This window comes from Eurosta solidaginis, unplaced genomic scaffold (genome assembly GCF_040869045.1).
Source record: "Eurosta solidaginis isolate ZX-2024a unplaced genomic scaffold, ASM4086904v1 ctg00000230.1, whole genome shotgun sequence".
Classification (NCBI taxonomy): domain Eukaryota; kingdom Metazoa; phylum Arthropoda; class Insecta; order Diptera; family Tephritidae; genus Eurosta; species Eurosta solidaginis.
The window spans coordinates 85,160-157,248 of record NW_027137013.1 but is presented as its reverse complement, the minus strand read 5'-3'; the positions used below and the strand labels follow the sequence as shown (position 1 = coordinate 157,248).

Genomic DNA, 72,089 nt, shown 5'->3' with positions numbered 1-72,089 from the left:
TAAAGTTATCTCTAAGAAAAATAAAACATTTACAATTCAATACAAAAATACTATTAAAAATATTTCAATTGATTTACTTAAACCAGCAAACATACTTATTAACACTAATTTAAATACAAATACATTAAACAACAAAAAACAAAAAAAGGTTACTTTTAATATTAATTAATAATTTGTTTGTTTCAAATTTTCTTGGAGGGGGAGTAAATATAGTGTTATCTACTTTGTACTCTTTACTTTAATTTTTAAAATAATTTTAATTGAGTTTTCGTGTTAACTTAAAATTTTGAATAACTTCAAAAAAAGAAAATTCTAATTAGTTGGAAAATATCTAAACTCAAAAATAAACAAAAATAATATTTTATACTTCAAATAAATAACATAATATTTTTAAAAAAATAAATATTTAAATATTTGGTTAACCACCAAATATAGTATCAAATGAAAGGTGTTAATGAGTATTTTAAGAGGGAGTGGGCCTTAGTTCTATAGGTGGACGCATTTTCGAGGTATCGCAATAAAGGTGGACCAGGGGTGACTCTAGACTTTGTTTGTACGATATGGGTATCAAATGAAAGGTGTTAATGAGTATTTTTAAAAGGGAGTGGGCCTTCGTTTTTTAGGTGTTCGCCTTTTCGAGATATCGCCATAAAGGTGGACCAGGGGTGATTTTAGAATTCGTTTGTGCAATATGGGTATCAAACGAAAGGAGTTAATGAGTATTTTAAGAGGGAGTGGGCCTTAGTTCTATAGGTGGACGCCTTTTCGAGATATCGCCATAAAGATGGACCAGGTGTGACTCTAGAATTTGATTGTGCAATATGGATATCAAACGAAAGGAGTTAATGAGTATTTTAAGAGGGAGTGGGCCTTTCTGGACCAGGGGTGACTCTAGACTTTGTTTGTACGATATGGGTATCAAATGAAAGGCGTTAATGAGTATTTTTAAAAGGGAGTGGGCCTTCGTTCTATAGGTGTTCGCCTTTTCGAAATATCGCCATAAAGGTGGACCAGGGGTGACTCTGGAATGAGTTTGTACGATAAGGGTATCAAATTAAAGGTATTAATGAGCGATTTAAAAGGGAGTGGTGGTAGTTGTATATGTGAAGGCGTTTTCCAGATATCGACCAAAATGTGGACCAGGGTGACCCAGAACATCATCTGTTGGATACCGCTAATTTATTTATATATGTAATACCTGCCAAGATTTTAAGGGTTTTTTATTTCGCCCTGCAGAACTTTTTCATTTTCTTCTACTTAATATGGTAGGTGTCACAACCATTTTATAAAGTTTTTTCTAAAGTTATATTTCGCGTCAATAAAACAATCCAATTACCTTGACATATTTCATCCCTTTTTTCGTATTTGGTATAGAATTATGGCATTTTTTTCATTTTTCGTAATTTTCGATATCGAAAAAGTGGGCGTGGTCATAGTCGGATTTCGTTCATTTTTCATACCAATATAAAGTGAGTTCAGATAAGTACGTGAACTGAGTTTAGTAAAGATATATCGATTTTTGCTCAAGTTATCGTGTTAACGGCCATGCGGAAGGACAGACGGACGACTGTGTATAAAAACTGGGCGTGACATCAACCGATTTCGCCCATTTTCGCAGAAAACAGTTAACGCCATAAAATCTATACCCCTACCAAATTTCAAAAGGATTGGTTAATTTTTGTTCGACTTATGGCGTTAAAAGTATCCTAGACAAATTAAATGAAAAAGGGCGGAGCCACGCCCATTTTTGAATTTTCTTTTATTTTTGTATTTTGTTGCACCATATCATTACTGTAGTTGAATCTTGACATAATTTACTTATATACTGTAAAGATATTAAATTTTTTGTTAAAATTTTACTTTAAAAAAAATTTTTTTTTTAAAAGTGGGCGTGGTACTTCTCCGATTTTGCTAATTTTTATTAAGCGTACATATAGTAATAATAGTAACGTTTCTGCCAAATTTCATCATGATATCTTCAACTACTGCCAAATTACAGCTTGCAAAAATTTTAAATTACCTTCTTTTAAAAGTGGGCGGTGCCACGCCCATTGTCCAAAATTTTACTAATTTTCTATTTTGCGTCATAAGTTCAACTCATCTACCAAGTTTCGTCGCTTTATCGGTCTTTTGTAATGAATTATCGCACTTTTTCGGTTTTTCGAAATTTTCGATATCGAAAAAGTGGGCGTGGTTATAGTCCGATATCGTTCATTTTAAATAGCGATCTGAGATGAGTGCTCAGGAACCTACGTACGTTCATCAAGATACCTCAAAATTTACTCAAGTTATCGTGTTAACGGACGGACGGACGGACGGACGGACGGACGGACGGACGAACGGACGGCAGGACGGACGGACATGGCTCAATCAAATTTTTTTTCGATCCTGATTATTTTGATATATGGAAGTCTATATCTATCTCGATTCCTTTATATATGTACAACCAACCGTTATCCAATCAAACTTAATATACTCTGTGAGCTCTGCTCAACTGAGTATAAAAACAAGTAAGGAAGGCTAAGTTCGGGTGTAACCGAACATTACATACTCAGTTGAGAGCTATGGAGACAAAATAAGGAAAATCACCATGTAGGAAAATGAACCTAGGGTAACCCTGGAATGTGGTTGTATGACATGTGTATCAAATGGAAAGTATTAAAGAGTATTTTAAGAGAGAGTAGGCCATAGTTCTATGGATGGACGCCATTTAGGGATATCGCCATAAAGGTGGACCAGGGCTGACTCTAGAATGTGTTTGTACGATATGGGTACCAAATGAAAGGTGATAATGAGTATTTTAAAAGGGAATGGGCTTTAGTTCTATATGTGAACGCCTTTTCGAGAAATCCCCATAAAGGTGGACCAGGGGTGACTCTAGAATATGTTTGTACGATATGGGTATCAAACGAAAGCTGTTAATGAGTATTTTGAAAAGGAGTGATCCTTAGTTCCCTAGGTGGACGCCGTTTCGAGATATCGCCATAAAGGTGGACCAGGGGTGTCTCTAGTTGTACGATATGGGAATCAAATGAAAGGTGTTACTGTGCGTTTTAAGAGGGAGTGGGCATTAGGTCTATAGGTGGACGCCTTTTCGAAATGTCGCCATTAGGGTGGGCCAGGGGTGACTCTGGAATGTGTTTGTATGATATGGGTATCAAATGAAAGGTGGTAATGAGTATTTTAAAAGGGAGTAATCCTTAGTTCTATAGGTGGACGCCTTTTCGAGATATCACCATAAAGGTGGACCAAGGGTGACTCTAGAATGTTTGTACGATATGGGTATCAAACGAAAGGTGTTACTGAGCATTTTAAGAGGGAATGGGCACTAGGTCTATAGGTGGACGCCTTTTCGGGATATCGCCATTAGGGTGGGCCAGGGGTGACTCTAGAATGTTTGTACGATATGGGTATCAAACGAAAGGTGTTACTGAGCATTTTAAGAGGGAGTGGACATTAGGTCTATAGGTGGACGCCTTTTCGAGATATCGCCATTAGGGTGGGCCAGGGGTGACTCTAGAATGTTTTTACGATATGGGTATCAAACGAAAGGTATTACTGAGCATTTTAAGAGGGAGTGTGCATTAGGTCTATAGGTGCACGCCTTTTCGAGATATCGCCATTAGGGTGGGCCAGGGTTGACTCTAGAATGTGTTTGTACGATATGGATATCAAATTAAAGGTATTAATGAGGGTTTTAAAAGCGAGTGGCCCTTAGATGTATATGTGAAGACGTTCTCGCGATATCGACCAAATGTGGGTCAGGTGATCCAGAAAATCATCTGTCGGGTACTGCTAATTTTTATACTCAGTTGAGCAGAGCTCACAGAGTATATTAAATTTGATTGTATAACGGTTGGTTGTAGATATATAAAGGAATCGAGATAGATATAGACTTCCATATATCAAAATAATCAGGATCGAAAAAAAATTTGATTGAGCCATGTCCGTCCGTCCGTCCGTCCGTCCGTCCGTTAACACGATAACTTGAGTAAATTTTGAGGTATCTTGATGAAATTTGGTATGTAGGTTCCTGAGCACTCATCTCAGATCGCTATTTAAAATGAACGATATCGGACTATAACCACGCCCACTTTTTCGATATCGAAAATTTCGAAAAACCGAAAAAGTGCGATAATTCATTACAAAAGTCCGATAAAGCGACGAAACTTGGTAGATGAGTTGAACTTATGACGCAAAATAGAAAATTAGTAAAATTTTGGACAATGGGCGTGGCACCGCCCACTTTTAAAAGAAGGTAATTTAAAACTTTTGCAAGCTGTAATTTGGCAGTCGTTGAAGATATCATGATAAAATTTGGCAGAAACGTTACTCTTATTACTATATGTACGCTTAATAAAAATTAGCAAAATCGGAGAAGGACCACGCCCACTTTTAAAAAAAAAAATTTTTTTAAGTAAAATTTTAACAAAAAATTTAATATCTTTACAGTATATAAGTAAATTATGTCAAGATTCAACTCCAGTAATGATATGGTGCAACAAAATACAAAAATAAAAGAAAATTTAAAAATGGGCGTAGCTCCGCCCTTTTTCATTTAATTTGTTTAGGATACTTTTAACGCCATAAGTCGAACAAAAATTTACCAATCCTTTTGAAATTTGGTAGGGGCATAGATTTTATGGCTTTAACTGTTTTCTGTGAAAATGGGCGAAATCGGTTGATGCCACGCCCAGTTTTTATACACAGTCATCCGTCTGTCCTTCCGCATGGCCGTTAACACGATAACTTGAGCAAAAATCTATATATCTTTACTAAACTCAGTTCACGTACTTATCTGAACCCACTTTATCTTGGTATGAAAAATGAATGAAATCCGACTATAATCACGCCCACTTTTTCGATATAGAAAATTGCGAAAAATGAAAAAAATGCCATAATTCTATACCATATACGAAAAAAGGGATGAAACATGGTAAGGTAAGGATTGTTTTATTGACGCGAAATATAACTTTAAAAAAAACTTTATAAAATGGTTGTGACACCTACCATATTCAGTAGAAGAAAATGAAAAGTTCTGCAGGGCGAAATAAAAAACCCTTAAAATCTTGGCAGGTATTACATATATAAATAAATTAGCGGTATCCAACAGATGATGTTCTGGGTCACCCTGGTCCACATTTTGGTCGATATCTGGAAAACGCCTTCACATATACAACTACCACCACTCCCTTTTAAAACTCTCATTAATAACTTTAATTTGATACCCATATCGTACAAACTCATTCTAGAGTCACCCCTGGTCCACCTTTATGGCGATATTTCGAAAAGGCGAATACCTATAGAACGAAGGCCCACTCCCTTTTAAAAATACTCATTAACACCTTTCATTTGATACCCATATCGTACAAACAAAGTCTAGAGTCACCCCTGGTCCAGAAAGGCCCACTCCCTCTTAAAATACTCATTAACTCCTTTCGTTTGATACCCATATTGCACAAACGAATTCTAGAGTCACCCCTGGCCCACCTTTATGGCGATATCTCGAAACGGCGTCCACCTATGGAACTAAGATTTACTCCCTTTTAAAATACTCATTAACACCTTTCATTTGATACCCATATCGTACAAACGCATTCTAGGGTCACACGTGGTCCATCTTTATGGCGATATCTCGAAAAGGCGTCCATCTATAGAACTAAGGCCCACTCCCTCTTAAAATACTCATTAACTCCTTTCGTTTGATACCCATATTGCACAAAAGAATTCTAGAGTCACCCCTGGTCCACCTTTATGGCGATATCTCGAAAAGGGGTCCACCTATAGAACTAAGCCCCACGCCCTTTTAAAATAATCATTAACACCTTTCATTTGATATCCATATCGTACAAACAAATTCTAGAGTCACCCCTGGTCCACTTTTATTGCGATACCTCGAAAATGCGTCCACCTATAGAACTAAGGCCCACTCCCTCTTAAAATACTCATTAACTCCTTTCGTTTGATACCCATATTGCACAAACCAATTCTAGAGTCACCCCTGGCCCACCTTTATGGCGATATCTCGAAACGGCGTCCACCTATAGAACTAAGGCCCACTCCCTTTTAAAATACTCATTAACACCTTTCGTTTGATGCCCATATTGTGCAGACAAATTCTAGGGTCACCCCTGGTCCACCTTTATGGCGATATCTCGAAAAGGCGAACACCTATAAAACGAAGGCCGACTCCCACTTAAAATACTCAGTAACTCCTTTCGTTTGATACCCATATTGCACAAACGAATTCTAGAGTCACCTCTGGTCCACCTTTATTGCGATACCTCGAAAATGCGTCCACCTATAGAACTAAGGCCCACTCCCTCTTAAAATACTCATTAGCTCCTTTCGTTTGATACCCATATTGCACAAACGAATTCTAGAGTCACCCCTGGCCCACCTTTATGGCGATATCTCGAAACGGCGTCCACCTATAGAACTAAGGCCCACTCCCTTTTAAAATACTCATTAACACCTTTCATTTGATACCCATATCGTACACAAAAATTCTAGAACCTTTATGGCGATATCTCGAAAGGGCATCCACCTATAGAACTAAGGCCCACACCCTTTTAAAATGCTCATTAACACCTTTCATTTGATACCCATATCGTACAAACGCATTCTAGAGTCACCCCTGGTCCATCTTTACGGCGATATCTCGAAAAGGCGTCCATCTATAGAACTTAGGTCCACGCCCTTTTAAAATACTCATTAATACCTTTCATTTGATACCCATATCGTACAAACGCATTTTAGAGTCAACCCTGATCCTCCTTTATGGCTATATCCCTAAACGGCGTCCACCTATAGAACTATGGCCCACTCCCTCATAAAATACTCTTTAATGCCTTTCATTTGATACACATGCCATACAAACACATTCCAGGGTTTCCCTCGGTTCATTTTCCTACATGGTTATTTTCCCTTATGTTGTCACCATAGCTCTCAACTGAGTATGTAATGTTCGGTTACACCCGAACTTAAACTTCCTTACTTGTTCTATATATATTCAATAATACTAACAGTATTCCTGCCAAGATTCCAAGGGCTGTTGATTTCGCCTTGCAGAACTTTTTCATTTTCTTCTACTTAATATGGTAGGTGTCACAACCATTTTATAAAGTTTTTTCTAAAGTTATATTTTGCGTCAATAAACCAATCCAGTTACCATGTTTCATCCCTTTTTTCGTATTTGGTGTAGAGTTATGGCATTTTTTTAATTTTTCGTAATTTTCGATATCGATAAAGTGGGCGTGGTTATGGTCGGATTTCGGCCATTTTTTATACCAAGATAAAGTGAGTTCAGATAAGTACGTGGGCTAAGTTTAGTAAAGATATATCGGTTTTTGCTCAAGTTATTGTGTTAACGGCCGAGCGGAAGGACAGACGGTGGACTGAGTATAAAAACTGGGCGTGGCTTCCACCTATTTCGCCCATTTTCACAGAGAACAGTGGGCAACATAGAATCTATGCTCCTACCAAATTTCAAAAGGATTGGTAAATTTTTGTTCGACTTATGGCATTAAAAGTATTCTAGACACACTAAATGAAAATGGGCGGAGCCACGCCCATTTTGAAATTTTCTTTTATTTTTGTATTTTGTTGCACAATATCATTACTGGAGTTGAATTTTGACTTAATTTACTTATATACAGTAAAGATATTAAATTTTTTGTTAAAATTTGAATTAAAAAAAATTTTTTTTAAAAAGTGGGCGTGTTCTTCACCCAATTTTGCTAAGTTTTATTTAGCACATATATAGTAATAGTGGTAACGTTCCTGCCAAATTTCATCATGATATCTTCAACCACTGCCAAATTACAGCTTGCAAAACTTTTAAATTACCTTCTTGTAAAAGTGGGCGGTGCCACGCCCATTGTCCAAAATCTTACTAATTTTCTATTATGCGTCATAACGTCAACCCATCTACCAAGTTTCATCGCTTTAACCGCCTTTGGCAATGAATTATCGCACTTTTTCGGTTTTTCGAAATTTTCGATATCGAAAAAGTGGGCGTGGTTATAGTCCGATATCGTTCATTTTAAATAGCGATCTGAGATGAGTGCTCAGGAACCTACGTACCAAATTTCATCAAGATACCTCAAAATTTACTCAAGTTATCGTGTTAACGGACGGACGGACGCACGGACGGACGGACGGACGGACGGACATGGCTCAATCAAATTTTTTTTGGATCCTGATTATTTTGATATATGGAAGTCTATATCTATCTCGATTCCTTTATATATGTACAACCAACCGTTATCCAATCAAACTTAATATACTCTGTGAGCTCTGCTCAACTGAGTATAAAAACAAGTAAGGAAGGCTAAGTTCGGGTGTAACCGAACATTACATACTCAGTTGAGAGCTATGGAGACAAAATAAGGAAAATCACCATGTAGGAAAATGAACCTAGGGTAACCCTGGAATGTGTATCAAATGAAAGGCATTAAAGAGTATTTTATGAGGGAGTGGGCCATAGTTCTATAGGTGGACGCCATTTACGGATATAGCCATAAAGGTGGATCAGGGTTGACTGTAGAATGCGTTTGTACGATATGGGTATCAAATGAAAGGTGTTAATGAGTATTTTAAAAGGGAGTAATCCTTAGTTCCATAGGTGGACGCCGTTTCGAAATATCGCCATAAAGGTGGACCAGGGGTGACCCTAGAATTTGTTTGTACAATATGGGTATCAAAAGAAAGGTGTTAATGAGTATTTTAAAAGGGAGTAATCCTTAGTTCCATAGGTGGACGCCGTTTCGAAATATCGCCATAAAGGTGGACCAGGGGTGACCCTATAATTTGTTTGTACAATATGGGTATCAAAAGAAAGGTGTTAATAAGTATTTTAAAAGGGAGTGATGCTGCTTAGTTCCACAGGTGGACGCCGTTTCGAGATATCGCCATAAAGGTGGACCAGGTATGACCCTAGAATTTGTTTGTACAATATGGGTATCAAAAGAAAGGTATTAATGAGTATTTTAAAAGGGAGTGATGCTTAGTTCCACAGGTGTACACCATTTCGCGATATCGCCATAAAGGTGGACCAGGTGTGACCCTAGAATTTGTTTGTACCATATGGGTATCAAATTAAAAGTATTAATGAGGGTTTTAAAAGGGAGTGGGCCTTAGTTCTATAGGTGGACGCCGTTTCGAAATATCGCCATAAAGGTGGACCAGGGGTGACTCTAGAATGTGTTGGTACGATATGGGTATCAAATGAAAGGCGTTAATCAGTATTTAAAACGGAGTAATCCTTAGTTCCATAGGTGGACGCCGTTTCGAGATATCGCCATAAAGGTGGACCAGGGGTGACCCTAGAATTTGTTTGTACAATATGGGTATCAAAAGAAAGGTGTTAATGAGTATTTTAAAAGGGAGTAATCCTTAGTTCCGTAGGTGGACGCCGTTTCGAGATATCACCACAAAGGTGGAACAGGGGTGACTCTAGAATGTGTTGGTACGATATGGGTATCAAATTAAAGGTACTAATGAGAGTTTTAAAAGGGAGTGGTGGTAGTTGTATATGTGAATGCGTTTTCCAGATATCGACCAAATGTGGGCCAGGGTGACCCAGAACATCATCTGTTGGATACCGCTAATTTATTTATATATGTAATAAATACCTGCCAAGATTTTAATGCTTTTTTATTTCGCCCTGCAGAACTTTTTCATTTCCTTCTACTTAATATGGTAGGTGTCACAACCATTTTATAAAGTTTTTTCTAAAGTTATATTTCGCGTCAATAAACCAATCCAATTACCTCACCATGTTTCATCCCTTTTTTCGTATTTGGTATAGAATTATGGCATTTTTTTCATTTTTCGTAATTTTCGATATTGAAAAAGTGGGCGTGGTCATTGTCGGATTTCGTTAATTTTTCATACCAAGATAAAGTGAGTTCAAATAAGTACGTGAAGTAAGGTCATTAAAGATATGTCGATTTTTGCTCAAGTTATCGTGTTAACGGCCATGCGGAAGGACAGACGAACGACTGTGTATAAAGACTGGGCGTGTCATCAACCGATTTCGCCCGTTTTCACAGAAAACAGTTAACATCATAGAATCTATGCCCCTACCAAATTTCAAAAGGATTGGTTAATTTGTGTTCGATTTATGGCGTTAAAAGCATCCTAGACAAATTAAATGAAAAAGGGCGGAGCCACGCCCATTTTGAAATTTTCTTTTATTTTTGTATTTTGTTGCACCATATCATTACTGGAGTTGAATGTTGACATAATTTACTTATATATTGTAAAGATATTAATTTTTTTGTTAAAATTATACTTTAAAAAAAAAAATTTTTTTAAAGTGGGCGTGGCCCTTCTCCGATTTTGCTAATTTTTATTATGCACACATATAGTAATAAAAGTAACGTCCCTGCCAAACTTCATCATGATATCTTCAAAGACTGACAAATTACAGCTTGCAAAAGTTTTAAATTGCCTTCTTTTAAAAGTGGGCGGTGCCTTCCCATTGTCCAAAATTTTACTACTTTTCTATTCTGCGTCATAAACTCAACTCATTTACCAAGTTTCGTCGCTTTATCTGTCTTTGGTAATGAATTATCGCACTTTTTCGGTTTTTCGGAATTTTCGATATGAGAAAAAGTGGGCGTGGTTATAATCCGATATCGTTCAGTTTAAATAGCGATCTGAGATGAGTGCTCAGGAACCTACATACCAAATTTCATCAAGATTCCTCAAAATTTACTCAAGTTATCGTGTTAACGGGCGGACGGACGGACATGGCTTAATCGAATTTTTTTACGATCCTGATTATTTTGATATATTGAAGTCTATATATATCTCGATTCCTTTATATATGTACAACCAACCGTTATCCAATCAAACTTAATATACTCTGTGAGCTCTGCTCAACTGAGTATAAAAAAACATAGGTATTTCAAAGTGGGATTTTTCCAAATTTACCCCTACGACCCAGAGGGGGGGGACATCAGAATTCGTTTTAGACGAACCATACGTCTTCGGCAAAGTTTCTTATTTTGATCCCTAGAATATGATTTTCACAGAGCAATGGGCGATTTTTTTGCCTCCCCACAAATCGACCCGGCCTACTGTACAACCAACCGTTATCCAATCAAAGTTAATATACTCAACTAAGTATAAAAAAGATAGTCTTGAGGTCCCCTAGCGGGTTAGGGGGCTTAGAATATACCCGCGGTGGCTATGCCTGTCGTAAGAGCCGACTAAGATACCAAATTAGTCAAAGGGGTTGTGTAGCGCAACCCTCTCATGGGGTTGCCAGCGTAATATAGAGCTTATCCAAACCAATTATCAACCTCACTTACACGTGGCGAAACCTGTTTCATTTACAGCCGAGGCTCTGGCGACCCCGAACTCCTGATGAATCTAGGAGGTGGGAGGGCGGTATGGCCTAGAAGGTTTCATGTGGCCACAAAAATCGTTCCCGAGATGGTCGGGCTAGTACCTTTATGGTGCTTGTTACCGGAACATAACGGATCTGTATCCGGCAAAGGACCAACAACATCGATAACACGCCCAATACCTTCGGGGAATGTCCTTATTGTTACAACAACAACAACAACAATATTCTGGTGTGTTTTATAATACCCGTTTGATCGTTTTCTATAGATTTTTATTAATCACATAATAATTCGATTAATTGTGCATTAATTTATTCGATTTGGGATCTTTGTATATTTATAAACCGAATTTCACTATTCGAGTAGTTGATTTGTTTAGATTATTCGAATAATCGTAATTAAATTTTTATTCGATTTTGAAAATCAAAAGTTTGATTATTATATAAAGTGTTCATAAAAAAATCCACATACGTCACAAATATATGCTGAATCTTTGTTATCTAGAATGTTATGCCTCAAAAATCATTTTCAGAATTTTCTGATTCCGTTGAGGGAATCATAAGTTAGCATACACAAATTTTGGGGAAAATCAGTGTTTGGGTAAGATATGTTTTATAATTTTCAGGGATTGTATTTTTGCGAAACGGGCCACAGATCTTTCTACGGCGAAAAATACACCCGAAATAAATGGAACATCGATTGTCAGTCTTTAAGCCCTATTTTGGATCACTGTGTCTCTATTCGGATTAAATTCAAATCCTCCTCATTTAATAGTAAAAACTCTTACTAAGTACGATTTTTACGGGGGGTACCAATTTTAATAGCTTTTAACATACTACTAATGTCTTTCATTTCAGAGACTTGTCAACAATCGGTTTGTGATTACTTACAGAATATATTACTATTATTTCGGGTCATAATTATGTTGAAGTGGCCGGTCAGCAAAGACCTCACATAGACTGAATGTGCCCAAAGTGTAACCAGAATGTGTTTGGCGATCAAACGGATGAGCCCCAACCAGGTGCCTTATGTTACAGAATAACTTAGTCCTCTTGGCAAATACTAGAATTTTTCTAGGACCTAGCTTAATTGCTGCCTCGAGATTTTGCTACTTTGCCGCAAGTAATAGCAGGAGCCTTGACCTGTCAAGTGCAGAACACGAACACAGAATATACTCAACCATTTTTCCCTGCAGTTCGCACTTCCTACACTTGCTGTTACTCACGATGCCTAACTTATAAGCATATTGCGTCCAGTTAGTATGCACATCATGAGCCTTAAATCTTCTCTCTTCAGAGATATGAGCCAGATTGTGAGCCTAATATCGTAGGCTTTCCACATGGTCATAGAAAGTTTACAGCCTCGCGCTTTTGTCCACGGCTTTTCTGCTTGATGCATCATATGAAATGTTTCTTTCCTTTCTCCCAAACGAGCTGGAACGCCTATTGTTGTTTCCGCAAGTGCTGCATTCGCCCTTGCCAACTTATAGGCCTTTTCGTTACCTTTTATCCCTTTATGACCGGGAAGCAGTGAAAATTTATAGTCCGACCTGAGCGAAGTTTTTCCAATGCTTTTTCGCATTCCAGAAATTAAAATTTGGAATAAAAAATCCCTCGTATTTTGATTCCAAGTTTTCGCCTGCGCGGTTTTTTTAAATTGTTTGGAAAGTATTGCGAAAAATATCTTAATGTCGTATTTTTATGGAGGTAATTAAAAAAAAATCTGTAAAAAAATTTTCAAGTTAAACGGTTTATTGAAAACATTATTTACATTAAGTAATACTAAAATCTAGAAAATATTTAGGCAGGTCCTAGGTACTAGTCATCACACTCCACATCAATCTAGGTCGTTGATCAGACAATTAAATAAAAGTGTTGGGCGTGTGAAATTTCTAGAAATGTGAGGCGTGACATAACCTGATTAAGGTTCAGTTGTCCTTACTTATGAAATTATAAAATTAAAAATTGCTTGAAATAAATGTTTTGATACATATAAAAGCGATACGGGCAATCCCCGGGTAACTCATATAAGTAGACAACATTTGGTTATTTCGTTGTAGTTCTATAAATAGAACAAAAACAACAATAAATACCAAGTTTCTCTGAAAACCGCCTTACAAACAGTCGTAACTTCAACACATAACTACATACGAATTATGTAATGTGTGGAAGATAATATATGCGAAGAAGGCAATTGGGAAAAACTTTACAACAACCAAGGCCTGACGTAGCTGAATGCGTTTGTAACCATTTCAACTATCATAGGAGTGCGGGTTCGACTCCCACTCCCGGGAGAAAAAGGCTTTGAAGAGATTTACAAGGTATAATCGAAACAGCTTTCGCCTTGTCCGTCCTGATGTCCCGTTGTTCAAATTTTTCCCAAATTATTAAATAAATTATAAAATTAGAAATTGCTAGCAATAAATGTTTTGATACATTTAAAAGTGATACGGGCAATCTTTTTCCATAGCTGGAGCTATTCTCAGTCCACATAAAAATTTGTGGTCACACAAAACACAAGTCTTATAATATTCACTGTGTCACTGTTTCACGAAGGATATATATTTTCTATTAGGCATTCAAACCCTTCGTATAGATGTTTCTTATAGTATTTAATAAAACGAGTTTAAAATGAAAAAATACATAATTTAGATGCATTCAAGTTTACATAAGTATATTTCGTTAAGCATTTATTATTCGAATAGTATGTACCGAGCAATTATTCGATTTAAGTTATTCAAATTCCAAAATGTCAAATATTGGAGCTTTCGAATAAATCAAATAATCGATTAATCGAATATCATAAGCTCCACAGAAGTGCTTAAAGTCATGCTTCTTTGCAAATACATTTTTTACTGCCTCACGATTTGCATAACATCCTGGATGAGACTGTTGAAACTAGTGCCGAATTTGAACGTTCGCATAATCCTTAGGTTTTTTTTATATATGTACATATATAAATACTAACTACATAAAAGTGTATGTTATACTGACATTAACTTCCTGTTAAATTGTATTTGTAACTGCATATGCTTATATTATAAATTCGAAGAATTTTTTTCAAATTATAAGCATCATGTGGAGAATTAAAATTGGAATTCAACCTTTCAGTTGGGTATCCATTGGTTTAGGGTACCAATTCTTTTTACTAAATATGACATGGCACAGAAAGCAGAAAGAAAGCTGCTGATGAACATCATCCTATTATCTAAGCTGTGCAGCAAACAACAGCCCCGAGAGTGCCTCCGCTTGTCGAATTGTACGAGGATCTGCTAGCAACTGGTTAGAAAAGAAGGCAGGGAAGAAACGCTTGGGCTGTCACAAGAACGCTGGGAAAATGAGCGACAAGGCATATATAGAGCGAAACTAAACACAGCTGTTGTAGCATTTAGCGATAGAAGCTTTGGTGAGGAAAGTTACTACCTCATCCAAGTGCTTTGACATGGGTACTTCTATAACTCCTGTTCAGAATAAAAAAAGGCCGTAAATCCTAAGTGCGATTGCAGTGATGCAGAAAATAACAAAGCTGTGATTCAAGGGGCTACATAAAGAAAAAAAAGAAGGAAGAGCCTCGCTGGAATCTTACGGAAACTACTACTTGGAACGTACTGGATCAATATCCGACAAAGGATCACCAACACCGATAAGACTCCGCGAACCTTCTAGAAGTCTGCGTATCGCTACAAGAAGAAGAACGATGCTGAAAATACATACCTTTCCTAAATGCTGACGATGGAACCGGCCAAATCACTGTCGATATTGTTACAGCAATATGTTTAGCAGTCCCGACAAGTAGCAGCAAATCAGAAATTTCGTAAAAACAACACTCAGAGTAAAAAAGCCAGACTTGGACCCAGCATCAAAAGAAAGCACTTAAAAAACGAGAAATATGGAATGCCATCCTGTAGTAATGCGAAGCCGGCCTAGGGGTAGGGTTGTTGTTTTTCCATGGATACTCAGTTCACTGCGACAGCGGCAGTTATGGTATATTTACCCACAAAAGGAAAAGGCGTAAGTAATAAATGCTTGTGAAGCTCGATGTGTAAATATGCAGGTTGAAGTTAATCCAGAGCATAGGTTACTTTAAAAGAATCGAATATTCATAGAGTGCCATCTGATCACAATGAAACCATCTGTGATACAAAACTGTATAAAATTATTATTGAGATTTGCGAAACAGGCAATAGAATGTAAGAAAGAGTAAAGGTTATTTTAAAATGTGCCGTTAACGGATAGAACGACTTTGGTACCATCCAGTAAAAAATTCGGGTCCTACTTCGATAACGATTTGATAACCTGTCGACAATAAATCGATTACACGTCGAAAATAAGTCCATACATTTTTCAGATAAACATTTTTTCGATAACAAGTCGATACTTTTTCGATTACAAGCCGAAAGCTCGTCAATAAAATCTTTTACCACTTCACCACGGACAATAATGCAAAGCAACCGCTAACAATGTTGTTGTTGTTATTGTTGCGATAAGTACACTCCCCTAAGGCCTTGGGGAGTGTTATCGATAATCCGGTACGTTCCGTTACCATCCCGACCATCTCGGGAACGATTTGTTATGACCACATGCTACCTTCTAGGCCATACCGCCATCCCACCCCCTATATCCAAAAGGAAGGTTATGGGTCGCCAGAGCCTCGACTGTTAATGAAGCAGGATTCAGGGCGGAAAAAGAACTAGTACCGTCTCTCAATGCGGTAGTTCGGAACTAGTGTAGTTCGCTGCAGGTTATATTCCGGATACCCCCATACGGAGCTAAAATACATGCAAATTAAAAAATGCGTATTACTTGAAAATAGATGTGACTAGAAAGTCATTAGCTTTCAAAAAATAAATCAAGGTTAAGCCCAAGAAAAATAGTCCAACGAATCTCCGTTGCCGTTTAGCACAAGGAGTCTCATTTCACTCTCGAATATTCAAAAGCTCCAATATTTGAAAAGCTTCTCAAGTCAAACATCCTTCAACTGAGATGTCGAAGCTCTGCTATCCTCCCATCTGTCTAAGACTTCCTTTTAGGAAAAAGGGACGATAAGTTTGGTCCGTTTCTATTGTGATTTAGGAGTCAGCTATATTTATCAAGATATGGCTGTGCCCGTATGAAGATCAGTCCCTATTTACCACCGTAATTGTTCTCCAACCGAATTGTTGAACTTTCCTGCGTCCTGGCCACCTTCAACCTAACTAAAACACTGTATGTACCGATGGATTGAGTAACCGTGTTCTAAGTGAGCTATGGACTTGTACCCCACTTCTTGCCTAGCACTATTTTGCAGGCGTACATACCTCTGTAAACCCGTATGATCCTGTAATTCGTGTTTGGCACCCTACTCAGATTAATCGACTTAATACAAGTATCATTAAGTCATCCGCGTAGCCCATAACTTTAACCGCATTTCCCTTGAGTTTACGAAGTATCTTATAAGCAAAGCCAGAAAAGTGGCAAAACTCCCTCCACGATTGTGCTGTAATCTCACTAGCTTCCAGTTAAGCGCTAATCATTCTGGACTATATAGTCGATTGTTTCTAGTTCACAATAAAATTTTCAATACTAAGGACATAGAGGGCGACTTCTATTGCCTATATCCGAACATTATTGAAGGATTTTACTTTGTTCAAGAAAACAACAAAGGACGACTCCAACCCCTGAGATAAACATGCTGGGCGGTTAAAGTACCCGAGGTATCCAAGTAATTCTTAAACCATTGTACTTGTTAGATAGATAGATAATTAATTGAGGATCGCACTACAACCATTGGTCTTTTGTGCCCTCAACTGCTTCACAGCACCTCATCCAAGCCGACTTCTCTGATGAACCCTAGCAGTTCACCTGGCTTGAGGCATTTGATATGAGAATGCTCTGGCCATGGTGAGCCCATACACTTATCCCTACGTCTTGAGATTGCGTCACATTCCAGGAGTACATGTTCCGCCGTCTCTTCTTCTACTACCTTGTACTTGTTAAGACCCATTTTAATTACCTTTTAATTGAAGTGGCAACAAGATTTCTTAGAATGTTGAATTTAAAGATTAACGCCAATTGGAAAGACCCACCCGTAAATATGACCGTGGACTTGTATGGTGAAAAACTGTCAATGGCCCACACAATTTATAAGCTCAAGTGAGGAAACCGAAGTATTTTCCTTTGGTTTAAAGTCACAGCCATTGAACTGAGAACTCTTTCTACGCTGAAACACAACTACAGTTGCCGAACTTTGTCTGAAAAAAGTTACCACCCACGAGAAAGAACCGATGACCTTCGAAATGGAAGTGAAAAAATTACCCGCAGCGCCAACGATTATAAAAAAAATTCGACTTTGCCTATCCTGATGATATAGCAGCACAACTAGAAAATTCTGAGGGTATTGAAATTTAAGGAGCTCAAAGTTTTCAAAACGCAGTCTGACTTTAATTTTAAACCTATATATATATACATGTATGTAAAATCGAAAACGTATCCTTTATATATACAAACAAAAATGTTACATAAGCTGTAGTAAGCTTTGCGAATCATAACGAATAATCGGCGATAAGAAATAACAACAACTATGGTAACCACAATCGTATTTTGTTACAACAACTAAAGCAACATAACAAAATTCCTTTACAAATTTTCACAAGGACGAGTTCTATGAAAATACACACATACAAACAGTTGCACGCAATAAACATACAAACATCTATTTATACAAAAAACAGACTTCTTGATTTGAAAACAAAGCAATGCAATTGCGAAAACTAAAGCAAGCTTTAATCCTTTAGTCTCGCATACTTCACGTGCGTATGTAAAAAGTACTCCAAAAGGGCACAGATTGCTCCAAACCTAATGGCTTATCAGTTGTAGAAGTAGTGGTGTTTAGTAAAGAAGTTGGAAGTCGGTCCTGGATTCTTGTACCGGGCAAAGCAATATTAAAATTCAGAAAAAAATTCCTTCAATTGAAAAAAGTGTTTCCTATGCGCCGTCGGCCCTCAGCACTGGTTTGGCAAACACTCCGAAATTATTTCTGCCAAGAAAAGATTTTCAGTGAAAATTTATCGGTTTTTTGCATCAAACCATTCGACTTATATGTACTATGTTATCTTTAAATGTACGTCGGAACGCCTAACATCCATTTTAATTGCGATATAAGATATAGCCTGTGGGCAATGCTTTCTTGATTGACTCTGGGTGTCCCTATCCAAGAATAGCAGCTAGGCTCACAACGGCACTAAAAAGTCCTTTAAGTTCAGTTGCTGAACTTCAGCAACTGCATTGTACTGTATTTAGAAGACTGTTCACTGGTCAGGTGCCGCGTACGGTACCCCGTAATGGCATAAAATAATCGAGATAGATATAGACTTCTATATATCAAAATGATCTGGGCGAAAAAGGAAATATATTTAGCCACGTCCGTCCGTCCGTGCGTCCGTCTGTCCGTAAAGGCGATAACTTGAGTAAATTTTCAGGTATCTTAATGAAATTTGGCGTGTAAGTTCCTGGGCACTAATCTCAGATCGCCATTTAAAATTAACGAATTCGGACTATAACCGTACCCACTTTTTCGGACGGATAAAGCGATGAAACTTGGTAGGTGGGTTGACCTTATGACGCAGAATAGAAAAGTAGTAAAATTTTGGATAATGGGTGTGGCACCGCCCACTTTTAAAAGAAGGTAATTTAAAAGTTTTGCAAGCTGTAATTTGGCAGCTGAGTATGTAATGTTCGGTTACACCCGAACTTAGCCTTCCTTACTTGTTTTATTTAATTTTACGGTACTTATAGCTTTATTGCCGACTACAGTCGGCGTCCGGTAATGCGAATCACTTTTCGATTTCTGAAATTTTAATTTTAGAAATCACTCAGAGAATTTGGAACTTCTTCCCTGACAATCAAGTGACTATTATAGCGATCTAGAAGTGAGTTAGACTGTGAAGAAGCACTAGAAAGAACTGGTGTTCGCATACACTTACGTATATACTAGGTCTCTGGCTATATTAACCAAGCACTCAACGAAAAGGCGACAACATGGCTAGGCCACTGTGATATACTCGGTTTAACGGGTAGCTGGGGGACTTTTCGTCGGAAGCGTCTGCCAATACGAATTATTCGCATTATTTAATAAAATGTGATCTATTCCTCAAACCAAAAAAATTCTTGTTCACTAGTCAAACTCAAATATGGTTCTGTAATAGGATTGTAGAGTGATTTGACTTTCTACTGTTATTAATCTCGACTCGATTGCAAGCCTTAATATACTAAAAACTTTGGTAAAATTTTAAACACCGCAATACCAGGACGGAAAAGGCGACAGCTGTTTCGAGTAAACCTTTTAAATCCCCTCAGATAATTTTCATCCTTAAGGTAGATTCGAAGGCGCACTCTTGCGATGATCGATCTGTTTACAAACAGACTCGACCGAAGTCAGGTCCTGTTGCTGCACAAATTTTCCCTTATTACCTTCTGCTGCCTATATTTCTACTTTTTGCTTTTGTCATGTTCCCATGAACAGGTGTTCTTTGTAGCATCGAAAAAAATTTTGATTTAGCCACGTTCGTCCGCCCGTCCTTTCTTTAACAGTGTAACTTGAGTAAAAATTTAAATATCTTTTCGAAACTTGGTATACGAGCTTATCTAGGCTCAGAATAGACTCATATTTAAAATATGTGAAATCGCATAATAGCCACACCCACATTTTCGATATCGAAAAATGGAAAAAGTGCAGTAATTAATTACTACAAAGCCGAAGAGTTGCGACGCCTACACATGCATATGATTATGAGAAACGCACAAACTACAAATATACATGTATATATCTATGTAGGAGATATGTACAGTAGTTCTAGAAGGCGAAACGTCTAGACTGTAGTAGAAATATGCGAATGAGGCATCAGAGAGCATAAAAGAGCGCCAGCTGAGTAGTCAAAAATCAGTTTGATTTAAGTACGCTATTGGTTGCGAAGTATAAGTGTTATTGTTAAGTACTTTCAAAGTAGCCAATAAAGATCATCTTGCGTCTGTCTTGGAGTAAGCGGCTCGCTATATAAACGTGCAAGTAATATTTTCACCCCCGCTGAGCAGGTTGTGCGCTGGGCTTGGGACCCGTACGTAAAACGATACTCCAATGAAATATAACAACAAGCCTCGGATAAATACACTCTCTATTGATGACGACCATGGCAAACGTTTGAAGGACAATGAATTGAAGGCATGCACCTGGAATGTCCGCTCCCTGAATGGGATTGGTGTAGATGCCCGGCTGGTTGATGTCCTCGACAAAGCAAAATCTGACATCACCGCCATCCAAGAAATGCATTGGACGAAGCAAGGAAGAAAGAAGATCAAAAATTGTGACATCTATTTGAGTGGCCATGCGAATAAGCGCAGTTTCGGCGTCGGATTCGTGGTGGGAGAGAGACTTTGTCGCCAAGTGCTGGCGTTCACGCCTGTGGACGAGCGTCTCGCCGCTATCCGAATAAAAGAAAATTTTTTTAAGAAAGGAGAAAGAAGAAGGTGAAACACACCTTTTATGAAAAATTAAAACGCACATACGAGCGCTGCCCCCGTCATGATATAAAAGTCGTGCTTGGCAACTTTAACACCAGGGTGGGCAAAGAAGGTGTTTTTGGCCCTACAGTCGGAAAGTTTAGCCTACACAATGAAATTTCTCCTACCGGACTGAGGCTGGTTGACCTTGCCGGTGCTCGAAACATGGTCATATCCAGCACGAGATTCATGCATAAAAAGATACATCAAGCTACATGGCTGTTTCCTGATCGAAATACTCGCAATCAGATCGATCACGTTGTGATAGACGGACGGCATGCCTCCAGTGTTTTAGATGTGCCCACGATCCTAGGACCTAACATCGACTCGGACCATTATCTCGTTGAAGCCAAAATACGCACCCGCTTCAACGCGGCTAAAACCAAGGAACAAAAAACACCAGGAAGGCTAGACGTCGAAAAGGTTCAATCACAACAGACTGCCAATGATTTCGCAACTCGACTCTCACACCTGCTCTCTGAGAGCAAAGCTCATCCTGAAGGAATACAGGAGCAGTGGGAGCATATCTTCAAAGCACTTCGTACTGCCGCCGAGGAAAAAATTGGTTACCGGCGGCCACGAAAAAACAACTGATACGATGAAGAATGCCGCGTTGCAACCTAAAGAAAAGACGCTGCTTACAGGGCTACGTTAAAAGCGAGCGCGACAAGAGGAGTGTGTGAAAGCTATCGTGAGTTGAAAAGGGATGCGAGACGCCTTTTCAGGAAGAAAAAAGCAGAAGCAGAGAGGAGTGAGTGCGAGGAGCTTGAGCTGCTAGCCACCAGGAATAACGCCCGAAAATTTTACCAAAAAATACGGCGACAGACGGAAGGTTTTAAGGCTTTCGCAAACTCCTGTAGGAATGAAAACGGCGACTTTGTAACTGATGTCCAGAGAGTGCTTAGATTATGGAGGGAAACTTCTCTACTCTCCTAAATGGAGGCAGCAATTCACCGCGCAGAGATGAAGAACCCGATCTCGCAATCGATGATGATGGAGTATATGTCCCCCCGCCCGATTATGACGAAGATAGAATAGCAATAACCAGATTGAAAAACAACAAGGCCGTGGGCGCTGATAGATTGCCTGCGGAGCAATTCAAGTACGGCGGCGAGGAGTTGGTAAGGCGCATGCAGCAGCTTCTTAGCAAAATATGGGCCCGACGGTTGGAATCTAATTGTTCTTTGCCCAGTCCACAAGAAGGGGGATACTGCAAAATGCACCAACTATCGTGGAAACAGCCTTCTTAGTATCGCATATAAAGTCCTTTCAAGTGTATTGTGCGACAGATTGAAGCCCACCGTGAACCGGCTTATTGGACCTTATCAGTGCGGCTTCATACCTGGTAAATCTACCATCGACCAGATTTTCACAATGCGCCAAATCTTGGAAAAAATCCGCGAAAAGAGAATCGACACACATCACCTCTTCATCGACTTTAAAGTCGCCTTCGACAGCACGAAAAGGAGCTGCCTATATGCCGCTGTCTGAATTTGGTTTCCCCGCAAAACTTATACGGCTGTGCAAAATGACGTTGAGCAACACCATCAGCTCAGTCAGAATTGGGAAGGACCTTTCCGAGCCGTTCGAAACCAAACGAGGTTTCACACAGGGTGACCCCCTATCGTGCGATTTCTTTAATTTGATGCTGGAGAAAATTATACTAGCTGCAGAACTTAACCGCACTGGAACAATATATTATAAAAGCTTGCAATTACTGGCATATGCTGATGACATTGATATCATCGGCCTAAACACCCGCGCTGTTAGTTCTGCTTACTCCAAACTGGAAAAAGAAGCGGTAAAGATGGGTTTGATGGTGAATGAGGACAAAACGATGTACCTGCTGTCATCGAGCAAAGAGCCAGCACATACGCGCCTTGGCAACCACGCTACTGTTGGCAGCCATAATTTCGAAATAGTAAAAGACTTCGCTTATTTGGGAACCAGCATCAACACTAGCAACAACATCAGCATTGAAATCCAGCGAAGAATCAATCTTGCCAATAAATGCTACTTTGAACTAGGTAGGCAATTGAAAAGTAAAGTCCTCTCTCGGCGAACGAAAATCTACAAGTCACTCATCGTACCCGTCCTGCTATATGGGGCAGAAGCATGGCCATGACAACAGCAGATGAAGCGGCTTTGGGAGTGTTCGAGAGAAAAGTTCTTCGAAATAGTTATGGACCTCTACGCGTTGGCGATGGCGAGTACCGAAGAAGATTTAATGATGAGCTGTACGAGCTTTGCGCAGACATCAACATAGTTCAGCGAATTAAAACGCAGCGGCTGCGCTGGCTAGGCCATGTTATGCGAATGAATGATGATGCTCCGGCCAAGAAAGTGTTTCTATCGGAAACCGCCTATGGAAGCAGAGGTAGGGGGCGGCCCCCACTCCGTTCGAAGGACTAGGTGGAAAACGATTTAAACTCCCTTATTGTGACCAATTGGCGTCGGTTGGCGGAGCGAAGGAGCGACTGGCGCGCTTTGTTGGACGGCCATAACCGTTTAGACGGTTAAGCGCCAATTAAGTAAGTAAGTAAGTTACAATGTTTATTTAATTCAAAACAAGTAAGGACGGGGCTGTCTTCGGCTGTGCCGAAGACTTCATACCTTTCATGAATGGGGCTGAACAATAAACTTATCCCGTCCGTAATCTCCAAACAATCGGATGTATAAGATAAGAAATATATAGTGAACAGATGTACATACCTAAACGATTTTTAAGATAAATATAAAATAAACAAGTAAGGAAGGCTAAGTTCGGGTGTAACCGAACATTACATACTCAGTTGAGAGCTATGGAGACAAAATAAGGAAAATCACCATGTAGGAAAATGAACCTAGGGTAACCTTGGAATGTGGTTGTATGACATGTGTATCAAATGGAAGGTATTAAAGAGTATTTTAAGAGAGAGTAGGTCATAGTTCTATGGATGGACGCCATTTAGGAATATCGCCATAAAGGTGGACCAGGGCTGACTCTAGAATTTGTTTGTACGATATGGGTATCAAATGAAAGGTGTTACTGAGCATTTTAAGAGGGAGTGGGCCTTAGGTCTATCGGTGGACGCCCTTTCGAGATATCGCCATTAAGGTGGACCAGGGGTGACTCTAGAATATGTTTGTACGATATGGGTATCAAAGGAAAGCTGTTAATGAGTATTTTGAAAAGGAGTGATCCTTAGTCCATAGGTGGCCGCCGTTTCGAGATATCGCCATAAAGGTGGACCAGGGGTGTCTCTAGAATGTGTTTGTACGATATGGGAATCAAATGAAAGGTGTTACTGAGCATTTTAAGAGGGAGTGGGCATTAGGTCTATAGGTGGACGCCTTTTCGAGATATTGCCATTAGGGTGGGCCAGGGGTGACTCTAGAATGTTTGTACGATATGGGTATAAAACGAAAAGTGTTACTGAGCATTTTAAGAGGGAGTGGGCAATAGGTCTATAGGTGGACGCCTTTTCGAAATGTCGCCATTAGGGTGGGCCAGGGGTGACTCTAGAATGTGTTTGTATGATATGGGTATCAAATGAAAGATGGTAATGGGTATCTTAAAAGGGAGTAATCCTTAGTTCTATAGGTGGACGCCTTTTCGATATATCGCCATAAAGGTGGACCAAGGGTGACTCTAGAATGTTTGTACGATATGGGTATCAAACGAAAGGTGTTACTGAGCATTTTAAGAGGGAGTGGGCATTAGGTCTATAAGTGGACGCCTTTTCGAGATATCGTCATTAGGGTGGGCCAGGGGTGACTCTAGAATGTGTTTGTACGATATGGGTATCAAACGAAAGGTGTTACTGAGCATTTTAAGAGGGAGTGGGCATTAGGTCTATAGGTGGACGTCTTTTCGAGATATCGCCATTAGTGTGGGCCAGGGGTGACTCTATAATGTTTGTGCGATATGGGTATCAAACGAAAGGTGTTACTGAGCATTTTAAGAGGGAGTGGGCATTAGGTCTATAGGTGGACGCCTTTTCGAGATATCGCCATTAGGGTGGGCCAGGGGTGACTCTAGAATGTGTTTGTACGATATGGGTATCAAATGAAAGGTGGTAATGAGTATTTTAAAAGGGAGTAATCCTTAGTTCTATATGTGGACGCCTTTTCGAGATATTGCCATAAAGGTGGACCAAGGGTGACTCTAGAATGTTTGTACGATATGGGTATCAAACGAAAGGTGTTACTGAACATTTTAAGAGGGAGTGGGCATTAGGTCTATAGGTGGACGCCTTTTCGAGATATCGCCATAAAGGTGGACCAAGAGTGACTCTAGAATGTTTGTACGATATGGGTATCAAACGAAAGGTGTGACTGAGCATTTTAAGAGGGAGTGGGCATTAGGTCTATAGGTGGACGCCTTTTCGAGATATCGCCATTAGGGTGGGCCAGGGGGACTCTAGAATGTTTGTACGATATGGGTATCAAACGAAATGTGTTACTGAGCATTTTAAGAGGGAGTGGGCATTAGGTCTATAGGTGGCCTTTTCGAGACATCGCCAATAGGGTGGGCCAGGGGTGACTCTAGAATGTTTGCACGATATGGGTATCAAACGAAAGGTGTTACTGAGCATTTTAAGAGGGAGTGGACATTAGGTCTATAGGTGGACGCCTTTTCGAGATATCGCCATTAGGGTGGGCCAGAGGTGACTCTAGAATGTTTGTACGATATGGGTATCAAACGAAAGGTGTTACTGAGCATTTTAAGAGGGAGTGGGCATTAGGTCTATAGGTGGACGCCTTTTCGAGATATCGCCATTAGGGTGGGCCAGGGGTGACTCTAGAATGTGTTTGTACGATATGGATATCAAATTAAAGGTATTAATGACGGTTTTAAAAGCGAGTGGCCCTTAGATGTATATGTGAAGGTGTTCTCGCGATATCGACCAAAATGTGGACCAGGTGATCCAGAAAATCATCTGTCGGGTACTGCTAATTTATCTATATATGCAATACCACTAACAGTATTCCTGCCAAGATTCCAAGGGCTGTTGATTTTGCCTTGTAGAACTTTTTCATTTTCTTCTACTTAATATGGTAGGTGTCACACCCATTTTTCAAAATTTTTTCCAAAGTTATATTTTGCGTCAATAAACCAATCCAGTTACTATGTTTCATCCCTTTTTTCGTATTTGGTATAGAATTATGGCATTTTTTTCATTTTTCGTAATTTTCGATATCGATAAAGTGGGCGTGGTTATGGTCGGATTTCGGCTATTTTTTATACCGAGATAAAGTGAGTTCAGATAAGTAGGTGGGCTAAGTTTAGTAAAGATATATCGGTTTTTGCTCAAGTTATTGTGTTAACAGCCGAGCGGAAGGACAGACGGTGGACTGTGTATAAAAACTGGGCGTGGCTTCCACCGATTTCGGCCATTTTCACAGAGAACAGTTACCGTCATAGAATCTATGTACCTACCAAATTTGAGAAGGATTGGTAAATTTTTGTTCGACTTATGGCATTAAAAGTATTCTAGACAAACTAAATGAAAATGGGCGGAGCCACGCCCATTTTGAAATTTTCTTTTATTTTTATATTTTGTTGCATCATATCATTACAGGAGTTGAATTTTGACTTAATTTACTTATATACAGTAAAGATATTAAATTTTTTGTTAAAATTTGAATTTAAAAATTTTTTTTTTTAAAAAGTGGGCGTGTTCTTCATCCAATTTTGCTAATTTTTATTTAGCACATATACAGTAATAGTAGCAGCGTTCCTGCCAAATTTCATCATGATATCTTCAACGACTGCCAAATTACAGCTTGCAAAACTTTTAAATTACCTTCTTGTAAAAGTGGGCGGTGCCACGCCCATTGTCCAAAATCTTACTAATTTTCTATTCTGCGTCATAACGTCAACCCATCTGCCAAGTTTCATCGCTTTAATTGCCTTTGGCAATGAATTATCGCATTTTTTCGGTTTTTCGAAATTTTCGATATCGAAAAAGTGGGCGTGGTTATAGTCCGATATCGTTCATTTTAAATAGCGATCTGAGATGAGTGCCCAGGAATCTACATACCAAATTTCATCAAGATAGCTCAAAATTTACTCAAGTTATCGTGTTAACGGACGGACGGACGGACGGACGGACGGACGGACGGACGGACGGACGGACGGACGGACGGACATGGCTCAATCAAATTTTTTTTCGATCCTGATTATTTTGATATATGGAAGTCTATATCTATCTCGATTCCTTTATATATGTACAACCAACCGTTATCCAATCAAACTTAATATACTCTGTGAGCTCTGCTCAACTGAGTATAATAAACAAGTAAGGAAGGCTAAGTTCGGGTGTAACCGAACATTACATACTCAGTTGAGAGCTATGGAGACAAAATAAGGAAAATCACCATGTAGGAAAATGAACCTAGGGTAACCTTGGAATGTGGTTGTATGACATGTGTATCAAATGGAAGGTATTAAAGAGTATTTTAAGAGAGAGTAGGTCATAGTTCTATGGATGGACGCCATTTAGGAATATCGCCATAAAGGTGGACCAGGGCTGACTCTAGAATTTGTTTGTACGATATGGGTATCAAATGAAAGGTGTTACTGAGCATTTTAAGAGGGAGTGGGCCTTAGGTCTATCGGTGGACGCCCTTTCGAGATATCGCCATTAAGGTGGACCAGGGGTGACTCTAGAATATGTTTGTACGATATGGGTATCAAAGGAAAGCTGTTAATGAGTATTTTGAAAAGGAGTGATCCTTAGTCCATAGGTGGCCGCCGTTTCGAGATATCGCCATAAAGGTGGACCAGGGGTGTCTCTAGAATGTGTTTGTACGATATGGGAATCAAATGAAAGGTGTTACTGAGCATTTTAAGAGGGAGTGGGCATTAGGTCTATAGGTGGACGCCTTTTCGAGATATTGCCATTAGGGTGGGCCAGGGGTGACTCTAGAATGTTTGTACGATATGGGTATAAAACGAAAAGTGTTACTGAGCATTTTAAGAGGGAGTGGGCAATAGGTCTATAGGTGGACGCCTTTTCGAAATGTCGCCATTAGGGTGGGCCAGGGGTGACTCTAGAATGTGTTTGTATGATATGGGTATCAAATGAAAGATGGTAATGGGTATCTTAAAAGGGAGTAATCCTTAGTTCTATAGGTGGACGCCTTTTCGATATATCGCCATAAAGGTGGACCAAGGGTGACTCTAGAATGTTTGTACGATATGGGTATCAAACGAAAGGTGTTACTGAGCATTTTAAGAGGGAGTGGGCATTAGGTCTATAAGTGGACGCCTTTTCGAGATATCGTCATTAGGGTGGGCCAGGGGTGACTCTAGAATGTGTTTGTACGATATGGGTATCAAACGAAAGGTGTTACTGAGCATTTTAAGAGGGAGTGGGCATTAGGTCTATAGGTGGACGTCTTTTCGAGATATCGCCATTAGTGTGGGCCAGGGGTGACTCTATAATGTTTGTGCGATATGGGTATCAAACGAAAGGTGTTACTGAGCATTTTAAGAGGGAGTGGGCATTAGGTCTATAGGTGGACGCCTTTTCGAGATATCGCCATTAGGGTGGGCCAGGGGTGACTCTAGAATGTGTTTGTACGATATGGGTATCAAATGAAAGGTGGTAATGAGTATTTTAAAAGGGAGTAATCCTTAGTTCTATATGTGGACGCCTTTTCGAGATATCGCCATAAAGGTGGACCAAGGGTGACTCTAGAATGTTTGTACGATATGGGTATCAAACGAAAGGTGTTACTGAACATTTTAAGAGGGAGTGGGCATTAGGTCTATAGGTGGACGCCTTTTCGAGATATCGCCATAAAGGTGGACCAAGAGTGACTCTAGAATGTTTGTACGATATGGGTATCAAACGAAAGGTGTGACTGAGCATTTTAAGAGGGAGTGGGCATTAGGTCTATAGGTGGACGCCTTTTCGAGATATCGCCATTAGGGTGGGCCAGGGGGACTCTAGAATGTTTGTACGATATGGGTATCAAACGAAATGTGTTACTGAGCATTTTAAGAGGGAGTGGGCATTAGGTCTATAGGTGGCCTTTTCGAGACATCGCCAATAGGGTGGGCCAGGGGTGACTCTAGAATGTTTGCACGATATGGGTATCAAACGAAAGGTGTTACTGAGCATTTTAAGAGGGAGTGGACATTAGGTCTATAGGTGGACGCCTTTTCGAGATATCGCCATTAGGGTGGGCCAGAGGTGACTCTAGAATGTTTGTACGATATGGGTATCAAACGAAAGGTGTTACTGAGCATTTTAAGAGGGAGTGGGCATTAGGTCTATAGGTGGACGCCTTTTCGAGATATCGCCATTAGGGTGGGCCAGGGGTGACTCTAGAATGTGTTTGTACGATATGGATATCAAATTAAAGGTATTAATGACGGTTTTAAAAGCGAGTGGCCCTTAGATGTATATGTGAAGGTGTTCTCGCGATATCGACCAAAATGTGGACCAGGTGATCCAGAAAATCATCTGTCGGGTACTGCTAATTTATCTATATATGCAATACCACTAACAGTATTCCTGCCAAGATTCCAAGGGCTGTTGATTTTGCCTTGTAGAACTTTTTCATTTTCTTCTACTTAATATGGTAGGTGTCACACCCATTTTTCAAAATTTTTTCCAAAGTTATATTTTGCGTCAATAAACCAATCCAGTTACTATGTTTCATCCCTTTTTTCGTATTTGGTATAGAATTATGGCATTTTTTTCATTTTTCGTAATTTTCGATATCGATAAAGTGGGCGTGGTTATGGTCGGATTTCGGCTATTTTTTATACCGAGATAAAGTGAGTTCAGATAAGTAGGTGGGCTAAGTTTAGTAAAGATATATCGGTTTTTGCTCAAGTTATTGTGTTAACAGCCGAGCGGAAGGACAGACGGTGGACTGTGTATAAAAACTGGGCGTGGCTTCCACCGATTTCGGCCATTTTCACAGAGAACAGTTACCGTCATAGAATCTATGTACCTACCAAATTTGAGAAGGATTGGTAAATTTTTGTTCGACTTATGGCATTAAAAGTATTCTAGACAAACTAAATGAAAATGGGCGGAGCCACGCCCATTTTGAAATTTTCTTTTATTTTTATATTTTGTTGCATCATATCATTACAGGAGTTGAATTTTGACTTAATTTACTTATATACAGTAAAGATATTAAATTTTTTGTTAAAATTTGAATTTAAAAATTTTTTTTTTTAAAAAGTGGGCGTGTTCTTCATCCAATTTTGCTAATTTTTATTTAGCACATATACAGTAATAGTAGCAGCGTTCCTGCCAAATTTCATCATGATATCTTCAACGACTGCCAAATTACAGCTTGCAAAACTTTTAAATTACCTTCTTGTAAAAGTGGGCGGTGCCACGCCCATTGTCCAAAATCTTACTAATTTTCTATTCTGCGTCATAACGTCAACCCATCTGCCAAGTTTCATCGCTTTAATTGCCTTTGGCAATGAATTATCGCATTTTTTCGGTTTTTCGAAATTTTCGATATCGAAAAAGTGGGCGTGGTTATAGTCCGATATCGTTCATTTTAAATAGCGATCTGAGATGAGTGCCCAGGAATCTACATACCAAATTTCATCAAGATAGCTCAAAATTTACTCAAGTTATCGTGTTAACGGACGGACGGACGGACGGACGGACGGACGGACGGACGGACGGACGGACGGACATGGCTCAATCAAATTTTTTTTCGATCCTGATTATTTTGATATATGGAAGTCTATATCTATCTCGATTCCTTTATATATGTACAACCAACCGTTATCCAATCAAACTTAATATACTCTGTGAGCTCTGCTCAACTGAGTATAAAAAAAAGGTAGGTACTTTGTGTGAGGATGCAAAATTTCAGGTTTTTTGTGGTCTGTTTGTAAAAACTATGACTACGAATCACGTTCTTCCAAAAATATATGACGTAAACGTAACTATTTGATGAAATTTGATGAATTTTGAAGCTTCTAGCCGTAAAAAAGGGACAAAAATGACAGTTTATATGGGGTATATAATATATATACCACCGATCTCTATGATTTTTTCAGACATCAATATATGCTATATACCTAAGCATTTGGTGAAATTTAAAGATCCTAGCTGTTAAAATGGGGTTGGAATTGCGAAAATATATATATATAGATACTATATATACCATCATTTATATCACCGATCTCTATGATTTTTTACACAACAATATGTACTATATACGTAAGCATTCCGTGAAATTTGAAGCTTCTAGCCGTAAAAAAGGGACAAAAATGACAGTTTATATGGGGTATATAATATATATACCACCGATCTCTATGATTTTTTCAGACATCAATATATGCTATATACCTAAGCATTTGGTGAAATTTAAAGATCCTAGCTGTTAAAATGGGGTTGGAATTGCGAAAATATATATATATATATACTATATATATATACTATACATACCACCATATATATACTTTATATACAACCGATCTTTATGATTTTTTCAGACAACAATACATGCTATATACGTAAGCATTCGGTGAAATTTGAAGCCTCTAGCTCTTAAAGTAGGGCAGTAATTACGAAAAGTTTCTTATCTGAACAATCGGTTGTGGGGGATATATACTATATATACGACCGATCTCATGAATTTTTTCAGACAACAATATGTGAAATATACTAAAGTAATATGGTGAAGCTTGAAGCTTCAATCTGTTCAATTGACGAAGATATGACAAAAATTCTCTTTTTCTGAAAAATCGGTTGTATGGAGGATATATGATATAGTGGTCCGACCCGGCCGGTTCCGACAAATGTCTAATCGGACACCCAAATACACCCGCTCGCCAAATCAAGATATCTCAAAAATTGAGGGACTAGTTTGCATACAAACAGACAGACAGACAGACGGACAGACGGACATGACTAAATCAACTCAGCTCTTCATCCTGATTATTTCGGTATACTTAATGGTGGGTCTATCTATTTTCCTTTAATGACTTTCAATTTTGGGTTTCGTGACAAAATTAATATACCATTTCATTTTCATGGAAGGTGTAAATATAGCTGTTCTTGAAATACGAAAGAGTTGCATTTATATATTATATTTATAAGGTAGGCACAGTTTCTACGCTGTAGTCTGAGAGACCGCAACCTGGAAAAACGCAATAACACAAAACGATGTTTTTTACACAAAAAATTAGACAAACGATATTGTTCTATACTGTAATAGAAACTCCTCTAGGCACTTTATAAAGTCATAAAACAGTTTGTCAAAAATTGTGGGGGAACCAAAAATTTTTGAAAATGGTCTGGCAGACCACAACGCTAGTCCTAGGGTTAAATTGGTCAAATTGACTGACATCAAAAGCTGCCTCAAACTGACGCTGGTCAATGGCGTCGAAGGTGTTTCCATTATGTCACAGAACAACGATATCGAAATTTCGAAAAATAGGATAAATTCTTTAGTACCCTAACGAAGACCAGTAAAGAAACTTTACCACGTTGACTTTATGCTCATAAAGTGAAATTCTGTAAAATTTTGGCACCGCCTACCTTTCAAAGAAGAAAAGTTAGAAGCTTTGCTAGCACGTTTAGGTTGGTTACCGCTGTAAAGGTAAACAAATCAAGTTTTTATATTTTGGAGTACTTCAGAACCATGGTTAGCGATCGAAAGTAATTTCTGCATATATGGATATGTACGCTACTATGGCCAGTGGATTCTGCGTACGAGTTGGTCGCAAAAACCTAGACCTTGGGGTGAAATACACATTTGGAGTTTGCTAGCTTGAACGTCTAGCTCCTTTTAGTTTAGTTGGAAGCAACAAAGTTGTGCCTTTAAAAAGGTATCTAAGATGACTCTTTTTCGAGACTAGTCGCACATTTTTTTGCCGGTTGTGTAAACAAAGTCTGCATACAAATTTCTTTATACACAAATTCATGGATTTCCTTAATACGCTCACATACATACATTTGCTAGCCGAGCAGTATAGCTTTTTTGTTTTTTTTTCATTGTAATTTTTTCGCGTCTACAAGCAATTGATGCTGCCTTGGCTCTATTGTTGCTGCAACTTGGAAATATTGTATATGCAAATAAAATTCAATATTCTGCCCTGACCCCATTGCATTTGCACTACAGTTGCTTGCAAGTCCAATTTATTTTATGCATAAATGACAGACTTACACGCATACATATCAACATATTTATTTTGAATTTAGGAGCACAAAACCCCAGGGAATCCTGTATTTTCATTCCAAAGCACAAAAATTGGAAACGGAGGAATGTAAACTTTTAAATAAGATTATTACTAATCATTGGTTAGTATATAGAGCAGAAATTTTTGTATGTGGTAACAAAATGTTTTTGTTTTTTTAGAGAGAAAATAGTAGAACTTCGCGTAAAAAATCCGATTTTTCGGTAGCCTCCTTTTACTCGACGGCCGCCGTGGTGTGGTGGTAGAATGCTCCGCCTACCACACCGAAGTTCCTGGGTTCACGCTCCACGCAATAGAACATCAAAATTTTAGAAACAGGTTTTTGTAATTAGAAGAAAGTTTTTTTAAGCGGGGTCGCCCCTCAGGAGTAATTTGGAATTACTATGAGCTTATATCTGTCATGAAAACTCATCTGTCTTTCAGATGGTGTTCGGAGTCGGCATAAAACATCTAGGTGCCATTCCATCAATTTGTAGGAAAAATGAAAAGGAGCCCGACACAATTGGAAGGGAAACTCTGCCTCAAACTTCTTCGGATCACATCGTGACTTACATTTAGTTATTTTTATCATTTAACTTGATCAGTGGTGGGTCTAGCGATTTTTTCCTATAGCGGATTAAAGTCAACCGAAGCAAGCAAGAAAGGCTAAGTTCACGTGTAAGCGAACATTACTTACTCAGCTGCCAAATTACAGCTTGCACAACTTTTAAATTACCTTCTTTTTAAAGTGGGCGGTGCCAGGCCCATTGTCCAAAATTTTACTAATTTTCTATTCTGCGGCATAAGGTCAACCCACCTACCAAGTTTCATCTTTTTATCCATCCGAAAAATTGGGCGTGGTTATAGTCCGATTTCGTTCATTTTAAATAGCGATCTGAGATAAACGCCCAGGAACTTACATACCAAATTTCATCAAGGTTCCTTAAAATTTACTCATGTTATCGTGTTCAAGGACAGACAGACGGACGGACATGGCTAAATGAATTTATTTTTTCACCCAGATCATTTTGATATACAGAAGTCTATATCAATCTCGATTAGTTTATGCCATTACGAGGTACCGTTATGCGAACAAAATTAATATACTTTATGAAATCTGCACAGCTGAGTATAAAAATTTGGCATTGCTTATCCATTCATCGGTCAATCCGCCTTTCCGTCCGAGGAGTTATCCCAATTTTTTTTGTTTTGCTATTACATTAATTCAAAAAAAATATATTGTGATGAAATTCAAAATACTACTTCTGACCACGATGAAAACTCCTGCTAAAATGGGCGCAATAGTTATGCAGTCACTCATACTTTTTATATATCAATTATTATTTCACAATAACAAGGAGTAGAGAGGGAAAATATAGACATAAACGAGAGTAGATAAAAGTGCTACGAGCGATTGGGCAGACACTGTGAACAAAATTAGCAGAAAATCATTGAGGTCCTTTACGGAACGGCGGCTGTACCCTATCAGAGAAGAAAAGTGAAAAAGGGTACGTATCAGAGAAATTAAGAGAGCCCTTACACAGTGCCATGCAGCTTTGAAAATTGTCAAGCGCTCTGGATCAGTGGTCGATGCAACAAACCAGGAGAGTGAGCGTTTGTCATGGGCCCGAAAGGCGGTAAAAATAGGTCGAACGCAGTTCAAGGGTTTTGAGTATGAAGAGGAAGAAGCTTTGCACAACAGAATGAAACAAGCACGTACAACTATCATATCGACACAACAACGATCATTTTCTACGACTTCTGATGCTCACAACGAAATACAACGCTCTTTCTCCTAAAAAAGTTTTGCACTGACTTCGAAGATACAGACGTTGAAGATATAGTGATGAAATCTTTTCATCGGTTGAACACCACGCCCACTTTTTTATATACACATAGAAATTAACGATCTGTAGGGCTGTCGATTTTTCCCATAAATCCGGCTACGATAAATTATGTATACTTACTGTTCATAAAAGTAAATATACACAGCAATTTCAAATATAACCTAATGGATTAAAGAGCTACCAACTTGCCCGAAATATTGTAATTTCCAACTCAAAGTTTAAACGTTACAAAATCCATAAAGATACACCGCTGTCACCCTATCGAAAAATATGGCACTAGATTGAAATTATTCCTACAGAGCATTAAAAGAATTGAAAATGTTATCCGAAATTCGTAGAGAGATGCAAGGTCTCAAGCCCGATCAAATTTCTGTCAGAATGAAAAGCGCCACCTGGCAACAAATGTTCAGAGAGTGCTGTCTTTTTAAACGGAGACAGCAATGAAGCACCCAGCGAAGATGATAAAATTCCACCCACTCTTCGCAATAAATGCTACTATAGGTTTTGTCATTGTACTTCGTGGCTGAGTCTTCTATCTGTTAGAGTTATACAAAAATAATATAAAAAGTTTATGTGGGGATATATGTATGCTTTTTTACTCCGAAGATGACGGTTCCGTCAAGTGTCTTATTGAACATGAAAATATTACTCTCACCAAATATTATTAATATGTATTTAATTAGCGAGCTTTGCTCATATTGCTTTATACAATGGTTTTTGTTATTGATATTAGAGAAAAATTGTAAAGTTTACAAACGGCGATTGTACCAATTGTACAGCGAGCAACGGGACACTCATATGGCTGAGTAGCTAAAGGCATCTGCCTTTGCACTGATATGAATGTTGGACATTCGAGTTCAATGATCAGCTCCCGAAAAGCTAGCTGATGAAGTAGTGAAATTCAGAATTATGTCCTAGTAACCATCGCCGTTTGTAAACTTTAAAATTTTTCTCTAATATCAGTAACAAATATTATTAAGATATTTAAAAAATTTAAGTACTAGTTTACGCGCTATAATGAACAGAGAGACAAACTGCTTGCCATTCTGATTACTTCGGTATACTTATTGGTGGGTCTCTTGCTGCTCGAGGTGCGAAACCGTTTAGAAAAAAACGTTTCTAATGTATTTTGATGTTGGTTTAAGTGGAAATTGAACCTAAGACATTCGGTGTGGTAGGCAAGCACGCTACCACCACACCTACACCGCACACTAACAATACTCTCAAAAGTCATATATTGGAGGCAAATAACGAAATATGCATGTTAATCTTCGAAACGAATTATGCCAGATGTCAGTTGTGTATGAGAATAGTAAAATTTTTTTTTTTGCCGTGGTTTTGGCCGAGTGTGCAGCTCAATAGTACGGTCATCATGGAAGTGCGGGTTCGAGTCCAACTTTCGCGAGAAATGACTTTGAAAAAATTTACAAGGTATTAATCTAAACAGGTGTTGATTTGTCCGTCCTGAGTTTTTGGGGGCTTTTCGCACAACGTTAAGCGTAATCTTATACGATGCGCCTAACAGGCTACTTACTTGGGTGGCATTGCGCAGCCTTATTTATAACCCCTGCAAGATGGAACTGATACTTTTCTATAACAGATCCAAAAAACCTCAATTTCGACTGCCTTCACTAAAGGACAAATAGTTTCGGCGAGGGTTAAGTACCTTCGGAGTCGAAATAAACAATAAGCTAAGCTGGAAATTCAATATTAAATAAGACTAGAGAAGCCGAATATCGAATTTTTACTCATGTAAAGGCTTGGTGTCCTCGAAAACAGCGACGCTATATAGCCGCCATTACGTAGCGGTAGAGTACGTTGTCAAAAATGTTTCAATGTAGACGTAATTAAGTGGAAACTAGGAAGACGGTGAAGTTCACCGTAATGTAATATATGTAGCAGCAGGGCAACAAATATTACGTCCGTCATGACCGTACAAACTCGTTCATCAACGTTTTTTCCTACCGCTATAGCAGCAACGCTATCGAGGAAACCAAGCCTTTAGTTTTAATTGGCTGTAACGGTGGACCAACTTTACATTAAAACGGCGCCGCTGATGACGTTAGGTATAGCGGTCGTAATATAGCAGCACCGTTTGTCGAGGAAACCAAGCCTTATGAGAATAAGTAGCAGAAATTGGGGCCTATGACCCATAGCGGCCTTACGATTTCTCATATCGTACGGAGCAATAGAGTAGTGGCCCTGGAAAAGCAATACAACGTGCAGCCTGTGGAGGGGCAACAGGAGCACTTAGTTAATGTCCAACGAACGCGCTAAGTGCTATCCTTAAGCTATTGCCACTGGACCTCCACACACGCCTTTGAACTAATGCCTCTACCATCAGACTTAGGTAGTCTAGTCCTAAAAAGCCTACCTGAAGCAGATTCGGCAACATATTATCTTTCGCTTAAATTGAACTTTAACAAAAACTTTAATGTGAGGCTACCCTAGTAAACTTATTGATCAGCAGGCTATACACTCATGGATCCATAATGGACTGCGTTATTGGTGCAAGGGTATTTTCAAAACAACTATAGGTCACACTCTCCCCCGGTCTTCTAAACTCAGCTAGTATATTCCTAGCAGAGATACAAGAAATATAAAGGTCTTGCTTCTACGTTTCGGAGAAGTCTGTAATCCTCTGAGAGGCATGCATAAACTCAGATAGCTAAACAGCGCTCACGACACCGAAATAACTATTTAAGTCTGCCAAAACCGTCACCATGAAGGAAAATGAACCTAGGGTAACCCTGAAATGTGTTTGTATGACATGTGTATCAAATGGATGGTATTAAAAAGTATTTTAAGAGGGCCATGGTTCTATAGGTGGACGCCATTTAGGGATATCGGCATAAAGGTGGACCAGGGGTGACTCTAGAATTTGTTTGTACGATATTGGTATCAAATGAAAGGTGTTAATGAGAATTTTAAAAGGGAGCGGGCCTTAGTTCTACAGGTGGACTTTTTTTCGAGATATCGCCATAACGGTGGACAAGGGGTGACTCTAGAATGCGTTTGTACAATATGGGTGTCATATTTTTATTTATTTATTTATTTATTTAATTATTTAAAGTCAGCTAACAAGAGTGGTCGTCTAACAAAATACAAAGGAAAGTAACGTAAAAAAGATAGCGTAAAAATATATAAAATTTACAATTCTGTTTAACGTTGAACAAGAACTAAAATTAAGGTATCATTACAAATTAAACGAGTAAACTTAAAGATATCAGTTGTGACTGAAAATTTTAGCATTGCGTAAAGCAACAAACGAACATTCGATACTAATGCAATTATAGAAGTCGTTATAGTACGAGCACCAAACACATATAGGATCATTTTTGCCAAAATTTATACGACACAGGGGTAAATGGAATGGCACGTAGTGTCTGGACACCCTAGCAGGAACTGCAAGGTTAAATCGGCTTAGCAGCTCAGAGGAGTCAACCTCACCTAGAATTGGCTTTTGCAGGAACATTACCCCCAGTAATATTCTACGATTTTCCAGAGTTGGCAAATCAAAGAGAAGAAGTCCACTTCTATAAGACGGAAGATGAAAATTTGAGTCCCAGTTAAAGGCCTGTAGAGCAAAAATTAAAAATTGTTTCTGCACAGACTCAATACGCTTTATATGAGTAATATATAATGGACACCAAACACATGAGCAATACTCAAGTATTGGGCGGACCAGCGAAGTGTAGAGGACTTTGGTCAGATACAGATCCTTGAACTTCTTAGCCCAGCGTTTAACAAAACCAAGAGTACCCATTGCTTTATTAGTAATAGCTGAAATATGTGAATTGAAGCTCAGTTTCGAGTCAAACAGAACACCTAAATCGTTAATTGAAGATATACGCTCCATAAGAGTGCCATAAAGTGCATAAGACGACAGGACAGGCTTCACGCGATGAAATGTCATGAACTTACATTTGGAACAGTTTAGAACTAATGCATTTATTGTACACGAACGTTGAAATGAGTTCAAATCAACCTGAAGTAGATTTGAGCGAGTTAAATCCGAAGGCAAGCATGTATAGCAAATTTTTACATCATCGGCATATATTAGAGCTCGTAAATAATTCAAAATCTGTGGCAGATCATTAATAAAAAGAATAAAAAGCAATGGTCCTAAATGACTGTCCTGAGGTACACCAGAGGTAACATTAATTGAATTTGAAATAATATTTTTATAAAGCACCTTTTGGGTTCTATTACGAAGATTCTTCGGAAAGCCCAGTAAATCAAGCTTCAGAATCAGAAGTTCGTGATTCACTTAATCAAAGGCTTCCGTATAAATCACATCTGTTTGCTTTCTAGCCAAAAAACCATCACGAACAAAAGAGGTAAACTCAAGTAGGTTTGTGGTGGTTGATCTACATCTCACAAACCCATGCTGAAAGGGTCATAATATGGAAGTACACGAATGTTGAAGCTGACAGGTAATTATTTGTTCAAAGGTCTAAGGAATAGCTGAAAGGTTAGCAATTCCCCTATAATTCTCAATATTAGATCTACTACCTTTTTTGTGCAGAGGTATAATAAATGACTGTTCCCAAATTGATGGAAATGACGCCGATTGCAAAGATAAATTGAACAATTTTACGATCGGTTCTGTTAAGTTCACAGCACAGAACTTAAGCACACAGCCAGGAATACCATTGGGCCCTGGAGAAAAAATCGGTTTCAGAGCTAAAAAACTCTGAAGTACAGTGGCACTATCAATGACTGGATTGAGAATACAGATACAACTAACTCTTTCGAACGGATAACTACTGTTTTGGGTACAGTTTGACGAATAGGTCGATTTGAAAAAGTCTGCGAATAAGCCGGCAATATACTGGTCAAGGCTAGCATTCTAACCACCCAAAGACAAAGATGATGTAAATCCCGAAGATTTGCGTTTTGAATTAACAAACCCGTAAAATTTTTTAGGATTGTTAAAAAACTCAATTTTGCATCTTTGTTAAATACGACTTGCAGCAGTTTTGATTCAGGCGTTGGAAATTGGAACGGGCAACTAAATATTTAGAAAAATCTTCAGAAGAACTAGATCTTTTAAAACGCTTATAGAGCCTCGATTTAATATTGTTCAGGTTAGCAAGTTGCCTCGAGAACCAAGGTGGTTTACTACTTTTAGCCTTAACAAAATGAACCGGAACGCAAAGATTAATAAAGTCACTTAGGTAACTATAAAAAATAGACGTGGCAGCCTCAATATCAGTACAAGCATAAAGGTCAGACCAATCGCGGGAAACTAACACTTGATTAAGCAAATCAAAGTTAGCCTTATTGAAACATCTCGAACGAGAACGACATGACACTTCCATGAAATTAATCGTAGGCAGTAAATTGTTCAGTGTAACCTCAAGTGTGGGGTGCAAGGGATCTTCAGGCAGGGATAAGGCAGGGATTCGACTGAGACCAGTACCTATTGAACTATCACCAAACACTAAATCTAAGAACTTATTTTTAGAGTTCACCACATTATTGATCTGAATTAGCGGCAATTCAATAAGTGAGCCAATAAAATCATGCTGAGTGACAAGAGTCAAAAAATTTGAATCATCGTTGCCAATCCAACTAACGTATGGTAAGTTGAAGTCCCCAAGAACCACTAGGCGATCGTTATCACGCAAACGAGAATGTAGGCTGTGGATAATTGCTTTATGGCAATCATAAACGTACATATCTGACCGAGGTGGTATGTAGGAACAAGAAATATATAAGAAACAAGTAAGGAAGGTTAAGTTCGGGTGTAACCGAACATTACATACTCAGTTGAGAGCTATGGTGACAACATAAGGGAAAATAACCATGTAGGAAAATGAACCGAGGGAAACCCTGGAATGTGTTTGTATGACATGTGTATCAAATGAAAGGCATTAAAGAGTATTTTATGAGGGAGTGGGCCATAGTTCTATAGGTGGATGCCATTTAGGGATATAGCCATAAAGGTGGATCAGGGTTGACTCTAGAATGCGTTTTTACGATATGGGTAACAAATTAAAGGTGTTAATGAGTATTTTAAAAGGGAGTAATCCTTAGTTCCATAGGTGGACGCCGTTTCGAGATATCGCCACAAAGGTGGAACAGGGGTGACCCTAGAATTTGTTTGTACAATATGGGCATCAAACGAATGGTGTTAATGAGTATTTTAAAAGGGAGTGGGCCTTAGTTCTATAGGTGGATGCCGTTTCTAAATATCGCAATAAAGGTGGACCAGGGTTGACTCTAGAATGTGTTTGTACGATATGGGTATCAAATTAAAGGTATTAATGAGGGTTTTAAAAGGGAGTGGTGGTAGTTGTATAGGTGGTCGCCTTTTCGTGATATCGCCATAAAGGTGGGCCAGGGGTGACTCTAGAATGCGTTTGTACGATATGGGTATCAAATGAAAAGTGTTAATGAGTATTTTAAAAGGGAGTAATCCTTAGTCCCATAGGTGGACGCCGTTTCGAGATATCGCCATAAAGGTGGACCAGGGGTGACTATAGAATGCGTTTGTACGATATGGGTATCAAATGAAAAGTGTTAATGAGTATTTTAAAAGGGAGTAATCCTTAGTCCCATAGGTGGACGCCGTTTCGAGATATCGCCATAAAGGTGGACCATGGGTGACCCTAGAATTTGTTTGTACAATATGGGCATCAAACGAAAGGCGTTAATGAGTATTTTAAGAGGGAGTGGGCCTTAATTCTATTGGTGGACGCCGTTTCGAGATATCGTCATAAAGGTGGGCCAGGGGTGACTCTAGACTTTGTTAGTACGATATGGGCATCAATTGAAACGTGTTAATGAGTATTTTTAAAAGGGAGTGGGCCTTCGTTCTTTAGGTGTTCGCCTTTTCGAGATATCGCAATAAAGGTGGACCAGGGGTGACTTTATAATATGTTTGTACGATATGGGTATCAGATGAAATGTGTTAATGAGTATTTTAAAAGGGAGTGGGCCTTAGTTCTATAAGTGGACGCCGTTTCGAAATATCGTCACAAAGGTGGACCAGGGGTGACTCTAGAATGTGTTTGTACGATATGGGTATCAAATTAAAGGTATTAATGAGGGTTTTAAAGGGGAGTGGTGGTTGTTGTATAGGTGGTCGCATTTTCGAAATATCGCCATAAAGGTGGACCAGGGGTGACTCTAGAATTTGTTTGTACAGTATGGGTATCAAAAGAAAGGTGTTAATAAGTATTTTAAAAGGGAGTAATCCTTAGTTCCATAGGTGGACGCCGTTTCGAGATATCGCCATAAAGGTGGGCCAGCAGTGACTCTAGAATTCGTTTGTGCAATATGGGTATCAAATTAAAGTTATTAATCAGAGTTTTAAAAGGGAGTGGTGGTAGTTGTATATGTGAAGGCGTTTTCCAGATATCGACCAAAATGTGGACCAGGGCGACCCAGAACATCATCTGTTGGATACCGCTAATTTATTTATATATGTAATACCTGCCAAGATTTTAAGGGTTTTTTATTTCGCCCTGCAGAAATTTTTCATTTTCTTCTACTTAATATGGTAGGTGTCACAACCATTTTGTAAAGTTTTTTCTAAAGTTATATTTCGCTTCAATAAAACAGTCCAATTACCTTACCATGTTTCACCCCTTTTTCGTATTTGGTATAGAAATATGGAATTTTTTTCATTTTTCGTAATTTTCGATATCGAAAAAGTGGGCGTGGTCATAGGCGGATTTCGTTCATTTTTCATACCAAGATAAAGTGAGGTCAAGTAAGCACGTGAACTAAGTTCATTAAAGATATGTCGATTTTTGCTCAAGTTATCGTGTTAATGGCCATGCGGAAGAACAGACGGACGACTGTGTATAAAAACTGGGCGTGGCATCAACCGATTTCGCCCATTTTCACAGAAAAGAGTTAGCGTCATAAAATCTATGCCCCTACCAAATTTCAAAAGGATTGGTTAATTTTTGTTCGAATTATGGCGTTAAAAGTATCCTAGACAAATTAAATGAAAAAGGGCGGAGCCACGCCCATTTGGAAATTTTCTTTTATTTTTGTATTTTGTTGCACTATATCATTACTGGAGTTGAATGTTGACATAATTTACTTATATACTGTAAAGATATAAAATTTTTTGTTAAAATTTTACTTTAAAAAAAATTTTTGTTTAAAGTGGGCGTGGTCCTCCTCCGATTTTGCTAATTTTTATTAAGCGTACATATAGTAATAGGAGTAACGTTCCTGCAAAATTTCATCATGATATCTTCAACGACTGCCAAATTACAGCTTGCAAAATTTTAAATTACCTTCTTTTAAAAGTGGGCGGTGCCACGCCCATTGTCCCAAATTTTACTAATTTTCTATTTTGCGTCATAAGTTCAACTCATCTACCAAGTTTCGTCGCTTTATCTGTCTTTTGTAATGAATTATCGCAATTTTGCGGTTTTTTCGAAATTTTCGATATCGAAAAAGTGGGCGTGGTTATAGTCCGATATCGTTCATTTTAAATAGCGATCTGAGATGAGTGCCCAGAAACCTACATACCGAATTTCATCAAGATACCTCAAAATTTACTCAAGTTATCGTGTTAACGGACGGACGGACGGACGGACGGACATGGCTCAATCAAATTTTTTTTCGATCCTGATTATGTTGATATATGGAAGTCTATATCTATCTCGATTCCTTTATATATGTACAACCAACCGTTATCCAATCAAACTTAATATACTCTGCGAGCTCTACTCAACTGAGTATAAAAATTCGGGAGCAAGAGCTTTACAACTATGAATTCAATGTCAAGCACGTCATCAAAGCTCAACAATTCAGTAGAAATACTGGACAATATAGCGTTCAGGACACCGTCTGCTCTCGACTGACGATCACACCAAAAAACAACGTAATCATTTGAATATAACTCTGAATTTAAATTATCAGGTTTTAGCCAAGTCTCTGTGGAAGCAATCACTTCCGCTGTAAAAGTAAAACTGTTAAGGTAAAACGCATTTAACTTAGAACGTAAACCACGAACATTCTGATAGTGAATAATTACTTTTGAATCGTATTGGCAGGGCTGGTAATCAAGTTTTTTTGAAACTATACGTGCGCGAGGCTCAACCTTCGACCTTGTGGTGTACAAATGTACCACCGAATGTATAGGCCAAAAATGAAAGGTGTTAATGAGTATTTTAAATGGGAGCGGGCCTTAGTTCTATAGGTGGTCGCCTTTTCGAGATATCGCCATAAAGGTGGACCAGGGGTGACTCTAGAATATGTTTGTACGATATGGGTATCAAACGAAAGGTGTTAATGAGTATTTCAAAAGGGCGTGAGGCTTAGTTCTATAGGTGGACGCCTTTTCAAGATATCGCCATAAAGATGGACCAGGGGTGACTCTAGACTTTGCTTGTACGGTATAGGTATCAAATGAAAAGAGTGATCCTTAGTTCCATAGGTGGACGCCGTTTCGAGATATCGCCATAAAGGTGGACCAGGGGTGACCTAGGATTTGTTTGTACGATATGGGTATAGAATATATGGGTATCAAATGAAAGGTGTTAATGAGTATTTTAAAAAGGCGTGGGCCTTAGTTCTATAGGTGGACGCCTTTTCGAGATATCGACATGAAGGTGGACCAGGGGTGACTCTAGAATTTTTTCGTACGATATGAGTATCAAATGAAAGGTGTTAATGAGAATTTAAAAAAGGGGTGTGCCTTAGTTCTATAGGTGGACGCCGTTTCGAGATATCGACATGAAGGTGGACCAGGGGTGACTCTAGAATTTGTTTGTACGATATGGGTATCAAATGAAAGGTGATAATGAGTATTTTAAAAAGGAGTGGACCTTAGTTCTATATGTGGACGCCTTTTCGAGATATCGCCATAAAGGTGGGCCAGGGGTGTCCTTTTTAAAATACTCATTAACACCTTTAATTTGATACCCATATCGTACAAACAAATTCTAGAGTAACCCCTGGTCCACCTTTATGGCGATATATCGAAAAGGCGTCCACCTATAGAACTAAGGCCCACACCCTTTTAAAATACTCATTAGCACCTTTCATTTTATACCCATATTGTACAAACGCATTCTGGAGTCACCCCTGGTCCACGTTTATGGCGATATCTCGAAAAGGCATCCACATATAGAACTAAGGCCCACTCCTTTTTAAAATACTCATTAACACCTTTCATTTGATACCCATATCGTACAAAAAAATTCTAGAGTCACCCCTGGCCCACCTTTATGGCGATATCTCGAAAAGGCGTCCACATATAGAACTAAGGTCCACTCCTTTTTAAAATACTCATTAACACCTTTCATTTGATACCCATATCGTACAAGCAAATTCTAGAGTAACCCCTGGTCCACCTTTATGGCGATAACTCGAAAAGGCGTCCACCTATAGAACTAAGGCCCACACCCTTTTAAAATACTCATTTGCACCTTTCATTTGATACCCATATTGCACAAACGCATTCTAGAGTCACCCCTGGTCCACGTTTATGGCGATATCCCGAAAAGGCGTCCACCAATAGAACAAAGGCCCACTCCCTTTTAAAACACTTATTACACTTTTCGTTTGACACCCATGTTGTACAAACGCATTCTAGAGTCAACCCAGGTCCACTTTTATAACGATATTCCGAAATGCGTCCACCTATAGAACTAAGGCCCACTCCTTTTTAAAATACTCATTAACACCTTTCATTTGATACCCATATCGTATAAACAAATTCTAGAGTCACCCCTGGTCCACCTTTATGTCGATATCTCGAAAAGGCGTCCACCTATAGAGCTAAGGCCCACGCCCTTTTAAAATACTCATTAACACCTTTCATTTGATACCCATATCGTACAAACAAATTCTAGAGTCACCCCTGGTCTACCTTTATGGAGATATCTCGAAAAGGCGTCCACCTATAGAACTCAGACCCACGCCCTTTTAAAATACTCATTAACACCTTTCATTTGATACCCATACCGTACAAGCAAATTCTAGAGTAACCCCTGGTCCACCTTTATGGCGATAACTCGAAAAGGCGTCCACCTATAGAACTAAGGCCCACACCCTTTTAAAATACTCATTTGCACCTTTCATTTGATACCCATATTGCACAAACGCATTCTAGAGTCACCCCTGGTCCACGTTTATGGCGATATCCCGAAAAGGCGTCCACCAATAGAACAAAGGCCCACTCCCTTTTAAAACACTTATTACACTTTCCGTTTGACACCCATGTTGTACAAACGCATTCTAGAGTCAACCCAGGTCCACTTTTATAACGATATTCCGAAATGCGTCCACCTATAGAACTAAGGCCCACTCCTTTTTAAAATACTCATTAACACCTTTCATTTGATACCCATATCGTATAAACAAATTCTAGAGTCACCCCTGGTCCACCTTTATGTCGATATCTCGAAAAGGCGTCCACCTATAGAGCTAAGGCCCACGCCCTTTTAAAATACTCATTAACACCTTTCATTTGATACCCATATCGTACAAACAAATTCTAGAGTCACCCCTGGTCTACCTTTATGGAGATATCTCGAAAAGGCGTCCACCTATAGAACTCAGACCCACGCCCTTTTAAAATACTCATTAACACCTTTCATTTGATACCCATATCGTACAAGCAAATTCTAGAGTAACCCCTGGTCCACCTTTATGGCGATATCTCGAAAAGGCGTCCACCTATAGAACTAAGGCCCACACCCTTTTAAAATACTCATTAGCACCTTTCATTTGATACCCATATTGTACAAACGCATTCTAGAGTCACCCCTGGTCCACGTTTATGGCGATATCCCGAAAAGGCGTCCACCCATAGAACAAAGGCCCACTCCCTTTTAAAACACTTATTACACTTTCCGTTTGACACCCATATTGTACAAACGCATTCTAGAGTCAACACAGGTCCACTTTTATAACGATATTCCGAAATGCGTCCACCTATAGAAATTAGGCCCACTCCCTTTTAAAATACTCATTAACACCTTTCAGTTGATACCCATATAGTACAAACAAAGTCTAGAGTCATCCCTGGTCCACGCTTATGGCGATATCTCGAAAAGGCGTCCACATATAGAACTAAGGCCCACTCCTTTTAAAACACTTATTACACTTTCCGTTTGACACCCATATTGTACAAACGCATTCTAGAGTCAACCCAGGTCCACTTTTATAACGATATTCCGAAATGCGTCCACCTATAGAAATTAGGCCCACTCCCTTTTAAAATACTCATTAACACCTTTCATTTGATACTCATATCGTACAAACAAATTCTAGAGTCACCCCTGGTCCATCTTTATGTCGATATCTCGAAAAGGCGTACATCTATAGACCTTAGGCTTACTTTGTCTCCACAGCTCTCAACTGAGTATGTAATGTTCGGTTACACCCGAACTTGTTTTTTTTAAATTTGACTTTACAAAATTTTTTTTTTTAAAGTGGGCGTGGTCGTTCTCCGATTTTGCTAATTTTTATTAAGCATACATACGGTAATAGGAGTAACGTTCCTGCTAAATTTCATTTTGATATCTTCAACGACTTCCAAATTGCTTGCAAACCTTCTAAATTACCTTCTTTTAAAAAGTGGGCGGTGCCACGCCCATTGTCCAAAATTTTACTAGTTTTCTATTCTGCGTCATAAGTTCAACTCACCTACCAAGTTTCATCGCTTTATCCGACTTTGGTAATGAATTATCGCACTTTTTCGGTTTTTCGAAATTTTCGATATCGAAAAAGTGGGCGTGGTTATAGTCCGTTATTGTTCATTTAAATAGCGATCTGAGATGAGTGATCAGGAACCTACATACCAAATTTCATCAAGATACCTCAAAATTTACTCAAGTTATCGTGTTAACGGTCGAACGGACGGACGGACGGACATGGCTCAATCAAATTTTTTTTCGATCCTGATGATTTTGATATATGGAAATCTATATCTATCTCAATTCCTTTATACCTCTACAACCAACCGTTATCCAATCAAAGTTAATATACTCTGTAAGCTCTGCTCAACTGAGTATAATAAATGCGGATGAACTAACTAAGTTGAGGGCATCCTTGCACATTACGAGGTAGTCGCGGTGCAACGATCACTAACATCAATAAAAAGAGGCATATATACTTACATATATCAAGGGAACATCTATTTATTCACAAATGGTAATCTACGACCTCATATAGGATCATCTAACAAATATAGCCAAACTACAACATAAAAATAATAAAACCGACAGGGAAAGATATACTTAGGATAATAGCCACAATGAAAGGAGACTGGCCATTCGGCCTACACGCAGAAAGCTTGCAAGTCCCCTTCAGGGGCAACTGCAAGATTTGCAACCATAAAAGTTTTCAAGTAGGCGGTCTTCCATTTCCTCTGCGAATGTCTAGCCATGACGTATCAGGAAACAAATCTATGTAGCACGAAATGTACGATGTGATGGCGATATCAAAATTCGCTATAAATGAAGTCAACCAGTTCATTGAACTAGCCGAATGGTTCGAGTTAAAATAAGCACATTTTCCAGAAATTTAATATACACGGTGATGGTTAATTGGTTCTTGGTAAAAGTGCATTAAAATGTCGTCATGAGCGCAACTTATGCCTGTTGTTGCTGGCCGGACAGTACAAACACCAAACCAACCAAAATTTGTTTAGAAGAAACTATGATCACCATGAAATGTTCTAAGCTTTTAAGTACGTGACTCACGTTTGGTAGCAAAAGGAGTTAATTGGTTTCGCCTAATTTATGAGTCATAAGTATATTTGGGACTTTCCAGTTACGATATCTATGATTTGGGTTACATGAAAATTTTTTAATGGAATTGAAATATTTTTAAAGACCAAAGTGAATCACGAATTTAAAATTGCACGAAATACCAAAACTACTCCCTAGATAACCTGACCTAGATAATCACTCCTATTAAAAACTAGCAGGATACCCGGCGTTGCTCGGGTTGGGCAGATACTAATCTAAATAAGAAGGTGTATTTTAACGCATTCATTCCAGTTATTCTCAGTCAAGCAATCAGTATAAAAGATTTTATTGATCTTCTTCCAAATGTATCTCCCAATTTTTCTCATTCTTACCGTTTACAAATTCCCTATGTTTAGGCAGGATGCCTAACTGTTCCGCATCTGATTGCGATCCCCCCAATGCAACTCTGCATATCGATACTCGATACTCGACTTAATTTATAACCACCCACACCATCACCGCCACATGCGTGTGCATGCATGTACTTTTTGTCAGCACTCATGCATATGCATGTCGGGGTTGATGTGTGGGTGCCTTTCCCCTCCAAAACGGAGGATTTTGCGGGTCAACGGTTGTAGCTTTCTATACAACCGGCCTCTTGGATTTCAACAGCCGTACCATACGCATCTGCCGCCAGCGATCTCTTCCGTTTATCAAAGGTAATATTAGTTCTTGTATATTTAATATCTACCAATAAAATCACAGCTATTATAACGAGAAATCTCGCCTTATTTTCTTTTCTTTTCCAAACCGAAACCGCCATATTCCCACTGAGATCGACCCCGGTACGCCCAACGACTCAGGATCAGATGCACCCCGGCCGAACATTTGGTCCTTCGAGCCGGATATGACCTATAAAAAAATTCTTTTTTGATTTTTTTGCCTTCCGTACTGCTTGCTTTTTTGGCTGGGGGGCAGGACTTGCTGTTTTCAACAACAAAAATCACAAACAGTCATTATAAGGTTTCGGTACAAAAACAGTCCGAGTCCCGAAATTAAAGAATCCCGACATGACAAAATCCCGACATGACAAAATCCCGAAATTGGAAAAAGTCAACTGTTTCTACTGGCTTAGTGTGCTACTGCCCCAGTGACCTAGTTTTTTTTTTTCAAGGGCAAGCAAATACATATATCTAATTCTAATATCTAATATATATTATAAATGGGAAAGTTTGGATGTTTAGATGTTTGGATGTTTGGATGTTTGGATGTTTGTCCAGACGTTTGTCTTTGTGACTCAATCACGCAAGAACGGCTGGACCGATTTGGATGAAATTTTGCACACAAATAGCCAATAGTCTAGAAGGAACTACTAGCTATATATTTTTCAAAAGGGGCGTGGTCTCCGCCCCCTAGGAACAGTTATAATTTAATTATTATATTTTTTTGTCTTTGCGACTGAATCACGCCAGAACGGCTTCACGGATTTTGATGAAATTTGGGACAGAGATAATAAGCTACTGGCGAAATTTTTTTCGAACATGGAAAGGGGGTCCCACGACCCTTTCGAATAATTACTTTTTAACAATTTTTACACATTATAACTTTACGTATACTGACCTTCACCAATATTACAAACTCAATGGGTGAAATAAGTCGAGGGCTTACAAAGTGAGCAGTGATACACCCCCCCCCCCCCCCCTCCTTTCCCCTCTCGAGCAAAATCTATAAATTGTTATAACTCAATGTAAATTGTGTCCTAAAATCAATAATTTTTGGTATCTGGCTCATACAGATCGAGATCTAAACTATTTTGGAAAAACGATCAGTGGTACTCTCCTCCTCCCGCCATCCGCCCTCCTTCAAGTGTTTTTATCAGCACGCTTTTATTAGATTTACCTGTATGTTTCTTTGTAACTCTTCATTCGCTCCAACGCGCCTGTTGCCTTATTAACATGGTTTTATAATTATCTTCACCCTATTTGGAATCCCGTTTGGGTCATATCGAGACCCTTCCGGGATCATTTCTGGATGGTTTTCGGGATCCGTCCGCGATCCCGCCGGGGTCATTTCTGGACTTTTTCGGGACTATTCCGGGATTATTTTGGGACCCTTCCGGGATCATTTGTGTATAGTTTTCGGGATCCGTCCGGGATTCCGTCGGGATTATTTTGGGACATTTTCGGGACTATTCCGGGATTTTTTCGGGACTATTTCGCGATCATTTGGGGACCCTTCCGGCATCATTTCTGGACGGTTTTCGGGATCCGTCCGGGATCCCGTCGGGGTCATTTCGGAACTTTTTCTCGACTAAGACGGGATCATTTGGGGACCCTTTCGGCATCATTTCTGGATGGTTTTTGGGATCCGTCCGGGTTCCGTCGGGGTAATTTCTGGACTTTTTCTCGACTGATACGGGATCATTTGAGGACCCTTTCGGCATAATTTCTGGATGGTTTTCGGGTTCCGTCCGTATCCCGTCAGGGTCATATCGGGGCCCTTTCTCGACTAATACGGGATCATTTGGGGACCCTTTCGGCATCATTTCTCGATGGTTTTCGGGATCCGTCCGGGATCCCGTCGGGGTAATTTCGGGACTTTTTCTCGACTAATACGGGATCATTTGGGGACCTTTTCGGCATCATTTCTGTATGGTTTTCGGGATCCGTTCGGGATCCCTTCAGGGTCATTTTGGGACTTTTTCTCGACTAATACGGGTTCCTTTGAGGTACCTTCCGGCATCATTTCTAGATGGTTTTCGCGATCCATCAGGGATCCCGTTGGGGTCATTTCGGGACTTTTTCTCGACTAATACGGGATCATTTGGGGACCTTTTCGGCATCATTTCTGTATGGTTTTTGGGATCCGTTCGGAATCCCTTCAGGGTCATTTTGGGACTTTTTCTCGACTTATACGGGTTCATTTGAGGTACCTTCCGGCATCATTTCTAGATGGTTTTCGGGATCCATCAGGGATCCCGTCGGGGTCATTTCTGGACTTTTTCTCGACTAATACGGGATCATTTGGGGTAGCTTCCGGCATCATTGCTAGATGGTTTTAGGGATCCGTCCGGGATCCCGTCTTGGTCATTTCGGGACTTTTTCTCGACTTATAATGGATCATTTGGGGACTCTTTCGGCATCATCTCTGGATGCTTTTCGGGATCCGTCCGGGATCCCGTCGGGGTCATTTCGGGACTTTTTCTCGACTAATACGGGATCATTTGGGGACGCTTTCGGCATCATTTCTGGATGGTTTTCGGGATCCGTCCGGGATCCCTTCGGGGTCATTTCGGGACTATTTCGGGATTATTTGGGGTACCTTCCGGCATCATTTCTAGATGGTTTTCGGGATCCGTCGGGGATCCCGTCGGGGCCATTTCGGGACTATTTCGGGATCATTTGGGGTACCTTCCGGCATCATTTCTAGATGGTTTTCGGGATCCGTCCGGGATCCCGTCGTGATAATTTCGGGACTTTTTCTCGACTAATACAGGATCATTTAGGGTAGCTTCCTTCACCATTGCTAGATGGTTTTCGGGATCCGTCCGGGATCCCGTCTTGGTCATTTCGGGACTTTTTCTCGACTTATACGGTATCATTTGGGGACCCTTTCGGCATCATATCTGGATGCTTTTCGGGATCCGTCCGGGAACCCGTCAGGGTCATTTCGGGACTTTTTCTCGACTAATACGGGATCATTTGGGGACGCTTTCGGCATCATTTCTGGATGGTTTTCGGGATCCGTCCGGGATCCCGTCGGGGTCATTTCGGGAATATTTCGGGATCATTTGGGGTACCTTCCGGCATCATTTCTAGATGGTTTTCGGGATCCGTCAGGGTCATTTCGGTACTATTTCGGGATCATTTGAGATACCTTCCGGCACCATTTCTAGATGGTTTATGGGATCCGTTCGGGATCCCGTCAGGTTCATTACGGAACTATTTCGGGATCCTTTGGGGTACCTTCCGGCATCATTTCTATATGGTTTTGAGGATCCGTCCGGGATCCCGTCGGGGTCATTTCGGGAATTTTTCTCGACTAATACGGGATCATTTGGGGACGCTTTCGGCATCATTTCTGGATGGTTTTCGGGATCCGTCCGGTATCCCGTCGAGGTCATTTCGGGACTATTTCGGGATCATTTGGGGTACCTTCCGGCATCATATCTAGATGGTTTTCGGGATCCGTCCGGGATCCCGTCGGGGTCATTTCGGTACTATTTCAGGATCATTTGAGGTACCTTCCGGCATCATTTCTGGATAGTTTTCGGGATCCATCCGGGATCCCGACGGGGTTAATTCAGGACTTTTTCTCGACTAATACGGGATGATTTGGGGACCCTTTCGGCATTATTTCTGGATGCGTTTCGGGATCCGTCAGGAATCCCGTCGGGGTCATTTCGGGACTTTTTCGGGACTAATATGGGATAATTAGGGGAGCCTTTCGGCATCATTTCTGGATGGTTTTCGGGATCCGTACGGGATCCCGTCGGGGTCATTTCGGGAATATTTCGGGATCATTTGGGGTACCTTCCGGCATCATTTCTAGATGGTTTTCGGGATCCCGTCAGGGTCATTTCGGTACTATTTCGGGATCATTTGAGATACCTTCCGGCACCATTTCTAGATGGTTTATGGGATCCGTTCGGGATCCCGTCAGGTTCATTACGGAACTATTTCGGGATCCTTTGGGGTACCTTCCGGCATCATTTCTGTATGGTTTTGAGGATCCGTCCGGGTCATTTCGGGAATTTTTCTCGACTAATACGGGATCATTTGGGGACGCTTTCGGCATCATTTCTGGATGGTTTTCGGGATCCGTCCGGTATCCCGTCGAGGTGATTTCGGGACTATTTCGGGACTATTTCGGGATACCTTCCGGCATCATTTCTGAATAGTTTTCGGGATCCATCCGGGATCCTAACGGGGTCAATTCAGGACTTTTTCTCTACTAATACGGGATGATTTGGGGACCCTTTCGGCATTATTTCTGGATGCTTTTCGGGATCCGTCAGGAATTCCGTCGGGGTCATTTCAGGACTTTTTCGGGACTAATACGGGATAATTAGGGGAGCCTTTCGGCATCATTTCTGGATGGTTTTCGGGATCCGTACGGGATCCTGCCAGGGTCATTTCGGGACTATTTCGGGATCATTTGGGGTACCTTCCGGCATCATTTCTATAAGATTTTGAGGATCCGTCCGGGAACCCGTCGGGGTTATTTCGGGACTTTTTATCGACTGGTATTGGATCATTTGGGGACCCTTTCGGCATAATTTCTGAATGGTTTTCGGGATCCGTCCGGGATCCCTTCCGGGTCATTTCGGAACTTTTTCGGGACTATTTCGGGATCAATTGGGGTATTTTCCGGCATCATTTCTGTATGGTATTCGGGTCCTTCCGGCATAATTTCTGGATGGTTTTCGGTCATTTCGGGATCATTTCTGGATAGTTTTTGAAATCCGTGCGGGATCCCGTCGGGGTAATTTCTGGACTTTTCAGAGATTGTTTCGGGATTATTTTGGGCCCTTCCAAGATCATTTCTGGATGGATTTCGAGATCTGTCTGGGATCCCGTCAGGGTCATTTAGGAGTCCGTTCGAGATCCCGTCAGGGTCATTTCGGGACTATTAGGGGATAATTTGAGGATCTTTCCGGCATCATTTCTGGATAGTTTTCGGAATCCGTCTGGGATCCCGTCGGGGCCATTTCAGGACTTTTTCGGGACTAATACGGGATCAGTTTGGGACCCTTCCGGAATAATTTCTGTATGGTTTTCGCGATCCGTCGTGGATCCCCTAAGGACCCTTCCTGGATATTTTTTGGATGGTTTTTGAGAACCGTCCGGGAGCCCGTCAGGGTCATTTCGGAACTTTTTCGGGACTATTTCGGGATCATTTTGGTACCCTTCAGGCATCATTTCTTTGTGGTTCTCTGGATAAGTCTAGAATCGTGTCGTTGTCATTTCGGGTTTTTTGGGACTATTCCGGGAACTTTTGGAGACCCTTCCATGGCATTTCTAGATGGTTTTCGGTATCTGTCCGCGATAGCGTCGGGTCATTTCGTGGATTTTTCTGGATAATTTCGGTATCATTTGGGGATCCTATCAGGTTATCAGCTCATTTAGTTCTTTTTTTACTCAATTACAAAAATAAAATGTATTAGACAGAAACATCTTTTTAAACAGATAACTTGATAAGCAGGCTAACGTGAATATCCCATATATTTAATTTTCTCCTTGCGGACGGGGCCGCGGGTAAAGGCTAGTCTAATATATATTATAAATGGGAAAGTTTGGATGTTAAGATGTTTGGATGTTTGGATGTTTAGATGTTTGGATGTTTGGATGTTTGGATGTTCGGATGTTTGGATGTTTGTCCAGACGTTTGTCTTTGTGACTCAATAACGCAAGAACGGCTGGACCGATTTGGATGAAATTTTGCACACATATAGCCAATAGTCTAGAAGGATCTACTAGCTATATATTTTTCAAAAGGGGCGTGGTCCCCGCCCCCTAGGAACAGTTATAATTTAATTATTATATTTTTTCGTCTTTGCGTCTGAATCACGCCAGAATGGCTACACGGATTTTGATGAAATTTGGGACACAGACAGTAGTCTACTAGCGAAATTTTTTCGAACATGGAAAGAGGGGTGGGGGTCCCACGACCCTTCGAGAAATTATTTTTCATAATTTTTACACATTATAACTTTACGTATACTGGCCTTCACCAATATCACAGACTCAAGGGGTCAAATAAGTCGAGGGCTTACAAAGTAAGCAGTGACACCCTCCGCCCGCCCCCCTTTATCTCCCCCTCTGGTGTAAAATCCATAAATTGTTATAACTCAATCTAAATTTTCTCCTAAATCAATAGTTTTTGGTATCTGGTACATTCAGAACGAGATCTAGACAATTTTGGAGGAACGATCAGTGGTCCTCTCCTCTACTCTCGCCATCCGCCCTCCATCAATTGTTTTTATTAGCACGCTTTTATTAGCTTTACCTGTATGTTTCTATCTAACTTTTTATCCGCTCCAATGCGCCTGCTGCCTTATTAACATGGTTTTATAATTAGCTTCACCTTATTTGTAATCCCGTAAGGGTCATATCGAGACCCTTCCGGGACCATTTCTGGATGGTTTTCGGGATCGGTCCGGGATTACGCCCGGGTAATTTCGGGACTTTTTCGGGACTATTTCGGGATCATTTTGGGACCCTTCCGCGATCATTTCTGTATAGTTTACGGGATCCGTCCGGGATCCCGTCGGGGTTATTTTGGAACATTTTCGGGACTATTCCGGAATCATTTCGGGACTATTTCGCGATCATTTGGGGACCCTTCCGGCATCATTTCTGGATGGTTTTCGGGATCCGTGCGGGATCTCGTCGGGGTCATATGGGGACTTTTTCGGGATCATTTGAGGGCTCTTCCGGCATCATTTCTGGATGGTTTTCGGGATCCGTCCGGGATATCGTCGGGGTCATTTGGGGACTTTTTCGGGATCATTTGGGGGTTCTTCCGATATCATTTCTGGATGGTTTTCGGGATCCGTCCGGGATCTCGTCGGGGTCATTTGGGGACTTTTTCGGGATCATTTTGGGGCTCATCCGGCATCATTTCTGGATGGTTTTCGGGATCCGTCCGGGATCCCGTCGGGGTCATTTCGGGACTTTTTCGCGCCTAATACGGGATCATTTGGGAACCCTTTCGGCATCACATCTGGATGGTTTTCGGGATCCGTCCGGGATCCCGTCGGGGTAATTTCGGGACTTTTTCGCGACTAATAAAGGATCATTTGGGAACCCTTTCGGCATCATTTCTGGATGGTTTTCGGGATCCGTCCGGGATCCCATTAGGGTAATTTCGGGACTATTAGGGGATCATTTTGGAACTTTTTCGGCATCATTTCTGGATAATTTTCGGGATCCGTCCGGGATGCCGACGAGATCATTTCGGGACTATTTCGGGATCATTTGGGATAACTACCGGCATCATTTCTGGATGGTTTTTGGGATTCGTCCGGGATCCCGTCGTGGTCCTTTCGGGACTTTTTTTCGACTAATACGGGATCATTTGCGGACCCTTTCGGCATCATTTCTGGATAGTTGTCGGGATCCCATCACGGTCATTTCGGGACTATTAGGGGATCATTTGAGGACCTTTCCGGCATCATTTCTGTATTGTTTTCGGAATCCTTTCGGGATCCTGTCAGGGTCATTTTGGGACTTTTTTGGGGCTAATACGGGATCATTTGGGGATCCTCTAGGGGTCGTTTCGTGACTTTTTCTGTTTTATTTCGGGATCATTTGGGGACCCTTCCGGCATAATTTCTTGATGGTTTGCCGGATCCATCAGGGTCATTTCGGGACCATTTTGGGATCATTTGGGGACCCTTCCGAGATCATTTCTGGATCCGTCCGGGATGCCGTAGGAGCCATTTCGGAATTTTTTGTTACTTTTCCGGGATAGTTTTTGGACCCTTTCGGGATCATTTCTGGATCTGTGCGGGATCCCATCTGGGTCATTTCCGGACTATTTCGGGATCATTTTGGGATCCTTCCGGAATCATTTCTGTATGGTTTTCGCGATCCGTCGTTGATTCCCTCAGACCCATTTCGGAACCTTTTCTGGAGTATGTCGGGGTCATTTGGGGACTTTTTCGGGATCATTTGGGGCTCTTCCGGCATCATTTCTGGATGGTTTTCGGGATCCGTGCGGGATCTCGTCGGGGTCATTTGGGGACTTTTTCGGGATCATTTGGGGGCTCTTCCGGCATCATTTCTGGATGGTTTTCGGGATCCGTCCGGGATATCATCGGGGTCATTTGGGGACTTTTTCGGGATCATTTGGGGGCTCTTCCGGCATCATTTCTGGATGGTTTTCGGGATCCGTCCGCGATCCCATCAGGGTAATTTCGGGACTATTAGGGGATCATTTGTGGACCTTTCCGGCATCATTTCTGGATAATTTTCGGTATCCGTCCGGGATGCCGACGAGGTCATTTCGGGATTATTTCGGGATCATTTGGGATACCTACCGGCATCATTTCTGGATGGTTTTTGGGATTCGTCCGGGATCCCGTCGGGGTCATTTCGGGACTTTTTCTCGACTAATACGGGATCATTTGCGGACCCTTTCGGCATAATTTCTGGATAGTTGTCGGGATCCGTTCGGGATCCCGTCACGGTCATTTCGGAACTATTAGGGGATCATTTGAGGACCTTTCCGGCATCATTTCTGGATAGTTTTTGGAATCCTTTCGGGATCCCGTCAGAGTCATTTCAGGGCTTTTTCGGAATCATTTCAGGATTCGTCCGGGAACCCGTCAGGGTAATTTCTGGACTTTTCCGAGACTATTTCGGGATCATTTTGGGACCTTCCCAAGATCATTTCTGGATGGATTTCGGGATTTGTCCGGGATGCCCTCAGGGTCATTTTGGGACTATTAGGTGAGCATTTGAGGACCGTTCCGGCATCACTTCTGGATGGTTATCGGTATCCGATCAGGATCCCCTCGGAATCATTGCGGGACTTTTTCGGGATCATTTGGGGTCCCTCCCAAGATCATTTCTGGATGGATTTCGGGATCTGTCCGGGATCCCGTCAAGGTCATTTAGGGGTGCGTTCGAGATCCCGTCAGGGTCATTTCGGGACTTCTTCGGGAATATATCGGGATCATTTCTGGATGGTTTATGGGATCCGTCCATGACCCCTTAAGGGTCATTTCGGGACTATTAGGTGATCATTTGAGGACCTTTCCGGCGTCACTTCTGGATGATTTTCGGTATCCGTTCGGGATCCCGTCGGAATCAATGCGGGACTTTTACGGAATCATTTGGGATTCCTTCCGGCATCATTTCTGGATGGTGTTCGGGATTTGTCCGGGATCCCGTCGGGGTTATTTCGGGACCTTTTCGGGGCTAATACGGGATCATTTGGGGATCCTCTAGGGGTCGTTTCGTGACTTTTTCTGTATTATTTCGGGATTATTTTGGGACCCTTTCGGCATAATTTCTTGATGGTTTGCCGGATCCATCAGGGTCATTTCGGGACCATTTTGGGATCATTTGGGGACCCTTCCGAGATCATTTCTGGATCCGTCCGGGATGCCGTAGGAGCCATTTCGGGATTTTTTGTTACTTTTCCGGGATAGTTTTTGCACCCTTCCGGGATCATTTCTGGATCTGTGCGGGATCCCATCTGAGTCAATTCCGGACTATTTCGGGATCATTTTGGAATCCTTCCGGAATCATTTCTGTATGGTTTTCGCGATCCATCGTGCATCCCCTCGGAGCCATTTCGGAACTTTTTCTGGAGTTAGTCGGGATAATTTAGGGACCCTTCCTGGATATTTTCTGGATGGCTTCTGAGATCCGTCCGGGAGCCCGTCAGGGTAATTTCGGAACTTTTTCGGGACTATTTCGGGATAAATTTGGTACCCTTCAGGCATCATTTCTGTGTGGTTATCTGGATAAGTCTAGAATCGTGTCGTTGTCATTTCGGGTTTTTTGGGACTACTTCGGGAACTTTTGGAAACACTTCCGGGGCGTTTCTGGATGGTTTTCGGGATCCGTCCGCGATAGCGTCGGGGTCATTTCGTGGCTTTTTCTGGATAATTTCGTTATCATTTTGGGATCCTATCAGGTTATCAGCTCATAAAGTTCTTTTTTTTACTCAATTACAAAAATAAAATGCATTAGACAGAAAAAAAATTTTAAACAGATAACTTTATAAGCAGGCTAACGTGAATAGCCCACATATTTCATTTTCTACTTGCGGTCGGGGCCGCGGGTAAAGGCTAGTATATTATAAATGGGAAAGTTTGGATGTTTGTATGTTTGTATGTTTGTCCAGACGTTTGTTTTGTGACTCAATCACGCAAGAACGGCTGGACGGATTTGGATTAAATTTTGCACACATATAGCCAATAGTCCAGAAGGATCTACTAGCTATATTTTTTTGAAAAGGGGGGAGGTCCCCGCCCCCTAGGAACAGTTATAATTTAATTATTGTATTTTTTCTTATATGTGACTGAATCACGCCAGAACGGCTTCACGGATTTTGATGAAATTTGGAATACAGACAATACTCTACTGGCAAATTTTTTTCGAACATGGAAAGGGGGGAGGAGTTCCCACGACCCTTTCGAATAAATACTTTTTAATAATTTTTACACAGTACAACTTAACGTATACTGACCTTCACCAATATTACAAACTCAATGGGTCAAATAAGTCGAGGGCTTACATAATGAGCAGTGACACCCTCCGTCCCCCCTCCCCCCTTCTCATCCCCTCTGATGTAAAATCTATAAATTGTTATAACTCAATATAAATGTTCTCCTAAATCAGTAATTTCTGGTATCTGGCTCATACAGATGGAGATCTAAACAATTTTGGAAAAACGATCGGTGGTGCTCTCCGTCTCCTCCCGCCATCCGCCCTCCTTCAATTGTTTTTATTAGCACGCTTTTATTAGCTTTAGCTGTATGTTTATTTGTTCGCTCCAACGCACCTGCTGCCTTATTAACATGGTTTTATAATTAGCTTCACCTTATTTTTACTCCCGTTAGGGTCATATCGGGAACCTTCCGGGATCATTTGTGGATGGCTTTCGGGATCCGTCCGGGATCCCGCCGGGGTCATTTCGGGGCTTTCTCGGACTATTTCGGGATCATTTTGGGACCCTTCCGGGATAATTTCTGTATAGTTTTTCGTCGGGGTTATTTTGGGACTTTTTCGGGACTATTTCGGGATCATTTCGGGACTATTTCGCGAAAATTTGGGGACCCTTCCGGCATCATTTCTGGATGGGTTTCGGGATCCGTCCGGCATCCCGTCGGGGTCATTTCGGGACTTTTGCTCGACTAATACGGGATAATTTGGGGACCCTTTCGGCATCATTTCTGGATGGTTTTCGGGATCCGTCCGGGATCCCGTCGGGGTCATTTCGGGAATTTTTCGAGATAATTTGGGTTCCCCGTCAGGCATCATTTCTGGATGGTTTTCGAGATTCATCCGGGATCCCTTCAGGGTCATTTCGGGACTATTAAGGGATCATTTGAGGACTTTTCCGGCATCATTTCTGGATTGTTTTCGGTATCCGTTCGGGATCCCGTAGGTGTCATTTGGGGACTTTTTCGGGATCATTTCGGTTCCCTTCCGGCATCATTTCTGGCTGGTTTTCGGGATTCGTCCGGGATCCCGTCGGGTTCATTTCAGGACTTTTTCGGAATCATTTGGGGTACATTCCAGCATCATTTCTAGATGGTTTTCTGGATTCGTCCGGGATCCGGTCGGGGTTATTTCGGGACTTTTTCTCGATTAATACGGGATCATTTGGGGACCCTTTCGGCATCATTTCTGGATGGTTTTCGGGATCCGGTCGGGGTCATTTCGGGACTTTTTCTCTACTAATACGGGATCATTTGTGGACCCTTTCGGTATCATTTCTGGATGGTTTTCGGGATCCGTTTAGATCCCATCGGGGTCATTTCGGGACTTTTTCGGTATCATTTGGATTCCCTTCCGACATCATTTCTGGATGGTTTTCGGGATTCGTCCGGGCATCCGGTCGGGGTCATTTCAGGAATTTTTCGGGATCATTTCGGGTACCTTCCGGCATCATTTCTAGATGGTTTTCTGGATCAATCAGGGATCCCGTCGGGGTTATTTCGAGACTTTTTCGCCACTAATAGGGGATCATTTGGGGACCCTTTCGCCATCATTTCTGGATAGTTTTCGGGAGTGATCTTGATGAGTAATTGAGTGACAAATGTATGTTTGAGTCTTTTTTTCCCTTTCAGCGCAGGTATCTACTTAAATGCAGCGGCGCCGTTGGAGAACGAGAGATCAGCATACATATGTATTAACATCTATATAGATCGATTCACTGATCTTGAGAAAACAGAAGATCAGGAAAGAAAGAAAAAAAAAGTTTGAATATATGTCCATACATAATTACGATAATTATACAAACATACATATTTTACTTATCTGCTTGCAAGCTCGGTTGCTTTTAATTCCTTTTTTTTTAGCTTACGTGTTTATGAATTCGGAATTGTATCTTTAGGATTTGAATTCACTGGCTGTAAGTATTAAGATATTAGGGGGATCAGTAACAAAACGCAGAGGTTTGAACTTGTATATTGAATTTTTTTTATTTTGTTATTTTTTTCTGTACCCTTTGGAATTGGGATTTAACTTGTTAAGAAATTGGTTAATGAGAGGGCATTAAGGAGGGTCGGAATAAGTCTAGGTTAGTTTGAATTTATTTGAAGTTAGAGTTTCTGGTTCACTAATTGAATTGCATAATAATGCATTGTCATTAGGGTAGTCTAAGAATCAAGCGGCAGCTTTATTAGTTGAAAGTTAATTTAAGCCTTATAAAAGATTTTTCTCTATCGGTTAAACTCAGTGTTTAGGCCCAATGCCTAACTTTTACTTGATTGACGGCGCCCCTCCCTAAAGTTTTAATAATATTTCCAGCCACCCACACTCACGCCGCATTTGTGCGTGCATGCATGCACATGCATGCGTTTCATACACCTGCACGTGTGTGTGTGCAGGTTGTCAGCACCCATGCACGTATATGTGGCCTTTCCCCTCCTTAACACCAGTGGACTTTTTCGCGGCTTAGCGGTTGTCCTCAACGGCATAACCGGCCTTTTTTATGATCGACCACCAAGCAGTTCACATCGCCCAGGATCACCATCGTCATTTTTGCGACATTAAGGTAACATTATACCACTTGTATATTTTCCTTTTACTTCTAATTAAATACTATTTTATAACGAGGCAAATCCTCTTGTGTTTCTTTATTTCATTTCGAGAAACCCATCAAACCGAGATCGACCCGTGCCATTTGCCTTTTGTTGTTGCTACTGAGACAGAAAAGTCCAAAAATAAACCCTTTTGGTTGTCGCTGTTGTGACAAAAAGTTGAAAAATAAACCTCTGTTGTTGTCGCTACCAAGACAAAAAGTCTGCAATAAACAAAATAAATAATAAACTTCGAAGTTCAATAGTTTTTATTTAGGGCTGGGCAGGCATTTTAACTCAGAAGAGTTCTATTTTTCTAATCGGAAATTTTCTCGTTAATAAACGTAAATAAAACAATGGAAACCTACATCCGTTTAGCAGAATCAATCGGAGAGTTTGATAAAGGTTACAGCCTTATTCCGGAGACCGACCATAGCAAACACAACCTTGCAATACAGCAGGAAGAGTTGCGGCTCTTGTGGAAGAAGGTAAAGTCTGCGTTTGATTCGCTATTGGGATCTGATGAGGTGTCAGCGGATGACGTTATGGCGATCAGAAAGAAGCAAAAGGCAACATACGCAATCTACGTGCGATGTTCAGCGTCTATATCTGCTGAGGCAGAAAAATACAAGAAGGATGAAAAGAACGTCAACCCTGAGCAGGAACCTCATGGGCATAAAATTCGCCTCCCTGCTTGCGACACGGAAGTTTTTAAAGGGGATTTTCTGTCTTGGCAAACTTTTCGCGACCTTTTCACGGCAATATATATAAACAATTCCAGTTTGAAAGGGGTGGAAAAGTTATTCCATCTCAACAAACAAAACGCAGGGCGAAGCAAAAGATATCGTTAAAAAATGCCCCCTCACAAATGAAGGCTTCGAGATGGCCTGGAAAAACTTGTGTGAAAGATACGAGAACAAACGTATCTTAGTTAACACACAACTACAAATTTTATTCAACTTAAAAAAGGTAGAAAGTGAGTGTGGCAGTTCAATAAAAAAGCTGCAAAATGATATAAATAATTGTATTTCGTCCCTCAAATGCCACAAAATTGACACTTCCAATTGGGATGCAATCCTGACGTATCTCTGCTCAACCAAGTTACCAGAGAGCACGTTCGCTCTTTGGGAGCAAAGTATAGACCATAAAATGGATATATCCAAGTGGGAGGATATGGATAAATTCCTGTCTAATCGGTTTCAGACACTTGAAACAGTGTCTGGTTTTACAGGGCATACCACTTCGAAAGTGCAAAAACCAAACGCGTCACGACAATCGCCAGAAACCCCTACGGAAAGACTTGGTGCTCTTCAAACAAAAGTATCCAAGCAAACAATAAAATCAATTTGTAAAATGTGTAAATCCCCTGAACAAAGATTACGCAACTGTTCACGCTTCTGCGAGTTAACCTCAGTCGAAAGGATTAAATTTATAAAATCCACAAGTGGCTGCCTGAATTGCTTATCCCCAGGACACACCGTGACGAAGTGCACCAGTTCCTACAACTGTTCCAAACGCCACTCTCGTCACCACACGCTCCTGCATGCGGATACATCTCAGCACATGGCTGTACGCAATGCTTTCAAAGATGCGGACAATATCCCAACAATATCAGCACAGGCGCGCCAATCTGCAAACCAGAATGCCAATTCCAGCACAGGCGTGCTATTAGGAACTGCTCGCGTACACTTTCACCATAATGGTACCGACTTTTCCGCGCGGGCATTAATTGATTCAGGGTCTGAATGTTCTTTCATGGCAGAAAGACTGAAACGCAGAATCAATTTGCCGGCGAGGAAAATGCATGCCCAAGTGTCGGGCATCACCAATGCAGTATCTGCTCAAGTTAGAGAGGCATCCACCATCGAATTACGTTCACCAGTGGATCCATGCTTCAGCTTCACTACTCCAGTTCTGATTCTAGCCAAACTTACTGGGAATCTGCCATCCTGCCATATGTAATAGACCGCATAGACAAAATCCGACTCGTGCGTACTGAGTTGGCCAAGAACATACAAAACGCTTTTGAGAAATCAGCTCAACGCTACAACCTCCGAAGCAGAGTAAAACCATTCAGCGTAGGTGAAAATGTATATCGGCGCAATTTCGTTCTGAGCGACAAAGCGAATAAGTTTAACGCCAAGCTAGCACCCGTTTTTGTTAAAGCTACAGTTCTCGCCACAAAAGGAAACTCCATGTATCAGTTGCAAGACATACATGGTAAGATAGGGTGGTACCACGGAAAAGATATTAAGGAATGCAAGGGTTAAAACACAAGTTACCGTCAGATAATGTCCTATAAAACAACTAAAAAAGGACAAAATTATATAAATATCTATCTCCATCCCTACTTAATTATCTCTGTTTCGCATCACGCCACCTTTTTTTTACTTCTTTTTCCGTGCCTATAAAAGCCTCGGATTTAGGATAGCGGGCAGTTTTTTGGCTGGAAAAAGTTGGCAGTGGAGGTATACTCTCGGAAAAATATTTTTTGGTTGCGATCGAAAAAGTCATGTCGACTGATGAAAAGTAAATAAGTTTACTCAGTTCTTTTTGCTAAAGATTAATAAAATTAAAAAAACCGCGTAATTCGGTTCGAATTAAAATTAAATTGCACGGGTGTTCCTGGTTGCGGTGCTCCTGAGTTGCAGATTTCCGGGTTGCAGTGTTCGTGGTTCCAGAAAGGGCTTTCAAATTTAAGTGCGAGTGAAGATGAGGATCTGTGGTATCCTTAACAGGAATTTCCTGGCTTTGGGTTCGACCCATTTGAGCGAAATTTGCAATCCCACTTAAAAACAGTGAATTAGCTTAAAAATTGCATAAATCTTCTTATTTCGCTCCAATACCCTAAATTTTGGGCGCATATGCATTGTCGTTTTTTTTTTTAATTATTACATTTTCCTAAAAATCTATTTGATTGATTGCTGAAAAGAGGCAAAAAAAAAAAAAATGTGAAATCTAAATAAAATGCAATTTAAGTTTATCGTTGCCAATTTGTATAGATGTGTATGTGAATTAAGGTTTTGAGAGATGTGTAAATTGTAATTTAAAATGCGCACTATAAAATATATATATATATATATATATATATATATATATATATAAAGAAAGAAAAAAGAAAAATGTCCAAATTCTAAAATTATGTACCAAGAGAAAAAATATTATATAAGTACATATATAAAATAAATAAAAGAATAGTTAGAAAGAGACAAATGTAAGTGATATTGGGAGAGTGAAGGGTGGAATCAAAAAATAATAATATAGAAACGAAGTGACATGAAACAAAATCGAATTAAAATAATTTGTGTGCACTAAGCTTTAATTTTCAGCAATTCAGCGGAATCGCGGAAGGCCTTCATCGAGTTCCTGCATCAAATCATGTGGGTTTGCAAAATTTTATTTATTATCTCCATTATTTCCATTTTGTTTCGCATTTTGGGTTTGTAGTATGTCTCCAAACATACTTTGATAAGTAATAGTGCTATCCCGCTCTAATGGTCAGTTGTTAAAGGTAAGAGCGGATAGAGAGAACTTACAAAAAAAAAAAAAGAAAAAAACCCAGTAGTTTAGTAGATATGCTTTCATTGCAATTTTTCCAATTAAATTTAAATTAAATTAATATTATTTCGAATTGCCATTAACGCGACTATTTTTCAAATGCTTTCCACTTTTCTACTACCGCAGTATAGCAATTTTGTAGATTATCAATTTGAATTATCACATACCTAGTAGGCTTGTGATTCAAAAGTCGTTCCAATTCCATGCCTTTCCTATAGATGTTCGGATTTAAACATAATAGTAAAAATAGTACTTTTTTTTCAGTACTAAATTTAGTATGAAATCAAATTCTGATCTTTTTCTTTTTAATTGATTAGTCTTTTATTAAATAAAACATGAATTGTTAATTTTGTAAGAATGGTCTGAAATTCGTTGTTGTTGTTGCTTTACATTGGGACATCTCATTAACCTCTGAGAAGTCATGGTTGGGTGGGATAAGAGCGGTAAGTAATTGGTAGAAGAACCGCTAGGCAAAAGACAAAGTGTTGTGTCGCTTTCTAAAAAGGTTAATCAACGGTCCTATTGAGTGATGAGGTAAGAAATTCCTTAACCCTTACGTGTGCGTAAATTTTTTTCTTGTTAGGCCTTGGGTTTGTCGTAACTGGTGGTTTGGTCGGTCGTTTGGTCAACGAACCCACATAAGTGGCTGAAGCTCCGGGACAGCTAGACGCACACGGGCAGACACCGATCATCTTCTTCGTGCCACCAGGTAAAATTGGTACAACTGCGAAACAATTGTCAACCCAGAGTAAGTATGCTTGTCAAAGGTCGCATAACACATATCAACACGATGACTATGCAGGCATTCACAGACTTGGTTCTGGCAGACAAGAGATTCTACGTCAAAGAAGATGTAGACCTCATACTTGGTGGAGACATATATCCCCAAATTATAAAAAGCGGTCTGAAAAAGAATGTACTTAATACACTTCTGGCCCAAGAGACAGTGTTCGGTTGGATACTAACCGGTCGAGTTGAAGCACCGAGTCCAACGAAGAGCATCGTGTCATTTTACAACGACGTTGCATTGGACAACCAATTAAAAGCGTTCTGGGAGATAGAAAATGTTCCCAAAAATAAAATGCTTAATGAAGAAGAAAGGTATTGTGAACAGTTATTTAAGGAAACGACAAAACGTGATGAAAATGGGAGGTATACCGTTTCGCTACCATTCAGGCAGAATTACCCTGAGAATATTAAATTAGGACCGTCCCTAAAGCGCGCATGTTCACAATTCTTCAGAAATGAGGGGCGATTACTGAAAAATCAAGATTTAGGGAAAGAGTATGTTCGGGTGTTGTCAGGATACGAAACACCCGGACATATGAGAAAAATCAAGAATAATATACTATCCGACGATTCGGATAATTATTTCCTGCCCCATCACGCCGTTGTAAAGGCGGAAAGTACCACTGCCAAGGTGCGCGTCGTCTTCAATGCGTCAAGTCCTACGGCAAATGGCACTATTCTAAACGACATACTCCACCCAGGTCCAGTACTCCAAGCAGACTTGCCCATTTTAATTCTACGTTGGAGACTGTACCGCTTTGTCTTTAATAGCGACATAGAAAAGATGTATAGGCAGATTTGGGTGACCGATAATCACGCCAAAATTCAAAGAATTGTCCATCGAACATCCCCCAACGAACCCATCAGTCTTTACGAACTAAAGACTGTCTCATTTGGTGTAAACTGCGCCCCCTACCTCACGATACGGTCACTTCTACAATTGGCTGATGATGTAGAACATACGCACCCAATAGCATCGGGTATATTACGAGAAAGTATGTATGTCGACGTCGTTTTATCTGGAGGACATACAATAGCGTCAACCATCAGAGCAAGAAACGAGATTCGCGAAGCATTACACTCAGCTGGATTTCCATTGCGCAAGTGGACATCAAATTGTGAGGAAATCCTTCAGGACATCCCCAAAACGGATCTGCTCAGCGAGGACTTCCTAGCGTTTGAAGAGGCTAGATCGGTGAAGGCACTCGGAATACGATGGAACGCGCATTCAGACATGTTTTACTTCACCGCAGGAGCTTTAGAGAGTGGCGAGAACATCACCAAACGCGTAATCCTATCCGCTATAGCCAAACTTTTCGACCCTTTAGGCTGGCCTGCACCAAAGGTCATAGTGGCAAAAATACTAATGCTGAATATCTGGTTAGAGGGCACCGGGTGGGACGAGCCTGTCTCCCCAACTAGCTTATAACGGTGGGAAATTTCACCCAACGCTATAGCGAAATAGATAACATTAGGATACCGCTGTGGGTAAATTTTTCACCGGAAGACGACATAGAAATCCACGGCTTCTGTGACGCTTCCGAGAAAGCATATGGGGCAGCGATATACATGCGCGTGAAAAGAGACGATCAGGTTTTCATACACTTACTTTTAGCAAAAACCAGAGTAGCACCAGTGAAAACCATCTCGCTGCCACGTTTAGAACTCTGCGGCGCCGTGCTGCTTGCAGAAATCATGGAATCAATATTCCGAAACATTCATTTGGGGCCAGCAAAAGTTCACCTATGGACGGATTCAACCATCGTACTCGCATGGATAAGAAATCCGCCCTGTTCCTGGTCAACCTTCGTCGCACACCGAATCACTAAGATCATCGATATGGTCCGTAGCAAGGACTGGCTTCACGAGGACTTGGAATCTAATCCAGCGGATCTAGGAAGCAGAGGACTACTTGCATCAGAGTTGGTCAACAATTCGTTGTGGTGGCAGGGACCTTCTTGGCTGCAAGAAGACAATTCCCAATGGCCTGCACAAGAGGCCGACTATAAAACGTCCGTTGAGGAGAAGAGTGCACAAACATATGCCACGACAAGGGTAGATCATGTAGATATTCTCGATCGATTCTCAAATTTACCCAGGGCTTTAAAGGTTCTATCCTATGTTAGGAGATTTTATAAACGAACTCACCCAAAAACTAAAGCAATGTTCCACGAAAGGTCGTGTATAATCTCAGCCGATGAGATTAAGGCAACGACTCAAGCATTAATACGAGTCTGCCAGAAACAATTTTACGGGACAGAATATTTAAAATTGAAAAATAGGCAACCTATTGATCGAAAGAGTGAAATACTGTCACTAAACCCATATATCGACAAATATGATATTATTAGAACAGGGGGCGTCTAGGGGCGTCAAAAGACATGTCATACAACGAGCGTCATCCGATCATCTTGCCTTACAATTGTAGGCTGTCTCGCCTTACAGTTATGATGGCTCATCATGACTCCCTTCATGGCGAGAACCAGCTCATGCTCCGTCTCATCCGAACCCAATACTGGATACCGAATGTCAAGACCATGATCAGAGACGTCATCCACAATTGCAAAACCTGCATTATTCATCGAAAGCAGGCACCGTCCCAACTTATGGGTACCCTTCCCTGCGAACGGACTACTTTTACCCGCGCGTTCACCAATACCGGGGTAGATTTTGCGGGGCCTTTCGACATCAAAAGCTACCGTGGTAGAGGATGTCGACTGCCTTTTTGTCTGTTTCTCCACTAAGGCCATTCACTTAGAGGCCACTAGTGACCTCAGCACCCCATGCTTTCTCGTAGCCTTCTCGCGTTTTATCCACTAAGGTCATTCACTTAGAGGCCACTAGTGACCTCAGCACCCCATGCTTTCTCGCAGCCTTCTCGCGTTTTATCGCGAGAAGAGGATGTCCGAAGAACATCTACTCCGACAATGGTACAAACTTTGTCGGAGCATCAAGATCTTTACGATCCGAATTTAAAGCCTTTCTGGCCGAGACAAAACAGTCTCAAAGTATAGCCATCAAGCATTGAGCTGGCATTTTATTCCCGCCGCCACTCCACATATGGGCGGCCTGTGGGAAGCGGGAGTGAAGAGCTTCAAAAGCCACCTCAAAAAGATTGCTTCTCCCCACAAATATACTATGGAGGAGTTCCAAACTATTTTGTGCAGGATTGAGGCGTGCCTCAACTCGCGCCTTCTCAGTCCAGGATCGAATGACCCAACGGACCTGGAACCCTAACCCCAGGACATTTCCTAACCGGCAGCCACCTGCTGGCTCCACCAGAACCAGATGTCAGTGAGAGCTCTGCCTCTATGATCAATCGATGGCAGAAACTCAAAGCCCTCCATCACACTTTCTGCAAACGATGGAAGGTGGAATATCTATCCAAACTTCAAAAGCGAGTGAAGTGGAATCATCCATAAGAAAATATAAAAGTGGGAGATCTCGCTGTCCTCAAAGAGGACAACTTATCTCCCAACGAGTGGAGGCTAGGTAGAGTCGTCAACGTACACCCCGGTGAAGATAACCGAGTACGTGTAGTCGACCTCTTTACCGAGAAGGGTCAAGTCAGACGACCTTTGGTCAAACTGATCCTTCTTCCCAACGGAGGAGACGGATTGCGAGAAGGCCAATAGCTCCTCGTAACAAGCCCTCCGTTCCCCTCCCTCACTCTCTTCCGAACTCCACTTCCCTATCGATAATCCACCAAAAACCCAGCGCTCGCCCACCGAGGCCAATCAACCACCCTAATGCAGATCCCCATCTGCCACAAAACACTTATTTTTAATTTTCAAAACCAAACCCCACTTCACTCACTCACCCCGAGCGAGGACACCAGAACCCTAACGCAGACTCAGGGTCTGCCACGGAACGCAGATGCACTCAGCCCAAGGAACGAAGCCAAGCAATAACCTAACGCAGAATCGATATCTGCCACAGAACCGAAAGGCATTCGGGCCACTAGATTTTAATTTTTAAAAACCAACCCACAATTCACCCGCTCTCCCAGAGCGAGGACAGCAAATCAACCCAACTTCACCCGCTCACCCCGAGCGAGGATGACAGAACACCTACACAGTCGGCCAAAGGCGCGAGGCTAACAAAATGTATCAATTTATGTATTGAAATAGCTATTAAAAAATAGTTAAAATGGAAACCAACCGTTTCCTTCTTAACTATAAATACAATCAAATAAAAATCCATGCTCAACTACCCATAGAGGTTGCACCTGACCAAATACGTGCCTCTTTTCGAAAAAACGTGCAAGGGGTTAAGAACGTGTTCAAAATGATACACTGGCATCAACGGGTTAACGGATTTTTTTTTATCCGTACCGATAAAGTATTCATTCTTTAAAAGTATGCATATACATTTAATTTAATGGCTATAAAATTCAAATATGCAAATGTAGTAGTGTATAATGTCGTCCCAGTAGAAGGTATCTCTCTGCCCGTTCGAAAGAAAGGGTTTTAGAACTCCCCCAAAAGTAGCGATGTGAGTTCATCCATTTGAATCTGACACTATGACAGCACGCGAAGACTTCGGGATAAGAATATAACCACCCCATAGTGAAGTACCATTTGATTTCTGATGCCAGTTCAAAAACCCCCTGTCTCGAAAGTTTTTTTTATAAAATACATACTATCTATTCATATAAATTTTTCTTAAAAATTAAAAAAGGTCGTCTCTATTATTCCGGAAATTTTCGTTGTATACAAATTCCCGGCAGAAATTTTTTCGAAAGCTTCTCCAAACCAGACGAACTTTTTTTTCTAAATTACATTAGCATACAAGAATCTTATTTATTATCATTGCTTTAATATGCTATACCGTCAAAATGGACGACTCTTTAGCTTGAGTAGATTGTTTTAATTGATCTTTGTCTTCTTTGACAAATCGCATCATCTCGTCGATCTGGTTGGTCCCACTTGAAGCACACTCCAGAACCCTCTAGACAGCCTTGCAGCTCCAACATATCGTATGTCAAACTAACTTCGCGTTCCAAAACGCCAGCCAATATTATAGTCTTTACCCAATTCACCAGTAAATTCGTGAAACTTGGGCGTATAAACATCAAGCAACGCTGACACAACATCAATCATAACACAAATAAATCGATTCTCTCCAATATAACGGAATATAAACGTTGTCAGACGGGATAAGAAGTTGTGACTACGTCCAGCTAATGCACGATGAAAACCTTTACGATGTATCAGTTATTGCATGACACTAATTGTTACTTCGGGATGGAAACGTGCAATGGCTGGCACCATCACAGTATCTAAACATTTCACATATTCATATCTTCGTAAATAATTGTCATAGTTTGCTAGTTTCGCTTGTAAGGGTTCACGTATTTCATGATCTATTTGCACAGAGCTGAAATGTTGATTTTTGTGTTGTGACCGCT

The 72,089-nt window shown here is 40.4% G+C and overlaps 1 pseudogene; it reads right to left on the bottom strand.

Moving 5' to 3' along the window:
- Positions 1 to 71,503: 71,503 nt before the first annotated feature.
- Positions 71,504 to 72,089, bottom strand: part of LOC137236019 (U3 small nucleolar RNA-associated protein 15 homolog) — a 1,571-nt pseudogene continuing 985 nt past the window's right edge.